Here is a 69,038-nt window from a genome sequence, read left to right as displayed (position 1 = left end):
TGTCTCCGTGGCGCAATTGGCCAGCGCGATCGGCTGTTAACCGAAAAGGTGGAGGTTCGAGCCCTCCCGGGAGTGGTGTTTTGCTTTTTTCTTTGCGCTGATAGCTTTGAAGATATGTTCTGATTGTGGTGAGAGTGGAGCACGACTGTCTCCGTGGCGCAATTGGCTAGCGCGATCGGCTATTAACCGAAAGGTTGGAGGTTCGAGCCCACCCGGTGGTGGTGCGGTGCTTTTTTTTCTTTGGGCTGATAGCTTTGAAGATATGTTCTGATTGTGGTGAGAGGCGAGCACGCCTGTCTCTGTGGCGCAATGGGCTAGCGCGATCGGCTGTTAACCGAAAGGTTAAAGTTTTGAGCCCTCCCGGGAGTGGTGTGTTGCTTTTTTCTTGGCGGTAATAGCTTTGAAGATATGTTCTGATGGTGGTGAGAGTGGAGCAGGACTGTCTTCGTGGCGCAATTGGCTAGCGCGATCGGCTGTTAACCGAAAGGTTGGAGGTTCCAGCCCAACCGGTGGTGGTGCGGCGCTTTTTTTTCTTTCGGGTGATAGCTCTGAAGAAATGTTATGATGGTGGTGAGAGTGGAGCACGACTGTCTCCGTGGGGCAATTGGCTAGCGCGATCGGCTGTTAACCAAAAGGTTGGAGGTTCGAGCCCACCCGGTGGTGGTGCGGCGCTTTTTTTTCTTTGTGGTGATAGCTCTTAAGAAATGGTCTGACGGTGGTGAGAGTGGAGCAGGACTGTCCCCGTGGCGCAATTGGCTAGCGCGATCGGCTGTTAACCGAAAAGTTGGAGATTCAAGCCCTCCCGGGTGGGGTGTGTTGCTTTTTTCTTTGCGCTGATAGCTTTGAAGATATGTTCTGATGGTGGTGAGAGTGGAGCACGATTGTCTCCGTGGCGCAATTGGCTAGCGCTATCTGCTGTTAACCGAAAGGTTGGAGGTTCGAGCCCACCCGGTGGTGGTGCGGCGCTTTTTTTCTTTGGGCTGATAGCTTTGAAGATATGTTCTAATTGTGGTGAGAGTGGCGCAGGACTGTCTCCGTGGCGCAATTGGCCAGCACGATCGGCTGTTAACCGAAAAGTTGGAGGTTCAAGCCCTCCCGGGAGTGATGTTTTGCTTTTTTCTTTGCGCTGATAGCTTTGAAGATATGTTCTGATGGTGGTGAGAGTGGAGCACGACTGTCTCCGTGGCGCAATTGGCTAGCGCTATCGGCTGTTAACCGAAAGGTTGGAGGTTCGAGCCCACCCGGTGGTGGTGCGGTGCTTTTTTTTCTTTGGGCTGATAGCTTTGAAGATATGTTCTGATGGTGGTGAGAGGGGAGCAAGACTGTCTCCGTGGCGCAATGCGCTAGCGCAATCGGCTGTTAACCGAAAGGTTGGAGGTTCGAGCCCACCCGGTGGTGGTGCGGCGCTTTTTTTTCTTTGGGCTGATAGCTTTGAAGATATGTTCTAATTGTGGTGAGAGTGGCGCAGTGCTGTCTCCGTGGCGCAATTGGCCAGCGCGATCGGCTGTTAACCGAAAAGGTGGAGGTTCGAGCCCTCCCGGGAGTGGTGTTTTGCTTTTTTCTTTGCGCTGATAGCTTTGAAGATATGTTCGTATTGTCTCCGTGGCGCAATTGGCTAGCGCGATCGGCTATTAACCGAAAGGTTGGAGGTTCGAGCCCACCCGCTGGTGGTGCGGTGCTTTTTTTTCTTTGGGTTGATAGCTTTGAAGATATGTTCTGATGGTAGTGAGAGGGGAGCAAGCCTGTCTCTGTGGCGCAATGGGCTTGCGCGATCGGCTGTTAACCGAAAGGTTAAAGTTTTGAGCCCTCCCGGGAGTGGTGTGTTGCTTTTTTCTTTGCGGTAATAGCTTTGGAGATATGTTCTGATGGTGGTGAGAGTGGAGCAGGACTGTCTTCTTGGCGCAATTGGCTAGCGCGATCGGCTGTTAACCGAAAGGTTGGAGGTTCGAGTCCAACCGGTGGTGGTGCGGCGCTTTTTTTTCTTTCGGGTGATAGCTCTGAAGAAATGTTCTGACGGTGGTGAGAGTGGAGCACGACTGTCTCCGTGGGGCAATTGGCTAGCGCGATCGGCTGTTAACCAAAAGGTTGGAGGTTCGAGCCCACCCGGTGGTGGTGCGGCGCTTTTTTTTTCTTCGGGCTGATAGCTCTGAAGAAATGTTCTGACGGTGGTCAGAGTGGAGCAGGACTGTCCCCGTGGCGCGATTGGCTAGCGCGATCGGCTGTTAACCGAAAAGTTGAAGGTTCGAGCCTTCCCGGGTCGGGTGTGTTGCTTTTTTCTTTACGCTGATAGCTTTGAAGATATGTTCTGATGGTGGTGAGTGTGGAGCACTATTGTCTCCGTGGCGCAATTGGCTAGCGCGATCGGCCGTTAACCGAAAGTTTGGAGGTTCGAGCCCACCCGGTGGTGGTGCGGCGCTTTGTTTTTCTCTGGGCTGATAGCTTTGAAGATATGTTCTAAAGGTGGTGAGAGTGGAGCAGGACTGTCTCCGTGGCGCAATGGGCTAGCGCGATCAGCTGTTGACCGAAAGGTTGGAGTTTCGAGCCCTCGCGGGAGTGGTGTGTTGGTTTTTTTTTTGCGCTGATAGCTTTCAAGATATGTTCTGATGGTGGTGAGAGTGGAGCAAGACTGTCTCCGTGGCGCTAGGAGCTAGCGCGATCGGCTGTTAACCGAACGGTTGGAGGTTCGAGCCCACCCGGTGGTGGTGCAGCGCTTCTTTTTCTTTGCGCTCATTGCTTTGAAGATATGTTCTGATGATGGTGAGAGTGGAGCAAGACTGCCTCCGTGGCGCAATGGGCTAGTGCGATCGGCTGTTAACCGAAAGGTTAAAGTTTTGAGCCCTCCCGGGAGTGGTGTGTTGCTTTTTTCTTTGCGGTAATAGCTTTGAAGATATGTTCTGATGGTGGTGAGAGTGGAGCAGGACTGTCTTCGTGGCGCAATTGGCTAGCGCGATCGGCTGTTAACCGAAAGGCTGGAAGTTCGAGCCCAACCGGTGGTGGTGCGGCGCTTTTTTTTTCTTTGGGGTGATAGCTTTGAAGATATGTTCTGATGGTGGTGAGATGGGAGCAAGACTGTCTCCGTGGCGCAATGCGCTAGCGCGATCGGCTTTTGACCGAAAGGTTGGAGTTTCGAGCCCTCCCGGGAGTGGTGTGTTGCTTTTTTCTTTGCGCTGATAGCTTTGAAGATATGTTCTGATGGTGGTGAGAGTGGAGCAAGACTGTCTCCGTGGCGAAATGGGCTAGTGCGATCGGCTGTTAACCGAAAGGTTGGAGGTTCGAGCCCCTCCGTTGTGGTGCAGCGCTTTTTTTCTTTGCGCTGATAGCTTTGAAGATATGTTCTGATGATGCTGAGAGTGGAGCAAGACTGCAGCCGTGGCGCAATGGGCTAGCGCAATCGGCTGTTAACCGAAAGCTTGGAGTTTCGAGCCCTCCCGGGAGTGGTGTGTTGCTTTTTTCTTTGCGGTAATAGCTTTGAAGATATGTTCTGATGGTGGTGAGAGTGGAGCAGGACTGTCTTCGTGGCGCAATTGGCTAGCGCGATCGCCTGTTAACCGAAAGGTTGGAGGTTCGAGCCCAACCAGTGGTGGTGCAGCGCTTTTTTTTCTTTGGGGTGATAGCTCATAAGAAATGTTCTGACGGTGGTGAGAGTGGAGCACGACTGTCTCCGTGGGGCAATTGGCTAGCGCGATCGGCTGTTAACCGAAAGGTTGGAGGTTCGAGCCCACCCGAGTGGTGGTGCGACGCTTTTTTTTTCTTTGGGCTGATAGCTCTGAAGAAATGTTCTAACGGTGGTGAGAGTGGAGCAGGACTGTCTCCGTGGCGCAATTGGCTAGCGCGATTGGCTGTTAACCGAAAAGTTGGAGGTTCAAGCTCTCCCGGTGGTGGTGTGGCGCTTTTTTTCTGTGAGCTGATAGCTTTAAGATATGTTCTGATGGTGGTGAGAGTGGAGCAGGACTGTCTCCGTGGCGCAATTGGCTAGCGTTATCGGCAGTTAACCGGAATGTTAGAGGTTCGAGCCCACGCGTTGGTGGTGCGGCGCTTTTTTTTCTTTGGGCTGATAGCTTTCAAGATATGATCTAATGGTGGTAAGAGTGGAGCAGGACTGTCTCCGTGGCGCCATTGGCTAGCGCGATCGGCAGTTAACCGAAAGGTTGGAGTTTCGAGCCCACCCGGTGGTGGTGCGGCGCTTTTTTTTCTTTGGGCTGATAGCTTTGAAGATATGTTATGATGGTGGTGAGAGTGAAGCAGGACTGTCTCCGTGGCGCAATTGGCTAGCGTGATCGGCTGTTAATAGAAAAGTTGGAGGTTCGAGCCCACCCGGTGGTGGTGCGGCGCTTTTTTTTGGGCTGATAGCTTTGAAGATATGTTCTGATGGTGGTGAGAGTGGAGCAGGACTGTCTCCGTGGCGCAATTGGCTAGCGTGATCGGCTGTTAACCAAAAAGTTGGTAGTTCAAGCCCACCCGGTGATGGTGCGGCACTTTTTTTTCTTTGGGCTGATAGCTTTAAGGATAAGTTCTGATGGTGGTGAGAGTGGAGCAGGACTGTCTCCGTGGCGCAATAGGCTAGCGTGATCGGCTGTTAACCGAAAAGTTGGTAGTTCGAGCCCACCCGGTGGTGGTGCGGCGCTTTTTTTTCTTTGAGCTGATAGCTTTGAAGATATGTTCTGATGGTGGTGAGAGTGGAGCAGGACTGTCTTCATTGCGCAAACGGCTAGCGCGATCGGCTGTTAACCGAAAGGTTGGAGGTTCGAGCCCACCCGGTGGTGGTGCGGTGCTTTTTTTTCTTTGGGCTGATAGCTTTGAAGATATGTTCTGATGGTGGTGAGAGTGGAGCAGGACTGTCTTCGTGGCGCAATTGGCTAGCGCGATCGGCTGTTAACCGAAAGGTTGGAGGTTCGAGCCCACCCGGTGGTGGTTTGGCGCTTTTTTTTTCTTTGGGCTGATAGCTTTGAAGATATGTTCTAATTTTGGTGAGAGTGGCGCAGGACTGTCTCGGTGGCGCAATTGGCCAGCGCGATCGGCTGTTAACCGAAAAGTTGGAGGTTCGCGCCCTCCCGAGAGTGGTGTTTTGCTTTTTTCTTTGCGCTGATAGCTTTGAAGATATGTTCTGATGGTGGTGAGAGTGGAGCACGATTGTCTCCGTGGCGCAACTGGCTAGCGCGATCGGCTGTTTACCTAAAGGTTGGAGGTTCGAGCCCACCCGGTGGTGGTGCGGTGCTTTTTTTCTTTGGGCTGATAGCTTTGAAGATATGTTGTGATGGTGGTTAGAGGGGAGCAAGACTGTCTCCGTGGCGCAATGCGCTAGCGCGATCGGCTGTTGACTGAAAGTTTGGAGTTTCGAGCCCTCCCTGGAGTGATGTGTTGCTTTTTTCTTTGCGCTGATAGCTTTGAAGATATGTTCTGATGGTGGTGAGAGTGAAGCAAGACTGTCTCCGTGGCGCAATGGGCTAGTGCGATCGGCTGTTAACCGAAAGGTTGGATGTTCGAGCCCACCCGTTGTGGAGCAGCGCTTTTTTTTTCTTTGCGCTGATAGCTTTGAAGATATGTTCTGATCATGCTGAGAGTGGAGCAAGACTGCCTCCGTGGCGCAATTGGCTAGTGCGATCGGCTGTTAACCGAAAGGTTAAAGTTTTGAGCCCTCCCGGGAGTGGTGTGTTGCTTTTTTCTTTGCGGTAATAGCTTTGAAGGTATGTTCTGATGATGGTGAGAGTGGAGCAGGACTGTCTTCGTGGCGCAATTGGCTAGCGCGATCGGCTGTTAACTGAAAGGCTGGAGGTTCGAGCCCACCCGGTGGTGGTGCGGCGCTTTTTTTTCTTTGGGCTGATAGCTTTGAAGATATGTTCTAATTGTGGTGAGAGTGGCGCAGGACTGTCTCCGTGGCGCAATTGGCCAGCGCGATCGGCTGTTAACCGAAAAGGTGGAGGTTCGAGCCCTCCCGGGAGTGGTGTTTTGCTTTTTTCTTTGCGCTGATAGCTTTGTAGATATGTTCTGATTGTCTCCGTGGCGCAATTGGCTAGCGCGATCGGCTATTAACCGAAAGGTTGGAGGTTTGAGCCCACCCGCTGGTGGTGCGGTGCTTTTTTTTCTTTGGGCTGATAGCTTTGAAGATATGTTCTGATGGTAGTGAGAGGGGAGCAAGCCTGTCTCTGTGGCGCAATGGGCTAGCGCGATCGGCTGTTAACCGAAAGGTTAAAGTTTTGAGCCGTCCCGGGAGTGGTGTGTTGCTTTTTTCTTTGCGGTAATAGCTTTGAAGATATGTTCTGATGGTGGTGAGAGTGGAGCAGGACTGTCTTCGTGGCGCAATTGGCTAGCGCGATCGGCTGTTAACCGAAAGGTTGGAGGTTCGAGTCCAACCGGTGGTGGTGCGGCGCTTTTTTTTTCTTTCGGGTGATAGCTCTGAAGAAATGTTCTGACGGTGGTGAGAGTGGAGCACGACTGTCTCCGTGGGTCAATTGGCTAGCGCGATCGGCTGTTAACCAAAAGGTTGGAGGTTCGAGCCCACCCGGTGGAGGTGCGGCGCTTTTTTTTCTTTGGGGTGATAGCTCTGAAGAAAATGTCTGACGGTGGTGAGAGTGGAGCAGGACTGTCCCCGTGGCGCAATCGGCTAGCGCGATCGGCTGTTAACCGAAAAGTTGGAGGTTCGAGCCCTCCCGGGTGGGGTGTGTTGCTTTTTTTTGCGCTGATAGCTTAGAAGATATGTTCTGATGGTGGTGAGAGTGGAGCACGATTGTCTCCGTGGCGCAATTGGCTAGCGCGATCGGCTGTTACCCGAAAGGTTGGAGGTTCGAGCCCACCCGGTGGTGGTGCGGCGCTTTTTTTTTCTTCGGGCTGATAGCTCTGAAGAAATGTTCTGACGGTGGTCAGAGTGGAGCAGGACTGTCCCCGTGGCGCGATTGGCTAGCGCGATCGGCTGTTAACCGAAAAGTTGAAGGTTCGAGCCTTCCCGGGTCGGGTGTGTTGCTTTTTTCTTTACGCTGATAGCTTTGAAGATATGTTCTGATGGTGGTGAGCGTGCAGCACTATTGTCTCCGTGGCGCAATTGGCTAGCGCGATCGGCCGTTAACCAAAAGGTTGGAGGTTCGAGCCCACCCGGTGGTGGTGTGTTGCTTTTTTCTTTGCGCTGATAGCTTTCAAGATATGTTCTGATGGTGGTGAGAGTGGAGCAAGACTGTCTCCGTGGCGCAAGGAGCTAGCGCGATCGGCTGTTAACCGAACGGTTGGAGGTTCGAGCCCACCCGGTGGTGGTGCAGCGCTTCTTTTTCTTTGCGCTCATTGCTTTGAAGATATGTTCTGATGATGGTGAGAGTGGAGCAAGACTGCTTCGGTGGCGCAATGGGCTAGTGCGATCGGCTGTTAACCGAAAGGTTAAAGTTTTGAGCCCTCCCGGGAGTGGTGTGTTGCTTTTTTCTTTGCGGTAATAGCTTTGAAGATATGTTCTGATGGTGGTGAGAGTGGAGCAGGACTGTCTTCGTGGCGCAATTGGCTAGCGCGATCGGCTGTTAACCGAAAGGCTGGAAGTTCGAGCCCAACCGGTGGTGGTGCGGCGCTTTTTTTTCTTTGGGGTGATAGCTCTAAAGAAATGTTCTGACGGTGGTAAGAGTGGAGCACGACTGTCTCCGTGGGGCAATTGGCTAGCGCGATCGGCTGTTAACCGAAAGGTTGGAGGTTCGAGCCCACCCGGTGGTGGTGCGGCGCTTTTTTTTTCTTTGGGGTGATAGCTCTGAAGAAATGGTCTGACGGTGGTGAGAGTGGAGCGGGACTGTCCCCGTGGCGCAATTGGCCAGCGCGATCGGCTGTTAACCGAAACGTTTGAGGTTCGAGCCCTCCCGGGAGTGGTGTTTTGCTTTTTTTTGCGCTGATAGCTTTGAAGATATGTTCTGATGGTGGTGAGAGTGGAGCACGACTGTCTCCGTGGCGCAATTGGCTAGCGCGATCGGCTGTTAACCGAAAGGTTGGAGGTTCGAGCCCACCCGGTGGTGGTGCGGTGCTTTTTTTTCTTTGGGCTGATAGCTTTGAAGATATGTTCTGATGGTGGTGAGATGGGAGCAAGACTGTCTCCGTGGCGCAATGCGCTAGCGCGATCGGCTTTTGACCGAAAGGTTGGAGTTTCGAGCCCTCCCGGGAGTGGTGTGTTGCTTTTTTCTTTGCGCTGATAGCTTTGAAGATATGTTCTGATGGTGGTGAGAGTGGAGCAAGACTGTCTCCGTGGCGAAATGGGCTAGTGCGATCGGCTGTTAACCGAAAGGTTGCAGGTTCGAGCCCCTCCGTTGTGGTGCAGCGCTTTTTTTTTCTTTGCGCTGATAGCTTTGAAGATATGTTCTGATGATGCTGAGAGTGGAGCAAGACTGCAGCCGTGGCGCAATGGGCTAGCGCAATCGGCTGTTAACCGAAAGCTTGGACTTTCGAGCCCTCCCGGGAGTGGTGTGTTGCTTTTTTCTTTGCGGTAATAGCTTTGAAGATATGTTCTGATGGTGGTGAGAGTGGAGCAGGACTGTCTTCGTGGCGCAATTGGCTAGCGCGATCGGCTGTTAACCGAAAGGTTGGAGGTTCGAGCCCAACCAGTGGTGGTGCAGCGCTTTTTTTTCTTTGGGGTGATAGCTCATAAGAAATGTTCTGACGGTGGTGAGAGTGGAGCACGACTGTCTCCGTGGGGCAATTGGCTAGCGCGATCGGCTGTTAACCGAAAAGGTGGAGGTTCGAGCCCTCCCGGGAGTAGTGTTTTGCTTTTTTCTTTGCGCTGTTAGCTTTGAAGATATGTTCTGATTGTGGTGAGAGTGAAGCACGGCTGTCTTCGTGGCGCAATTGGCTAGCGCGATCGGCTATTAACCGAAAGGTTGGAGGTTGGAGCCCACCCGGTGGTGGTGCGGTGCTTTTTTTTCTTTGGGCTGATAGCTTTGAAGATATGTTCTGATGGTGGTGAGAGGGGAGCAAGCCTGTCTCTCTGGCGCAATGGGCTAGCGCGATCGGCTGTTAACCGAAAGGTTAAAGTTTTGAGCCCTCCCGGGAGTGGTGTGTTGCTTTTTTCTTTGCGGTAATAGCTTTGAAGATATTTTCTGATGATGGTGAGAGTGGAGCAGGACTGTCATCGTGGCGCCATTGGCTAGCGCGATCGGCAGTTAACCGAAAGGTTGGAGTTTCGAGCCCACCCGGTGGTGGTGCGGCGCTTTTTTTTCTTTGGGCTGATAGCTTTGAAGATATGTTCTGATGGTGGTGAGAGGGGAGCAAGACTGTCTCCGTGGCGCAATGCGCTAGCGCGATCGGCCGTTAACCGAAAGGTTGGAGGTTCGAGCCCACCCGGTGGTGGGTCGGCGCTTTTTTTTTCTTCGGGCTGATAGCTCTTAAGAAATGTTCTGACGGTGGTCAGAGTGGAGCAGGACTGTCCCCGTGGCGCAATGAGCTAGCGCGATCAGCTGTTGACCGAAAGGTTGGAGTTTCGAGCCCTCCCGGGAGTGGTGTGTTGCTTTTTTCTTTGCGCTGATAGCTTTCAAGATATGTTCTGATGGTGGTGAGAGCGGAGCAAGACTGTCTCCGTGGCGCAAGGAGCTAGCGCGATCGGCTGTTAACCGAACGGTTGGAGGTTCGAGCCCACCCGGTGGTGGTGCAGCGCTTCTTTTTCTTTCGCTCATTGCTTTGAAGATATGTTCTGATGATGGTGAGAGTGGAGCAAGACTGCTTCGGTGGCGCAATGGGCTAGTGCGATCGGCTGTTAACCGAAAGGCTGGAAGTTCGAGCCCAACCGGTGGTGGTGCGGCGCTTTTTTTTCTTTGGGGTGATAGCTCTAAAGAAATGTTCTGACGGTGGTAAGAGTGGAGCACGACTGTCTCCGTGGGGCAATTGGCTAGCGCGATCGGCTGTTAACCGAAAGGTTGGAGGTTCGAGCCCACCCGGTGGTGGTGCGGCGCTTTTTTTTTCTTTGGGGTGATAGCTCTGAAGAAATGGTCTGACGGTGGTGAGAGTGGAGCGGGACTGTCCCCGTGGCGCAATTGGCCAGCGCGATCGGCTGTTAACCGAAACGTTTGAGGTTCGAGCCCTCCCGGGAGTGGTGTTTTGCTTTTTTTTGCGCTGATAGCTTTGAAGATATGTTCTGATGGTGGTGAGAGTGGAGCACGACTGTCTTCGTGGCGCAATTGGCTAGCGCGATCGGCTGTTAACCGAAAGGTTGGAGGTTCGAGCCCAACCAGTGGTGGTGCAGCGCTTTTTTTTCTTTGGGGTGATAGCTCATAAGAAATGTTCTGACGGTGGTGAGAGTGGAGCACGACTGTCTCCGTGGGGCAATTGGCTAGCGCGATCGGCTGTTAACCGAAAGGTTGGAGGTTCGAGCCCACCCGAGTGGTGGTGCGACGCTTTTTTTTCTTTGGGCTGATAGCTCTGAAGAAATGTTCTAACGGTGGTGAGAGTGGAGCAGGACTGTCTCCGTGGCGCAATTGGCTAGCGCGATTGGCTGTTAACCGAAAAGTTGGAGGTTCAAGCTCTCCCGGTGGTGGTGTGGCGCTTTTTTTCTGTGGGCTGATAGCTTTAAGATATGTTCTGATGGTGGTGAGAGTGGAGCAGGACTGTCTCCGTGGCGCAATTGGCTAGCGTGATCGGCAGTTAACCGGAATGTTAGAGGTTCGAGCCCACGCGTTGGTGGTGCGGCGCTTTTTTTTTCTTTGGGCTGATAGCTTTCAAGATATGATCTAATGGTGGTAAGAGTGGAGCAGGACTGTCTCCGTGGCGCCATTGGCTAGCGCGATCGGCAGTTAACCGAAAGGTTGGAGTTTCGAGCCCACCCGGTGGTGGTGCGGCGCTTTTTATTCTTTGGGCTGATAGCTTTGAAGATATGTTCTGATGGTGGTGAGAGGGGAGCAAGACTGTCTCCGTGGCGCAATGCGCTAGCGCGATCGGCTGTTAACCGAAAGGTTGGAGGTTCGAGCCCACCCGGTGGTGGTGCGGCGCTTTTTTTTCTTCGGGCTGATAGCTCTGAAGAAATGTTCTGACGGTGGTCAGAGTGGAGCAGGACTGTCCCCGTGGCGCGATTGGCTAGCGCGATCGGCTGTTAACCGAAAAGTTGTAGGTTCGAGCCTTCCCGGGTCGGGTGTGTTGCTTTTTTCTTTACGCTGTTAGCTTTGAAGATATGTTCTGATGGTGGTGAGCGTGGAGCACTATTGTCTCCGTGGCGCAATTGGCTAGCGCGATCGGCCGTTAACCGAAAGGTTGGAGGTTCGAGCCCACCCGGTGGTGGTGCGGCGCTTTTTTTTCTCTGGGCTGATAGCTTTGAAGATATGTTCTAAAGGTGGTGAGAGTGGAGCAGGACTGTCTCCGTGGCGCAATGGGCTAGCGCGATCAGCTGTTGACCGAAAGGTTGGAGTTTCGAGCCCTCCCGGGAGTGGTGTGTTGCTTTTTTCTTTGCGCTGATAGCTTTCAAGATATGTTCAGATGGTGGTGAGAGTGGAGCAAGACTGTCTCCGTGGCGCAAGGAGCTATCGCGATCGGCTGTTAACCGAACGGTTGGAGGTTCGAGCCCACCCGGTGGTGGTGCAGCGCTTCTTTTTCTTTGCGCTCATTGCTTTGAAGATATGTTCTGATGATGGTGAGAGTGGAGCAAGACTGCTTCGGTGGCGCAATGGGCTAGTGCGATCGGCTGTTAACCGAAAGGTTAAAGTTTTGAGCCCTCCCGGGAGTGGTGTGTTGCTTTTTTCTTTGCGGTAATAGCTTTGAAGATATGTTCTGATGGTGGTGAGAGTGGAGCAGGACTGTCTTCGTGGCGCAATTGGCTAGCCCGATCGGCTGTTAACCGAAAGGCTGGAAGTTCGAGCCCAACCGGTGGTGGTGCGGCGCTTTTTTTTCTTTGGGGTGATAGCTCTAAAGAAATGTTCTGACGGTGGTAAGAGTGGAGCACGACTGTCTCCGTGGGGCAATTGGCTAGCGCGATCGGCTGTTAACCGAAAGGTTGGAGGTTCGAGCCCACCCGGTGGTGGTGCGGCGCTTTTTTTTTCTTTGGGGTGATAGCTCTGAAGAAATGGTCTGACGGTGGTGAGAGTGGAGCGGGACTGTCCCCGTGGCGCAATTGGCCAGCGCGATCGGCTGTTAACCGAAACGGTTGAGGTTCGAGCCCTCCCGGGAGTGGTGTTTTGCTTTTTTTTGCGCTGATAGCTTTGAAGATATGTTCTGATGGTGGTGAGAGTGGAGCACGACTGTCTCCGTGGCGCAATTGGCTAGCGCGATCGGCTGTTAACCGAAAGGTTGGAGGTTCGAGCCCACCCGGTGGTGGTGCGGTGCTTTTTTTTTCTTTGGGCTGATAGCTTTGAAGATATGTTCTGATGGTGGTGAGATGGGAGCAAGACTGTCTCCGTGGCGCAATGCGCTAGCGCGATCGGCTTCTGACCGAAAGGTTGGAGTTTCGAGCCCTCCCGGGAGTGGTGTGTTGCTTTTTTCTTTGCGCTGATAGCTTTGAAGATATGTTCTGATGGTGGTGAGAGTGGAGCAAGACTGTCTCCGTCGCGAAATGGGCTAGTGCGATCGGCTGTTAACCGAAAGGTTGCAGGTTCGAGCCCCTCCGTTGTGGTGCAGCGCTTTTTTTTCTTTGCGCTGATAGCTTTAAAGATATGTTCTGATGATGCTGAGAGTGGAGCAAGACTGCAGCCGTGGCGCAATGGGCTAGCGCAATCGGCTGTTAACCGAAAGCTTGGAGTTTCGAGCCCTCCCGGGAGTGGTGTGTTGCTTTTTTCTTTGCGGTAATAGCTTTGAAGATATGTTCTGATGGTGGTGAGAGTGGAGCAGGACTGTCTTCGTGGCGCAATTGGCTAGCGCGATCGGCTGTTAACCGAAAGGTTGGAGGTTCGAGCCAAACCAGTGGTGGTGCAGCGCTTTTTTTTCTTTGGGGTGATAGCTCATAAGAAATGTTCTGACGGTGGTGAGAGTGGAGCACGACTGTCTCCGTGGGGCAATTGGCTAGCGCGATCGGCTGTTAACCGAAAGGTTGGAGGTTCGAGCCCACCCGAGTGGTGGTGCGACGCTTTTTTTTCTTTGGGCTGATAGCTCTGAAGAAATGTTCTAACGGTGGTGAGAGTGGAGCAGGACTGTCTCCGTGGCGCAATTGGCTAGCGCGATTGGCTATTAACCGAAAAGTTGGAGGTTCAAGCTCTTCCGGTGGTGGTGTGGCGCTTTTTTTCTGTGGGCTGATAGCTTTAGGATATGTTCTGATGGTGGTGAGAGTGGAGCAGGACTGTCTCCGTGGCGCAATTGGCTAGCGTGATCGGCAGTTAACCGGAATGTTAGAGGTTCGAGCCCACGCGTTGGTGGTGCGGCGCTTTTTTTTCTTTGGGCTGATAGCTTTCAAGATATGATCTAATGGTGGTAAGAGTGGAGCAGGACTGTCTCCGTGGCGCCATTGGCTAGCGCGATCGGCAGTTAACCGAAAGGTTGGAGTTTCGAGCCCACCCGGTGGTGGTGCGGCGCTTTTTTTTCTTTGGGCTGATAGCTTTGAAGATATGTTATGATGGTGGTGAGAGTGAAGCAGGACTGTCTCCGTGGCGCAATTGGCTAGCGTGATCGGCTGTTAATAGAAAAGTTGGAGGTTCGAGCCCACCCGGTGGTGGTGCGGCGCTTTTTTTGGGGCTGATAGCTTTGAAGATATGTTCTGATGGTGGTGAGAGTGGAGCAGGACTGTCTCCGTGGCGCAATTGGCCAGCGCGATCGGCTGTTAACCGAAAAGGTGGAGGTTCGAGCCCTCCCGGGAGTAGTGTTTTGCTTTTTTCTTTGCGCTGTTAGCTTTGAAGATATGTTCTGATTGTGGTGAGAGTGGAGCACGGCTGTCTTCGTGGCGCAATTGGCTAGCGCGATCGGCTATTAACCGAAAGGTTGGAGGTTGGAGCCCACCCGGTGGTGGTGCGGTGCTTTTTTTTCTTTGGGCTGATAGCTTTGAAGATATGTTCTGATGGTGGTGAGAGGGGAGCAAGCCTGTCTCTGTGGCGCAATGGGCTAGCGCGATCGGCTGTTAACCGAAAGGTTAAAGTTTTGAGCCCTCCCGGGAGTGGTGTGTTGCTTTTTTCTTTGCGGTAATAGCTTTGAAGATATTTTCTGATGGTGGTGAGAGTGGAGCAGGACTGTCATCGTGGCGCAATTGGCTAGCGCGATCGGCTGTTAACCGAAAAGTTGGAGGTTCGAGCCCAAGCGGTGGTGGTGCGGCGCTTTTTTTTCTTTCGGGTGATAGCTCTGAAGAAATGTTCTGACGGTGGTGAGAGTGGAGCACGACTGTCTCCGTGGGGCAATTGGCTAGCGCGATCGGCTGTTAACCAAAAGGTTGGAGGTTCAAGCCCACCCGGTGGTGGTGCGGCGCTTTTTTTTTCTTTGGGGTGATAGCTCTGAAGAAATGGTCTGACGGTGGTGAGAGTGGAGCACGATTGTCTCCGTGGCGCAATTGGCTAGCGCGATCTGCTGTTAACCGAAAGGTTGGAGGTTCGAGCCCACCCGGTGGTGGTGCGGCGCTTTTTTTCTTTGGGCTGATAGCTTTGAAGATATGTTCTAATTGTGGTGAGAGTGGCGCAGGACTGTCTCCGTGGCGCAATTGGCCAGCGCGATCGGCTGTTAACCGAAAAGTTGGAGGTTCGAGCCCTCCCGGGAGTGGTGTTTTGCTTTTTTCTTTGCGCTGATAGCTTTGAAGATATGTTCTGATGGTGGTGAGAGTGGAGCACGACTGTCTCCGTGGCGCAATTGGCTAGCGCGATCGGCTGTTAACCGAAAGGTTGGAGGTTCCAGCCCACCCGGTGGTGGTGCGGTGCTTTTTTTTCTTTGGGCTGATAGCTTTGAAGATATGTTCTGATGGTGGTGAGAGTGGAGCAGGACTGTCTTCGTGGCGCAATTGGCTAGCGCGATCGGCTGTTAACCGAAAGGTTGGAGGTTCGAGTCCAACCGGTGGTGGTGCGGCGCTTTTTTTTCTTTCGGGTGATAGCTCTGAAGAAATGTTCTGATGATGGTGAGAGTGGAGCAAGACTGCCTCCGTGGCACAATGGGCTAGTGCGATCGGCTGTTAACCGAAAGGTTAAAGTTTTGAGCCCTCCCGGGAGTGGTGTGTTGCTTTTTTCTTTGCGGTAATAGCTTTGAAGATATGTTCTGATGGTGGTGAGAGTGGAGCAGGACTGTCTTCGTGGCGCAATTGGCTAGCGCGATCGGCTGTTAACCGGAAGGCTGGAAGTTCGAGCCCAACCGGTGGTGGTGCGGCGCTTTTTTTCTTTCGGGTGATAGCTCTGAAGAAATGTTCTGACGGTGGTGAGAGTGGAGCACGACTGTCTCCGTGGGGCAATTGGCTAGCGCGATCGGCTGTTAACCGAAAGGTTGGAGGTTCGAGCCCACCCGGTGGTGGTGAGGCGCTTTTTTTTCTTTGGGGTGATAGCTCTGAAGAAATGGTCTGACGGTGGTGAGAGTGGAGCAGGACTGTCCCCGTGGCGCAATTGGCTAGCGCGATCGGCTGTTAACCGAAAAGTTGGAGGTTCGAGTCTCCCGGGTGGCGTGTGCTGCTTTTTTCTTTGCGCTGATAGCTTTGAAGATATGTTCTGATGGTGGTGAGAGTGGAGCACGATATTCTCCGTGGCGCAATTGGCTAGCGCGATCTGCTGTTAACCGAAAGGTTGGAGGTTCGAGCCCACCCGGTGGTGGTTTGGCGCTTTTTTTTCTTTGGGCTGATAGCTTTGAAGATATGTTCTAAGTTTGGTGAGAGTGGCGCAGGACTGTCTCCGTGGCGCAATTGGCCAGCGCGATCGGCTGTTAACCGAAAAGTTGGAGGTTCGCGCCCTCCCGAGAGTGGTGTTTTGCTTTTTTCTTTGCGCTGATAGCTTTGAAGATATGTTCTGATGGTGGTGAGAGTGGAGCACGACTGTCTCCGTGGCGCAATTGGCTAGCGCGATCGGCTGTTTACCGAAAGGTTGGAGGTTCGAGCCCACCCGGTGGTGGTGCGGTGCTTTTTTTTCCTTGGGCTGATAGCTTTGAAGATATGTTGTGATGGTGGTTAGAGGGGAGCAAGACTGTCTCCGTGGCGCAATGCGCTAGCGCGATCGGCTGTTGACCGAAAGGTTGGAGTTTCGAGCCCTCCCTGGATTGGTGTGTTGCTTTTTTCTTTGCGCTGATAGCTTTGAAGATATGTTCTGATGGTGGTGAGAGTGAAGCAAGACTGTCTCCGTGGCGCAATGGGCTAGTGCGATCGGCTGTTAACCGAAAGGTTGGAGGTTCGAGCCCACCCGTTGTGGTGCAGCGCTTTTTTTTCTTTGCGCTGATAGCTTTGAAGAAATGTTCTCATCATGCTGAGAGTGGAGCAAGACTGCCTCCGTGGCGCAATTGGCTAGTGCGATCGGCTGTTAACCGAAAGGTTAAAGTTTTGAGCCCTCCCGGGAGTGGTGTGTTGCTTTTTTCTTTGCGGTAATAGCTTTGAAGGTATGTTCTGATGGTGGTGAGAGTGGAGCAGGACTGTCTTCGTGGCGCAATTGGCTAGCGCGATCGGCTGTTAACCGAAAGGCTGGAGGTTCGAGCCAAACCGGTGGTGGTGCGGCGCTTTTTTTGCTTTTGGGTGATAGCTCTGAAGAAATGTTCTGACGGTGGTGAGAGTGGAGCACGACTGTCTCCGTGGGGCAATTGGGTAGCGCGATTGGCTGTTAACCGAAAGGTTGGAGGTTCGAGCCCACTTGGTGGTGGTGCGGCGCTTTTTTTTCTTTGGGGTGATAGCTCTGAAGAAATGGTCTGACGGTGGTGAGAGTGGAGCAGGACTGTCCCCGTGGCGCAATTGGCTAGCGCGATCGGCTGTTAACCGAAAAGTTGGAGGTTCGAGCCCTCCCGGGTGGGGTGTGTTGCTTTTTTCTTTGCGCTGATAGCTTTGAAGATATGTTCTGATGGTGGTGAGAGTGGAGCACGATATTCTCCGTGGCGCAATTGGCTAGCGCGATCTGCTGTTAACCGAAAGGTTGGAGGTTCGAGCCCACCCGGTGGTGGTGCGGCGCTTTTTTTTTGGGGGGGCTTATAGCTTTGAAGATATGTTCCAATTGTGGTGAGAGTGGCGCAGGACTGTCTCCGTGGCGCAATTGGCCAGCGCGATCGGCTGTTAACCGAAAAGTTGGAGGTTCGAGCCCTCCCGGGAATGGTGTTTTGCTTTTTGCTTTGCGCTGATAGCTTTGAAGATATGTTCTGATGGTGGTGAGAGTGGAGCAGGACTGTCTCCGTGGCGCAATCATTCTGCTTCTGGTCACCGACGCTTGCGGACACAGGATGGCAGGCTCCTCAAGAGCTGTTACAGCGGCCGACGCTGGCCGCGGTTTCTCGTGCACATCGCTTCCCAAGGACTACCGTTTAATTCTGCCACCACTGCCTACAGGAGAAGGATTCAGACGCACGTTGGTTCTGCACTGCGACATCGCAGCGCGTCCGTACGGGATTAACGACTTCCGAAAGCCGCTCAAGGAACTAGGCATCATTCAAGAGGTAAGCGGCATAGGAGCGTATCAGATGTCGCACGTCTGGCTTCTTAACATGAAGACAGATGAAGCCAAAAAGATAGTTCTGGACGCTGGCCTACTCTCCGTGAAAGACCGGCCCTGCGTCGTCGTCGACCCAGAAAGGCAAGAGGTGCGTCTCAAGTTGCATTGGGTAGCCTTTGACGTCAACGCAGAGACTATACGGCGTGCTTTCCGGGAGTACGGTGAAGTGAAAGAAGTTATCAGCGACAAGTGGAGAGACGAAGACTTCGAAGGAGTTGAGTCAACCACAAGATTCGTTCGGCTACTACCTAAAGAAGGCGTTACTACGGATCGCATACCCCACCAGATGCGTCTCGGAAGCGGCATGGCACTGGTGGTCGTGCCAGGAAGAGCACCGCTGTGCCTGCATTGCCAGAACACGGGACACATTCGTCGCGACTGCAGGGTGCCCAGGTGCGCTGGTTGTCGCGCTTTTGGGCATGAGCAGGCGGACTGTACTCGTTCCTATGCCAGTGCAGCAAGTCGAGCAACAAATGCCGACCACAGTGAATTGCTCATGGATGAAGAGGAAGCAGAGAGGGCCGCGGCGTCGAAGGCAGGAGAGGAGGCGTCTCATGCAGTGGCGACCAGCGAGGAAAAGACGAAGACACCTAAGCAAGACGCAGGCACAGATGAAAATACGGTTGTGGGCACTCCAACGCCACGGCGTTCGACTCAAATGGAAACCCAGCACAAGGCTGAACCAGTCATCGGGTCCAACGCTACTTCGGACATGGAGAGAGTTGAGGCTACGCCAGTAAAGCGACGCCTGAATGAGGGAGACGCGGCGTCCCAGCAGCGTCTGACCCAGGAAGATCAAGGGCAGTGGCGAGTGGCTGGCTCCAAAAAGTCTCGAGGTGCTGGCCGCCTGCGTTCGTCGTCGCTTTCACGCGGCGGCGACGGGACGACGCCTTGAGCGTCGGCCGGACAGTTGTTTAGGTGTTGGTAAGCTAAGCGTCTTTCGCTCGGCTTTCTCTCATCACGATGGCGACGATTAGTATTGCGACGCTAAATGTACGTGGGCTTTCTGCCAAACGGCGGCAAAACCAGCTTTACCGCCTGATTATAGAACAAGATCTGGACATCGTCGCTGTACAGGAAACTAAAGTAGAGAGTGAAGAGCACGCTGAGCGAATGGTGCAGCCTTTCACGAGACTGTTTGATGTGTGCGTTTGTCACGCAGTGGGTACATCTGCAGGTTGCCTCTTGTTAATTCGGCAGAGCCTTAATGCGAAAGTGGAGTCTGTAACTACCTGCGAGGCGGGTCGTTTTATTATATGTGATTTATCCCTACCAAGAGAAAAATGGAGAGTAATCTGTGTGTACGCACCCACTGTGATTCAAGATCAAAAGGAGTTTCTTGAAAAACTTGATGTGTATTTAAAATGTGAACGTAAACTAATTTTGGCTGGGGATTTCAACTGCGTTTGTTCGAGTATAGATAAATAAAGTTCCAGGCCATACAGAGATTTAAGCACTGCCGTTTTAATTGATATGGTGGCGAAAGCTCAGCTAGAGGACGTGGGTGAATGTCTTTGCAGTGGAAAAGCGGTTATGTTTACCCACTTTCAGCGTTCAAGCCATGCTAGACTTGACAGAGTATATGTGTCTTCCGAAATCATTCCTTCGTGCCGTGATTACAGAGTTACACCTGTTACGTTTAGTGATCATTGTTTGGTTTCATTCTCAATGGGTAAACATAAAAGGAATAACAAACATTTCTCTTGGACATCTGGAAATTTATTGTAAAGCTACTAAAGGATGAAGAGTTTAATCGGATTTTTCTAGAGGGCATAGAAGACTTAACAAATAGAACACTTGAATCCTGGGGACATAAGTGGGAAATATTTAAACAGACCATTAAACTGAAAGCACTTGAGAGAGCCAGTATCCTGAGACATGCTGAAAAAGAACTTGAAGTGCGCTTGCGTGAAAACTTGCAACAGTTAGTAGTGGATGAATGTACTCAGGCCGGAACATTTTCAGAGGAGATAAACATAACTAAACAGAAGCTAGAGTTGATAGACCAAAAACGTTATCGTGGAGCATTGATTCGAGCTCGAGCAGAAAACTTGGTAGCGGGAGAAATGCCAACAAAACGAGCTCTTGGAGCTGAGAAGAGACATGCCTGTAAGAATGAAATAAGAGAAATAGAATATAAAGGAACAAGGTGCCATACGAAAGAAGCAATCGCCGGTGCTTTTTTCGAATATTACAAAGAGTTATTCACACCAACCAGTGTACACGCAGAACGTTTTAATAGCGATTTCATTTCATTAATGCCAAGACTTGATGACGAAAGAAAGAAAATTTTAGAATTGCCTATAACAGAGCGAGAAGTTGAAAAAGCAAGTGATAAGTTAAACAATGGTAAGTCTCCAGGACCAGATGGCCTTAGTGCTGCAGTGTACAAGGAATTCAAACACGTAGTTTCACCTATTTTGAGGGAGGTATTTAACGAGGCTTCTAAGTGTAAACAACTTCCACAATCGTTTTCGTCAGCCCACACGGTCTTAATACCTAAAACAGAAGATCCCGCGGAATTAAGAAGTGTTACTGCATATAGACCAATTAGCCTAACTAATGTTGACTATAAAATATTGATGAAAATATTGGCCAGAAAACTCCAGACAGTTATGACAAAACTGATTGGGCCCCACCAAACTTGTGGCATAAAGGGAAGGAAAATAATGACCAACATAAACATAGCACGATCAATCCTAGAAAGTTGTGACGTTATGCATCTCAATGTTGCCATGCTTCAAATTGACCTCGAAAAGGCATTTGATCGCGTGCCGCACGACGTGCTCCTTTCATTACTTGAGCACATTAACGTAGGGAGTTTGATTAGCGAAGGAGTGCGCATGGCTTACACTGGATGCACGACGAGATTGGTATTAAATAAAACTGCGGGTGAGCGTATACCTGTGCTGCGGTCAGTGAGACAGGGGTGTCCACTATCGCCCCTGCTTTTTGCTATTTTCATTGAACCTTTCTGCTTAAGTGTAATTAATAACCCTGCAATAAGCGGCTTTAAACTGCATGAAGCTGAGGTTAGCCTCCTCGCATACGCAGACGACATTGCAGTTTTCTGTACAAATTATGAGAGTATAATGCATGCTGTAAATGCCGTGAAAACTTTTTGCCAGGCGAGTGGTAGTGCCGTGAAATGGGATAAGTGCCTTGGCTTCTGGCATGGGGAATGGGACGTCACGCCAAGAGTATTTCTAAACATTGAATGGCAGGAAACACCAGTGAAGTATTTAGGAGTGCCGCTGGAGTTCTATCATGACAGTGAACCGTATTGGAAAAAAGAAACACAGGCATTGCGCATTGATGTAGAAAAATGGAAAGGTTGGGGTATTTCGATATTTGCATGGGCCACAACATGCAACTTGTTTCTGGTGAGCAAGCTGTGGTACGTAATGCAGGTTTTGCACTGCAGTAGAATAAGTGTACAGAAAATACAAAGAGTATTTGCAATTTTCATATGGAGCTCTGTATGGGAAAGATCAAGCCGCACAAACCTTTTCAGAAAAGTTAGAGATGGTGGACTCGGATTAGTTCATTTGTACATAAGACAACTTGTCAATCGTTTCCTTTTTCTGCGTGATGTGGATGACCCCTTTTTGAGAACTGTTATACAACTAAGGTTATCTAGAGTGCTGCCGGGATTTCTCGTATCATCATCAAATATGCAAGGACCAATACAAGGGTATTTTAAAGAAGTTGTTTCGTCTTTCCGCTTTTTGTCAGTAAGATTTTCGTTAGAGTATCTGGCTGAAGTACCACGTAAAAAATTGTATAGAGACCTTGTCGATGTTTTACTGCCTGTTCCATTGTACCATCAGCTATAATGTGCAGGCCCAGGACAGGATGTTCTGAAACGTGTTAAAAGAATGCTTGTAGGGCCAGGGGTCAAAACTTTTTTTTTTTAAATTACATACTGGTACCTTACCAGTTAAAACGTGGTTGCAGGATAAGGGAATATTCGTGCCATGGAGCACAATTGCCACTTGTGTAATAAACCGGAAACAATTGAACACGTGTTTATAGATTGCTGGAGCGGGGTTTTTTTCTGGGATATACTGCAAAGAACCTTGAAAAAAGAATTACCGTTAGGTCCACATGGCATCCGTTTTCTTTCGGTTAAAAACGAGGCAGGTGTACCTTATGATCTTATCATGCTTCTGGGCCTGCACAGTATATGGAAAACCCGATGTGCCGTTGAAAACGCGGATGTAGAAGTGCTAGCTGTGAGCCAATATTTTTGCAAATCTGTGTGCCATTTTCTTTAAATGCTGAAAAGCCAAGAGGATGTGCCAGACTGGATTGGGTGCATTGAGCGATTGTTACGAATGCCCAAGTATTGATTAATAGTCAGCCAAGAGCTGACGGTACCTCAATGAATTCTTTGGGTGTATTTTGTGGCGCACTTGAATATGGACCAATATGTATATATGTAAAATGTGAACAGTCATGATTTGCAAGGCAATAAAGAAAAAAAAAGTCTCCGTGGCGCAATTGGCTAGCGCGATCGGCTGTTTACCGAAAGGTTGGAGGTTCGAGCCCACCCGGTGGTGGTGCGGTGCTTTTTTTTCTTTGGGCTGATAGCTTTGAAGATATGTTGTGATGGTGGTGAGAGTGGAGCACGATTGTCTCCGTGGCGCAATTGGCTAGCGCGATCTGCTGTTAACCGAAAGGTTGGAGGTTCGAGCCCACCCGGTGGTGGTGCGGCGCTTTTTTTTTTCTTTGGGCTGATAGCTTTGATGATATGTTCCAATTGTGGTGAGAGTGGAGCACGACTGTCTCCGTGGCGCAATGCGCTAGCGCGATTGGCTGTTAACCGAAAGGTTGGAGGTTCGAGCCCAACCGGTGGTGGTGCGGCGCTTTTTTTTTCTTTGGGCTGATAGCTCTGAAGAAATGTTCTGACGGTGGTCAGAGTGGAGCAGGACTGTCCCCGTGGCTCCATTGGCTAGCGCGATCGGCTGTTAACCGAAAAGTTGAAGGTTCGAGCCTTTCCGGGGTGGGGTGTGTTGCTTCTTTCTTTACGCTGATAGCTTTGAAGATATGTTCTGATGGTGGTGAGCGTGGAGCACTATTGTCTCCGTGGCGCAATTGGCTAGCGCGATCGGCCGTTAACCGAAAGGTTGGAGGTTCGAGCGCACCCGGTGGTGGTGCGGCGCTTTTTTTTTCTCTGGGCTGATAGCTTTGAAGATATGTTCTAATGGTGGTGAGAGTGGAGCAGGGCTGTCTCCGTGACGCAATGGGCTAGCGCGATCAGCTGTTGACCGACAGGTTGGAGTTTTGAGCCCTCCCGGGAGTGGTGTGTTGCTTTTTTCTTTGCGGTATTAGCTTTGAAGATATGTTCTGATGGTGGTGAGAGTGGAGCAGGACTGTCTTCGTGGCGCAATTGGCTAGCGCGATCGGCTGTTAACCGAAAGGCTGGAAGTTCGAGCCCAACCGGTGGTGGTGCGGCGCTTTTTTCTTTCGGGTGATAGCTTTGAAGAAATGTTCTGACTGTGGTGAGAGTGGAGCACGACTGTCTCCGTGGGGCAATTGGCTAGCGCGATCGGCTGTTAACCGAAAGGTTGGAGGTTCGAGCCCACCCGGTGGTGGTGCGGCGCTTTTTTTTTCTTTGGAGTGATAGCTCTGAAGAAATGGTCTGACGGTGGTGAGAGTGGAGCAGGACTGTCCGCGTGGCGCAATTGGCTAGCGCGATCGGCTGTTAACCGAAAAGTTGGAGGTTCGAGCCCTCCCGGGTGGGGTGTGTTGCTTTTTTCTTTGCGCTGATAGCTTTTAAGATATGTTCTGATGGTGGTGAGAGTGGAGCACGATATTCTCCGTGGCGCAATTGGCTAGCGCGATCTGCTGTTAACCGAAAGGTTGGAGGTTCGAGCCCACCCGGTGGTGGTGCGGCGCTTCTTTTCTTTGGGCTTATAGGTTTGAAGATATGTTCTAATTGTGGTGAGAGTGGCGCAGGACTGTCTCCGTGGCGCAATTGGCCAGCGCGATCGGCTGTTAACCGAAAAGTTGGAGGTTCGAGCCTTCCCAGGAATGGTGTTTTGCTTTTTGCTTTGCGCTGATAGCTTTGAAGATATGTTCTGATGGTGGTGAGAGTGGAGCACGACTGTCTCCGTGGCGCAATTGGCTAGCGCGATCGGCTGTTTACCGAAACGTTGGAGGTTCGAGCCCACCCGGTGGTGGTGCGGTGCTTTTTTTTCTTTGGGCTGATAGCTTTGAAGATATGTTGTGATGGTGGTGAGAGGGGAGCAAGACTGTCTCCGTGGCGCAATGCGCTAGCGCGATCGGCTGTTGACCGAAAGGATGGAGTTTCGAGCCCTCCCGGGAGTGGTGTGTTGCTTTTTTCTTTGCGCTGATAGCTTTGAAGATATGTTCTGATGGTGGTGAGAGTGGAGCAAGACTGTCTCCGTGGCGCAATGGGCTAGTGCGATCGGCTGTTAACCGAAGGGTTGGAGGTTCGAGCCCACCCGTTGTGGTGCAGCGCTTTTTTTTCTTTGCGCTGATAGCTTTGAAGATATGTTCTGATGATGCTGAGAGTGGGGCAAGACTGCCTCCGTGGCGCAATGGGCTAGCGCGATCGGCTGTTAACCGAAAGCTTGGAGTTTCGAGCTCTCCCTGGAGTGGTGTGTTGCTTTTTTCTTTGCGCTGATAGCTTTGAAGATAAGTTCTGATGGTGGTGAGAGTGGAGCACGATATTCTCCGTGGCGCAATTGGCTAGCGCGATGTGCTGTTAACCGAAAGGTTGGAGGTTCGAGCCCACCCGGTGGTGGTGCGGCGCTTCTTTTCTTTGGGCTTATAGCTTTGTAGATATGTTCTAATTGTAGTGAGAGTGGCGCAGGACTGTCTCCGTGGCGCAATTGGCCAGCGCGATCGGCTGTTAACCGAAAAGTTGGAGGTTCGAGCCTTCCCGGGAATGGTGTTTTGCTTTTTGCTTTGCGCTGATAGCTTTGAAGATATGTTCTGATGGTGGTGAGAGGGGAGCAAGACTGTCTCCGTGGCGCAATGTGCTAGCGCGATCGGCTGTTGACCGAAAGGTTGGAGTTTCGAGCCCTTCCGTGAGTGGTGTGTTGCTTTTTTCTTTGCGCTGATAGCTTTGAAGATATGTTCTGATGGTGGTGAGAGTGGAGCAAGACTGTCTCCGTGGCGCAATGGGCTAGTGCGGTCGGCTGTTAACCGAAAGGTTGGAGGTTCGAGCCCACCCGGTGGTGGTGCGGCGCTTTTTTTTCTCTGGGCTGATAGCTTTGAAGATATGTTCTAATGGTGGTGAGAGTGGTGCAGGGCTGTCTCCGTGGCGCAATGGGCTAGCGCGATCAGCTGTTGACCGACAGGTTGGAGTTTTGAGCCCTCCCGGGAGTGGTGTGTAGCTTTTTTCTTTGCGGTATTAGCTTTGAAGATATGTTCTGATGGTGGTGAGAGTGGAGCAGGACTGTCTTCGTGGCGCAATTGGCTAGCGCGATCGGCTGTTAACCGAAAGGCTGGAAGTTCGAGCCCAACCGGTGGTGGTGCGGCGCTTTTTTTTTTCGGGTGATAGCTCTGAAGAAATGTTCTGACGGTGGTGAGAGTGGAGCACGACTGTCTCCGTGGGACAATTGGCTAGCGCGATCAGCTGTTGACCGACAGGTTGGAGTTTTGAGCCCTCCCGGGAGTGGTGTGTTGCTTTTTTCTTTGCGGTATTAGCTTTGAAGATATGTTCTGATGGTGGTGAGAGTGGAGCAGGACTGTCTTCGTGGCGCAATTGGCTAGCGCGATCGGCTGTTAACCGAAAGTCTGGAAGTTCGAGCCCAACCGGTGGTGGTGCGGCGCTTTTTTCTTTCGGGTGATAGCTCTGAAGAAATGTTCTGACGGTGGTGAGAGTGGAGCACGACTGTCTCCGTGGGGCAATTGGCTAGCGCGATCGGCTGTTAACCGAAAGGTTGGAGGTTCGAGCCCACCCGGTGGTGGTGCGGCGCTTTTTTTTTCTTTGGGGTGATAGCTCTGAAGAAATTGTCTGACGGTGGTGAGAGTGGAGCAGGACTGTCCGCGTGGCGCAATTGGCTAGCGCGATCGGCTGTTAACCGAAAAGTTGGAGGTTCGAGCCCTCCCGGGTGGGGTGTGTTGCTTTTTTCTTTGCGCTGATAGCTTTGAAGATATGTTCTGATGGTGGTGAGAGTGGAGCACGATATTCTCCGTGGCGCAATTGGCTAGCGCGATCTGCTGTTAACCGAAAGGTTGGAGGTTCGAGCCCACCCGGTGGTGGTGCGGCGCTTCTTTTCTTTGGGCTTATAGGTTTGAAGATATGTTCTAATTGTGGTGAGAGTGGCGCAGGACTGTCTCCGTGGCGCAATTGGCCAGCGCGATCGGCTGTTAACCGAAAAGTTGGAGGTTCGAGCCTTCCCAGGAATGGTGTTTTGCTTTTTGCTTTGCGCTGATAGCTTTGAAGATATGTTCTGATGGTGGTGAGAGTGGAGCACGACTGTCTCCGTGGCGCAATTGGCTAGCGCGATCGGCTGTTTACCGAAACGTTGGAGGTTCGAGCCCACCCGGTGGTGGTGCGGTGCTTTTTTTTCTTTGGGCTGATAGCTTTGAAGATATGTTGTGATGGTGGTGAGAGGGGAGCAAGACTGTCTCCGTGGCGCAATGCGCTAGCGCGATCGGCTGTTGACCGAAAGGATGGAGTTTCGAGCCCTCCCGGGAGTGGTGTGTTGCTTTTTTCTTTGCGCTGATAGCTTTGAAGATATGTTCTGATGGTGGTGAGAGTGGAGCAAGACTGTCTCCGTGGCGCAATGGGCTAGTGCGATCGGCTGTTAACCGAAAGGTTGGAGGTTCGAGCCCACCCGTTGTGGTGCAGCGCTTTTTTTTCTTTGCGCTGATAGCTTTGAAGATATGTTCTGATGATGTTGAGAGTGGAGCAAGACTGCCTCCGTGGCGCAATGGGCTAGCGCGATCGGCTGTTAACCGAAAGCTTGGAGTTTCGAGCTCTCCCTGGAGTGGTGTGTTGCTTTTTTCTTTGCGCTGATAGCTTTGAAGATATGTTCTGATGGTGGTGAGAGTGGAGCACGATATTCTCCGTGGCGCAATTGGCTAGCGCGATGTGCTGTTAACCGAAAGGTTGGAGGTTCGAGCCCACCCGGTGGTGGTGCGGCGCTTCTTTTCTTTGGGCTTATAGCTTTGAAGATATGTTCTAATTGTGGTGAGAGTGGCGCAGGACTGTCTCCGTGGCGCAATTGGCCAGCGCGATCGGCTGTTAACCGAAAAGTTGGAGGTTCGAGCCTTCCCGGGAATGGTGTTTTGCTTTTTGCTTTGCGCTGATAGCTTTGAAGATATGTTCTGATGGTGGTGAGAGGGGAGCAAGACTGTCTCCGTGGCGCAATGTGCTAGCGCGATCGGCTGTTGACCGAAAGGTTGGAGTTTCGAGCCCTTCCGGGAGTGGTGTGTTGCTTTTTTCTTTGCGCTGATAGCTTTGAAGATATGTTCTGATGGTGGTGAGAGTGGAGCAAGACTGTCTCCGTGGCGCAATGGGCTAGTGCGGTCGGCTGTTAACCGAAAGGTTGGAGGTTCGAGCCCACCCGGTGGTGGTGCGGCGCTTTTTTTTTCTCTGGGCTGATAGCTTTGAAGATATGTTCTAATGGTGGTGAGAGTGGAGCAGGGCTGTCTCCGTGGCGCAATGGGCTAGCGCGATCAGCTGTTGACCGACAGGTTGGAGTTTTGAGCCCTCCCGGGAGTGGTGTGTTGCTTTTTTCTTTGCGGTATTAGCTTTGAAGATATGTTCTGATGGTGGTGAGAGTGGAGCAGGACTGTCTTCGTGGCGCAATTGGCTAGCGCGATCGGCTGTTAACCGAAAGGCTGGAAGTTCGAGCCCAACCGGTGGTGGTGCGGCGCTTTTTTCTTTCGGGTGATAGCTCTGAAGATATGTTCTAATGGTGGTGAGAGTGGAGCAGGGCTGTCTCCGTGACGCATTGGGCTAGCGCGATCAGCTGTTGACCGACAGGTTGGAGTTTTGAGCCCTCCCGGGAGTGGTGTGTTGCTTTTTTCTTTGCGGTATTAGCTTTGAAGATATGTTCTGATGGTGGTGAGAGTGGAGCAGGACTGTCTTCGTGGCGCAATTGGCTAGCGCGATCGGCTGTTAACCGAAAGGTTGGAGGTTCGAGCCCACCCGGTGGTGGTGCGGCGCTTTTTTTTTCTTTGGGGTGATAGCTCTGAAGAAATGGTCTGACGGTGGTGAGAGTGGAGCAGGACTGTCCGCGTGGCGCAATTGGCTAGCGCGATCGGCTGTTAACCGAAAAGTTGGAGGTTCGAGCCCTCCCGGGTGGGGTGTGTTGCTTTTTTCCTTGCGCTGATACCTTTGAAGATATGTTCTGATGGTGGTGAGAGTGGAGCACGATATTCTCCGTGGCGCAATTGGCTAGCGCGATCTGCTGTTAACCGAAAGGTTGGAGGTTCGAGCCCACCCGGTGGTGGTGCGGCGCTTCTTTTCTTTGGGCTTATAGGTTTGAAGATATGTTCTAATTGTGGTGAGAGTGGCGCAGGACTGTCTCCGTGGCGCAATTGGCCAGCGCGATCGGCTGTTAACCGAAAAGTTGGAGGTTCGAGCCTTCCGAGGAATGGTGTTTTGCTTTTTGCTTTGCGCTGATAGCTTTGAAGATATGTTCTGATGGTGGTGAGAGTGGAGCACGACTGTCTCCGTGGCGCAATTGGCTAGCGCGATCGGCTGTTTACCGAAACGTTGGAGGTTCGAGCCCACCCGGTGGTGGTGCGGTGCTTTTTTTTCTTTGGGCTGATAGCTTTGAAGATATGTTGTGATGGTGGTGAGAGGGGAGCAAGACTGTCTCCGTGGCGCAATGCGCTAGCGCGATCGGCTGTTGACCGAAAGGATGGAGTTTCGAGCCCTCCCGGGAGTGGTGTGTTGCTTTTTTCTTTGCGCTGATAGCTTTGAAGATATGTTCTGATGGTGGTGAGAGTGGAGCAAGACTGTCTCCGTGGCGCAATGGGCTAGTGCGATCGGCTGTTAACCGAAAGGTTGGAGGTTCGAGCCCACCCGTTGTGGTGCAGCGCTTTTTTTTCTTTGCGCTGATAGCTTTGAAGATATGTTCTGATGATGCTGAGAGTGGAGCAAGACTGCCTCCGTGGCGCAATGGGCTAGCGCGATCGGCTGTTAACCGAAAGCTTGGAGTTTCGAGCTCTCCCTGGAGTGGTGTGTTGCTTTTTTCTTTGCGCTGATAGCTTTGAAGATATGTTCTGATGGTGGTGAGAGTGGAGCACGATATTCTCCGTGGCGCAATTGGCTAGCGCGATGTGCTGTTAACCGAAAGGTTGGAGGTTCGAGCCCACCCGGTGGTGGTGCGGCGCTTCTTTTCTTTGGGCTTATAGCTTTGAAGATATGTTCTAATTGTGGTGAGAGTGGCGCAGGACTGTCTCCGTGGCGCAATCGGCCAGCGCGATCGGCTGTTAACCGAAAAGTTGGAGGTTCGAGCCTTCCCGGGAATGGTGTTTTGCTTTTTGCTTTGCGCTGATAGCTTTGAAGATATGTTCTGATGGTGGTGAGAGGGGAGCAAGACTGTCTCCGTGGCGCAATGTGCTAGCGCGATCGGCTGTTGACCGAAAGGTTGGAGTTTCGAGCCCTTCCGGGAGTGGTGTGTTGCTTTTTTCTTTGCGCTGATAGCTTTGAAGATATGTTCTGATGGTGGTGAGAGTGGAGCAAGACTGTCTCCGTGGCGCAATGGGCTAGTGCGGTCGGCTGCTAACCGAAAGGTTGGAGGTTCGAGCCCACCCGGTGGTGGTGCGGCGCTTTTTTTTTCTCTGGGCTGATAGCTTTGAAGATATGTTCTAATGGTGGTGAGAGTGGAGCAGGGCTGTCTCCGTGGCGCAATGGGCTAGCGCGATCAGCTGTTGACCGACAGGTTGGAGTTTTGAGCCCTCCCGGGAGTGGTGTGTTGCTTTTTTCTTTGCGGTATTAGCTTTGAAGATATGTTCTGATGGTGGTGAGAGTGGAGCAGGACTGTCTTCGTGGCGCAATTGGCTAGCGCGATCGGCTGTTAACCGAAAGGCTGGAAGTTCGAGCCCAACCGGTGGTGGTGCGGCGCTTTTTTCTTTCGGGTGATAGCTCTGAAGATATGTTCTAATGGTGGTGAGAGTGGAGCAGGGCTGTCTCCGTGACGCAATGGGCTAGCGCGATCAGCTGTTGACCGACAGGTTGGAGTTTTGAGCCCTCCCGGGAGTGGTGTGTTGCTTTTTTCTTTGCGGTATTAGCTTTGAAGATATGTTCTGATGGTGGTGAGAGTGGAGCAGGACTGTCTTCGTGGCGCAATTGGCTAGCGCGATCGGCTGTTAACCGAAAGTCTGGAAGTTCGAGCCCAACCGGTGCTGGTGCGGCGCTTTTTTCTTTCGGGTGATAGCTCTGAAGAAATGTTCTGACGGTGGTGAGAGTGGCGCAGGACTGTCTCCGTGGCGCAATTGGCCAGCGCGATCGGCTGTTAACCGAAAAGTTGGAGGTTCGAGCCTTCCCGGGAATGGTGTTTTGCTTTTTGCTTTGCGCTGATAGCTTTGAAGATATGTTCTGATGGTGGTGAGAGGGGAGCAAGACTGTCTCCGTGGCGCAATGTGCTAGCGCGATCGGCTGTTGACCGAAAGGTTGGAGTTTCGAGCCCTTCCGGGAGTGGTGTGTTGCTTTTTTCTTTGCGCTGATAGCTTTGAAGATATGTTCTGATGGTGGTGAGAGTGGAGCAAGACTGTCTCCGTGGCGCAATGGGCTAGTGCGGTCGGCTGTTAACCGAAAGGTTGGAGGTTCGAGCCCACCCGTTGTGGTGCAGCGCTTTTTTTTCTTTGCGCTGATAGCTTTGAAGATATGTTCTGATGATGCTGAGAGTGGAGCAAGACTGCCTCCGTGGCGCAATGGGCTAGCGCGATCGGCTGTTAACCGAAAGCTTGGAGTTTCGAGCCCTCCCGGGAGTGGTGTGTTGCTTTTTTCTTTGCGCTGATAGCTTTGAAGATATGTTCTGATGGTGGTGAGAGTGGAGCACGATATTCTCCGTGGCGCAATTGGCTAGCGCGATCTGCTTTTAACCGAAAGTTTAGAGGTTCGAGCCCACCCGGTGGTGGTGCGGCGCTTTTTTTTCTTTGGGCTGATAGCTTTGAAGATATGTTCTAATTGTGGTGAGAGTGGCGCAGGACTGTCTCCTGGGCGCAATTGGCCAGCCCGATCGGCTGTTAACCGAAAAGTTGGAGGTTCGAGCCCTCCCGGGAGTGGTGTTTTGCTTTTTTCTTTGCGCTGATAGCTTTGAAGATATGTTCTGATGGTGGTGAGAGTGGAGCACGACTGTCTCCGTGGCGCAATTGGCTTGCGCGATCGGCTGTTAACCGAAAGGTTGGAGGTTCGAGCCCACCCGGTGGTGGTGCGGCGCTTTTTTTTCTTTGGGCTGATAGCTTTGAAGATATGTTCTAACGGTGGTGAGAGTGGAGCAGGACTGTCTCCGTGGCGCAATGGGCTAGCGCGATCGGTTGTTGACCGAAAGGTTGGAGTTTCGAGCCCTCCCGGGAGTGGTGTGTTGCTTTTTTCTTTGCGCTGATAGCTTTCAAGGTATGTTCTGATGGTGGTGAGAGTGGAGCAAGACTGTCTCCGTGGCGCAAGGAGCTAGCGCGATCGGCTGTTAACCGAAAGGTTGGAGGTTCGAGCCCACCCGGTGGTGGTGCAGCGCTTCTTTTTCTTTGCGCTCATAGCTTTGGAGATATGTTCTGATGATGGTGAGAGTGGAGCAAGACTGCCTCCGTGGCGCAATGGGCTAGTGCGATCGGCTGTTAACCGAAAGGTTAAAGTTTTGAGCCCTCCTGGGAGTGGTGTGTTGCTTTTTTCTTTGCGGTAATAGCTTTGAAGATATGTTCTGATGGTGGTGAGAGTGGAGCAGGACTGTCTTCGTGGCGCAATTGGCTAGCGCGATCGGCTGTTAACCGAAAGGCTGGAGGTTCGAGGCCACCAGGTGGTGGTGCGGCGCTTTTTTTTTTGGGGGGTGATAGCTCTGAAGAAATGGTCTGACGGTGGTGAGAGTGGAGCAGGACTGTCCCCGTGGCGCAATTGGCTAGCGCGATCGGCTGTTAACCGAAAAGTTGGAGGTTCGAGCCCTCCCGGGTGGGGTGTGTTGCTTTTTTCTTTGCGCTGATAGCTTTGAAGATATGTTCTGTTGGTGGTGAGAGTGGAGCACAATATTCTCCGTGGCGCAATTGGCTAGCGCGATCTGCTGTTAACCGAAAGGTTGGAGGTTCGAGCCCACCCGGTGGTGGTGCGGCGCTTTTTTTTCTTTGGGCTGATAGCTTTGAAGATATGTTCTAATTGTGGTGAGAGTGGCGCAGGACTGTCTCCGTGGCGCAATTGGCCAGCGCGATCGGCTGTTAACCAAAAAGTTGGAGGTTCGAGCCCTCCCGGGAGTGGTGTTTTGCTTTTTTCTTTGCGCTGATAGCTTTGAAGATATGTTCTGATGGTGGTGAGAGTGGAGCACGACTGTCTCCGTGGCGCAATTGGCTAGCGCGATCGGCTGTTTACCGAAAGGTTGGAGGTTCGAGCCCACCCGGTGGTGGTGCGGTGCTTTTTTTTCTTTGGGCTGATAGCTTTGAAGATATGTTGTGATGGTGGTGAGAGGGGAGCAAGACTGTCTCCGTGGCGCAATGCGCTAGCGCGATCGGCTGTTAACCGAAAGGTTGGAGTTTCGAGCCCTCCCGGGAGTGGTGTGTTGCTTTTTTCTTTGCGCTGATAGCTTTGAAGATATGTTCTGATGGTGGTGAGAGTGGAGCACGACTGTCTCCGTGGCGCAATTGGCTAGCGCGATCGGCTGTTTACCGAAAGGTTGGAGGTTCGAGCCCACCCGGTGGTGGTGCGGTGCTTTTTTTTCTTTGGGCTGATAGCTTTGAAGATATGTTCTAATTGTGGTGAGAGTGGCGCAGGACTGTCTCCGTGGCGCAATTGGCCAGCGCGATCGGCTGTTAACCGAAAGGTTGGAGTTTCGAGCCCTCCCGGGAGTGGTGTGTTGCTTTTTTCTTTGCGCTGATAGCTATGAAGATATGTTCTGATGGTGGTGAGAGTGGAGCATGACTGTCTTCGTGGCGCAATTGGCTATCGCGATCGGCTGTTAACCGAAAGGTTGGAGGTTCGAGCCCACCCGGTGGTGGTGCGGCGCTTTTTTTCTGTGGACTGATAGCTTTAAGATATGTTCTGATGGTGGTGAGAGTGGAGCAGGACTGTCTCCGTGGCGCAATTGGCTAGCGTGATCGGCTGTTAACCGGAAAGTTGGAGGTTGGAACCCACGCGTTGGTGGTGCGGCGCTTTTTTTTCTTTGGGCTGATAGCTTTCAAGATATGTTCTAATGGTGGTAAGAGTGGAGCAGGACTGTCTCCATGGCGTCATTGGCTAGCCCGATCGGCAGTTAACTGAAAGGTTGGAGTTTCGAGCCCACCCGGTGGTGGTGCGGCGCTTTTTTTTCTTTGGGCTGATAGCTTTGAAGATATGTTATGATGGTGGTGAGAGTGAAGCAGGACTGTCTCCGTGGCGCAATTGGCTAGCGTGATCGGCTGTTAACCGAAAAGTTGGAGTTTCGAGCCCACCTGTTGGTAGTGCGGCGCTTTTTTTTCTTTGGGCTGATAGCTTTGAAGATATGTTCTGATGGTGGTGAGAGTGGAGCAGGACTGTCTCCGTGGCGCACTTGGCTAGCGTGATCGGCTGTTAACTGAAAAGTTGGTAGTTCAAGCCCACCCGGTGGTGGTGCGCCGCTTTTTTTTTTCTTTGGGCTGATAGCTTTGAAGATATGTTCTGATGGTGGTGAGAGTGGAGCAGGACTGACTCCGTGGCGCAATTGGCTAGCGTGATCGGCTGTTAACTGAAATGTTGGTAGTTCGAGCCCACCCGGTGGTGGTGCGGCGCTTTTTTTTCTTTGGGCTGATAGCTTTGAAGATATGTTCTGATGGTGGTGAGAGTGGAGCAGGACTGTCTTCATGGCGCAATCGGCTAGCGCGATCGGCTGTTAACCAAAAGGTCGGAGGTTCGAGCCCACGCGGTGGTGGTATGGCGCTTTTTTTTCTTTGTGCTGATAGCTTTGAAGATATGTTCTGATGGTGGTGAGAGGGAAGCAAGACTGTCTCCGTGGCGCAATGCGCTAGCGCGATCGGCTGTTGACCGAAAGGTTGGAGTTTCGAGCCCTCCCGGGAGTGGTGTGTTGCTTTTTTCTTTGCGCTGATAGCTTTGAAGATATGTTCTGATAGTGGTGAGAGTGGAGCAAGACTGTCTCCGTGGCGCAATGGGCTAGTGCGATCGGCTGTTAACCGAAAGGTTAGAGGTTCCAGCCCACCCGTTGTGGTGCAGCGCTTTTTTTTCTTTGCGCTGATAGCTTTGAAGATATGTTCTGATGATGCTGAGAGTGGAGCAAGACTGCCTCCGTGGCGCAATGGGCTAGCGCGATCGGCTGTTAACCGAAAGCTTGGAGTTTCGAGCCCTCCCGGGAGTGGTGTGTTGCTTTTTTCTTTGCGGTAATAGCTTTGAAGATATGTTCTGATGTGGTGAGAGTGGAGCAGGACTGTCTTCGTGGCGCAATTGGCTAGCGCGATTGGCTGTTAACTGAAAGGTTGGAGGTTCGAGCCCAACCGGTGGTGGTGCAGCGCTTTTTTTTTCTTTGGGGTGATAGCTCTGAAGAAATGTTCTGACGGTGGTGAGAGTGCAGCTCGACTGTCTCCGTGGGGCAATTGGCTAGCGCGATCGGCTGTTAACCAAAAGGTTGGAGGTTCGAGCCCACCCGAGTGGTGGTGCGGCGATTTTTTTTCTTTGGGCTGATAGCTCTGAAGAAATGTTCTGACGGTGGTGAGAGTGGAGCAGGACTGTCTCCGTGGCGCAATTGGCTAGCGCGATCGGCTGTTAACCGAAAAGTTGGAGCTTCGAGCTCTCCCGGTGGTGGTGTGGCGCTTTTTTTCTGTGGGCTGATAGCTTTAAGATATGTTCTGATGGTGGTGAGAGTGGAGCAGGACTGTCTCCGTGGCGCAATTGGCTAGCGTGATCGGCTGTTAACAGGAAAGTTGGAAGCTGGAGCCCACGCGTTGGTGGTGTGGCGCTTTTTTTTCTTTGGGCTGATAGCTTTCAAGATATGTTCTAATGGTGGTAAGAGTGGAACAGGACTGTCTCCGTGGCGCCATTGGCTAGCGCGATCGGCAGTTAACCGAAAGGTTGGAGTTTCGAGCCCACCCGGTGGTGGTGCGGTGCTTTTTTTTTCTTTGGGCTGATAGCTTTGAAGATATGTTATGATGGTGGTGAGAGTGAAGCAGGACTGTCTCTGTGGCGCAATATGCTAGCGTGATCGGCTGTTAACCGAAAAGTTGGAGGTTCGAGCCCACCCGGTGGTGGTGCGGCGCTTTTTTTTCTTTGCACTGATAGCTTTGAAGATATGTTCTGATAGTGGTGAGAGTGAAGCAGGACTGTCTCCGTGGCGCAATTGGCTAGCGTGATCGGCTGTTAACCGAAAAGTTGGAGGTTCGAGCCCACCCGGTGGTGGTGCGGCGCTTTTTTTCTTTGGGCTGATAGCTTTGAAGATATGTTCTGATGGTGGTGAGAGTGGAGCAGGACTGTCTCCGTGGCGCACTTGTCTAGCGTGATCGGCTGTTAACCGAAAAGTTGGTAGTTCAAGCCCACCCGGTGGTGGTGCGGCGCTTCGTTTCTTTGGGCTGATAGCTTTGAAGATATGTTCTGATGGTGGTGAGAGTGGAGCAGGACTGTCTCCGTGGCGCAATTGGCTAGCGTGATCGGCTGTTAACCGAAAAGTTGGTAGTTCGAGCCCACCCGGTGGTGGTGCGGCGCTTTTTTTTCTTTGGGCTGATAGCTTTGAAGATATGTTCTGATGGTGGTGAGAGTGGAGCAGGACTGTCTTCATGGCGCAATCGGCTAGCGTGATCGGCTCTTAACCAAAAGGTCGGAGGTTCGATCCCACCCGGTGGTGGTATGGCGCTTTTTTTTCTTTGGGCTGATATCTTTGAAGATATGTTCTGATGGTTGTGAGAGTAGAGTTGGACTGTCTCCGTGGCGCAATGGGCTAGCGCGATCGGCTGTTAACCGAAAGGTTGGAGTTTCGAGCCCTCCCTGGAGTGGTGTCTTGCTTTTTTCTTTGCGCTGATAGCTTTGAAGATATGTTCTGATGGTGGTGAGAGTGGAGCACGACTGTTTCCGTGGCGCAGTCAGCTAGCGCGATCGGCTGTTAACCGAAAGGTTGGAAGTTCGAGCCCACCCGGTGATGGTGGGGCGCTTTTTTTTCTTTGTGCTGATAGCTTTGAAGATATGTTCTGATGGTGGTGAGAGTGGGGCAGGACTGTCTCCATGGCGAAATTGGCTGGCGCGATTGGCTGTTAACTGAAAGGTTGGAGTTTCGAGCCCTCCAGGGAGTGGTGTGTTGCTTTTTTCTTTACGCTGATAGCTTTGAAGATATGTTCTGATGGTGGTGAGTGTGGAGCAGGACTGTCTCCGTGCCGCAATTGGCTAGCGCGATCGGCTGTTTACCGAAAGGTTGGAGGTTCGAGCCCACCCGGTGGTGGTGCGACGCTTTTTTCTCTTTGCACTGATAGCTTTGAAGATATGTTCTGATGATGCTGAGAGTGGAGCAAGACTGCCTCCGTGGCGCAATCTGCTAGCGCCATCGGCTGTTAACCGAAAGCTTGGAGTTTCGAGCCCTTCCGGGAGTGGTGTGTTGCTTTTTTCTATGCGGTAATAGCTTTGAAGATATGTTCTAATGGTGGTGAGAGTGGAGCAGGACTGTCTTCGTGGCGCAATTCGCTAGCGCGATCGGCTGTTAACCGAAAGGTTGGAGGTTCGAGCCCAACCGGTGGTGGTGCAGCGCTTTTTTTTCTTTAGGGTGATAGCTCTGAAGAAATGTTCTGACGTTGGTGAGAGTGGAGCACGACTGTCTCCGTGGGGCAATTGGCTAGCGCGATCGGCTGTTAACCGAATGGTTGGAGGTTCGAGCCCACCCAAGTGGTGGTGTGGCGCTTCTTTTTTCTTTGGGCTGATAGCTCTGAAGAAATGTTCTGACGGTGGTGAGAGTGGAGCAGGACTGTCTCCGTGGCGCAGTTGGCTAGCGCGATCGGCTGTTATCCGAAAGGTTGGAGGTTCGAGCCCACCCGGTGTTGGTGTGGCACTTTTTTTCTTTGTGCTGATAGCTTTGAAGATATGTTCTGATGGTGGTGAGAGTGGAGCAGGACTGTCTCCGTGGCGCGATTGGCTAGCGCAATTACCTGTTAACCGAAAGTTTGGAGGTTCGAGCCCACCCGGTGGTGGTGTGGCGCTTTTTTTCTTTGTGATGATAGCTTTGAAGATATGTTCTGATGGTGGTGAGAGTGGAGCAGGACTGTCTCCGTGGCGCAATTTGCTAGCGCAATTACCTGTTAACCGAAAGGTTGGAGGTTCGAGCCCACCCGGTGGTGGTGCGGTGCTTTTTTTCACCGGGCCGATAGCTTTGAAGATATGTTCTGATGGCGGTGAGAGTGGAGCAGGACTGTCTCCGTGGCGCAATCGGCTTGCGCGATCGGCTGTTAACCGAAAGGTTGGAGGTTCGAGCCCACCCAGTGGTGGTGCAGCGTTTTTTTTTCTTTGTGCTGATAGCTTTGAAGATATGTACTGATGGTGGTGAGAGTGGAGCAAGACTGTCCCCGTGGCGCAATGGGCTAGCGCGATCGGCTGTTAACCGAAAGGTTGGAGTTTCGAGCCCTCCCGGGAGTGGTGTGCTGCTTTTTTCTTTGCACTAATAGCTTTGAAGATATGTTCTGATGGTGGTGAGAGTGGAGCAGGACTGTCTCCATGGCGCAATTGGCTAGCGCGATCGGCGGTTAACCGAAAGGTTGGAGTTTCGAGCCCACCCGGTGGTGGTGCGGCGCTTTTTTCTCTTTGTGCTGATAGCTTTGAAGATATGTTCTGATGGTGGTGAGAGTGGAGCAGGACTGTCTCCGTGGTGCAATTGGCTAGCGCGATTACCTGTTTACTGAAAGGTTGGAGGTTCGAGCCCACCCGGTGGTGGTGCGGTGCTTTTTTTCTTTGGGCCGATAGCTTTGAAGATATGTTCTGATGGTGGTGAGAGTGGAGCAGGACTGTCTCCGTGGCGCAATTGGCTTACGCGATCGGCTGTTGTCCGAAAGGTTGGAGGTTCGAGCCCACCCGGTGGTGGTGCGGCGTTTTTTTTCTTTGTGCTGATAGCTTTGAAGACATGTACTGATGGTGGTGAGAGTGGAGCAAGACTGTCTCCGTGGCGCAATTGGCTAGCGCGATCGGCTGTTAACCGAAAGGTTGGAGGTTCGAGCCCTCCCGGGAGTGGTGTGCTGCTTTTTTATTTGCACTAATTGCTTTGAAAATATGTTCTGATGGTGGTGATAGTGGAGCAGGACTATCTCCGTGGCGCAATTGGCTAGCGCGATCGGCTGTTAACCGAAAGGTTGGAGGTTCGAGCCCACCCGGTGGCGGTGCGGCGCTTTTTTTCTTTGCGCTAATAGCTTTGAAGATATGTTCTGATGGTGTTGAGAGTGGAGCAAGGCTGTCTCCGTGGCGCAATGGGCTAGCGCGATCGGCTGTTAACCGAAAGGTTGGAGTTTCGAGCCCTCCCAGGAGTAGTGTGTTGCTTTTTTCTTTGTGGTAATAGCTTTGAAGATATGTTCTGATGGTGGTGAGAGTGGAGGAGGACTGTCTCCATGGCGCAATTGGCTAGCGCGATCGGCTGTTAACAGAAAGGTTGGAGTTTCGAGCCCACCCGGTGGTGGTGCGGCGCTTTTTTCTCTTTGTGCTGATAGCTTTGAAGATATGTTCTGATGGTGGTGAGAGTCGAGCAGGACTGTCTCCGTGGCGCAATTGGCTAGCGCGATTACCTGTTAACCAGAAGGTTGGAGGTTCGAGCCCACCCGGTGGTGGTGCGGTGCTTTTTTTCTTTGGGCCGATAGCTTTGAAGATATGTTCTGATGGTGGTGAGAGTGGAGCAGGACTGTCTCCGTGGCGCAATTGGCTTGCGCGATCGGCTGTTAACCGAAAGGTTGGAGGTTCGAGCCCACGCGGTGGTGGTGCGGCGTTTTTTTTCTTTGTGCTGATCGCTTTGAAGATATGTACTGATGGTGGTGAGTGTGGAGCAAGACTGTCCCCGTGGCGCAATGGGCTAGCGCGATCGGCTGTTAACCGAAAGGTTGGAGTTTCGAGCCCTCCCGGTGGTGGTGCGGCGCTTTTTTTTCTTTGGGGTGATAGCTCTGAATAAATGTTTTGACGGTGGTGAGAGTGGAGCAGGACTGTCTCCGTGGCGCAATTGGCTTGCGCGATCGGCTGTTAACCGAAAGGTTGGAGGTTCGAGCCCACCCGGTGATGGTGTGGCGCTTTTTTTTCTTTGTGCTGATAGATTTGAAGATATGTTCTGAGGGTGGTGAGAGCGGAGCAGGACTGTCTCCGTGGCGCAATTGGCTAGCGCGATTGGCTGTTAACCGAAAGGTTGGAGGTTCGAGCCCACCCGGTGGTGGTGCGGTGCTTTTTTTCTTTGGGCTGATAGCTTTGAAGATATTGTCTGATGGTGGTGACAGTGGGGCAGGACTGTTTCCGTGGCGCAATTGGCTTGCGCGATCGGCTGTTAACCGAAAGTTTGGAGGTTCCGGCCCACCCGGTGGTGGTGCGGCGCTTTTTTGTTCTTTGTGCTGATAGCTTTGAAGATATGTTCTGATGGTGGTGAGAGTGGAGCAAGACTGTCCCCGTGGCGCATTGGGCTAGCGCGATCGGCTGTTAACCGAAAGTTTGGAGTTTCGAGCCCTCCCGGGAGTGGTGTGTTGCTTTTTTCTTTGCACTAATAGCTTTAAAGATATGTTCTGATGGTGGTGAAAGGGTAGCAGGACTGTCTCCGTGGCGCAATTGGCTAGCGCGATCGGCTGTTAACCGAAAGGTTGGAGGTTCGAGCCCACCCTGTGGTGGCGCGGCGCTTTTTTTCTTTGCGCTAATAGCTTTGAAGATATGTTCTGATGGTGTTGAGAGTGGAGCAAGGCTGTCTCCGTGGCGCAATGGGCTAGCGCGATCGGCCGTTAACCGAAAGGTTGGAGTTTCGAGCCCTCCCAGGAGTGGTGTGTTGCTTTTTTTTGTGGTAATAGCTTTGAAGATATGTTCTGATGGTGGTGAGAGTGGAGCAGGACTGTCTCCATGGCGCGATTGGCTAGCGCGATCGGCTGTTAACCGAAAGGTTGGAGTTTCGAGCCCACCCAGTGGTGGTGCGGCGCTTTTTTTTCTTTGTGCTGATAGCTTTGAAGATATGTTTTGTTGGTGGAGAGTGGAGCAGGACTGTCTCCGTGGCGCAATTGGCTATCGCGATTGGCTGTTAACCGAAAGATTGGAGGTTCGAGCCCACCCGGTGGTGGTGCGGTTCTTTTTTTTCTTTGGGCTGATAGCTTTGAAGATATGTTCTGATGGTGGTGAGAGTGGAGCAGGACTGTCTCCGTGGCGCAATTGGCTTGTGCGATCGGCTGTTAACCGAAAGGTTGGAGGTTCGAGCCCACCCGGTGGTGGTGCGGCGCTTTTTTTTCTTTGCGCTGATAGCTTTGAAGATATGTTCTGATGGTGGTGAGAGTGGAGCAGGACTGTCTCCGGGGCGCAATCGGCTAGCGCGATCGGCTGTTAACCGAAAGGTTGGAGGTTTGAGCCCACCCGGTGGTGGTGCGGCGCTTTTTTTTCTTTGAGGTGATAGCTCTGAATAATTGTTTTTACGGTGGTGAGAGTGGAGCAGGACTGTCCCCGTGGCGCAATTGGCTAGCGCGATCGGCTGTTAACCGAAAAGTTGGAGGTTCGAGCCCTCCCGGGTGGGGTGTGTTGCTTTTTTCTTTGCGCTGATAGCTTTGAAGATATGTTCTTATGGTGGTGAGAGTGGAGCACGATATTCCCCGTGGCGCAATTGGCTAGCGCGATCTGCTGTTAACCGAAAGGTTGGAGGTTCGAGCCCACCCGGTGGTGGTGCGGCACTTTTTTTTCTTTGGGCTGATAGCTTTGAAGATATGTTCTAATTGTGGTGAGAGTGGCGCAGGACTGTCTCCATGGCGCAATTGGCCAGCGCGATCGGCTGTTAACCGAAAAGTTGGAGGTTCGAGCCCTCCCGGGAGTGGTGTTTTGCTTTTTTCTTTGCGCTGATAGCTTTGAAGGTATGTTCTGATGGTGGTGAGAGTGGAGCAAGACTGTCTCCGTGGCGCAATGGGCTCGTGCGATCGGCTGTTAACCGAAAGGTTAGAGGTTCCAGCCCACACGTTGTGGTGCAGCGCTTTTTTTTCTTTGCGCTGATAGCTTTGAAGATATGTTCTGATGATGCTGAGAGTGGAGCAAGACTGCCTCCGTGGCGCAATGGGCTAGCGCGATCGGCTGTTAACCGAAAGCTTGGAGTTTCGAGCCCTCCCGGGAGTGGTGTGTTGCTTTTTTCTTTGCGGTAATAGCTTTGAAGATATGTTCTGATGTGGTGAGAGTGGAGCAGGACTGTCTTCGTGGCGCAATTGGCTAGCGCGATTGGCTGTTAACTGAAAGGTTGGAGGTTCGAGCCCAACCGGTGGTGGTGCAGCGCTTTTTTTTCTTTGGGGTGATAGCTCTGAAGAAATGTTCTGACGGTGGTGAGAGTGCAGCACGACTGTCTCCGTGGGGCAATTGGCTAGCGCGATCGGCTGTTAACCAAAAGGTTGGAGGTTCGAGCCCACCCGAGTGGTGGTGCGGCGCTTTTTTTTTCTTTGGGCTTATAGCTCTGAAGAAATGTTCTGACGGTGGTGAGAGTGGAGCAGGACTGTCTCCGTGGCGCAATTGGCTAGCGCGATCGGCTGTTAACCGAAAAGTTGGAGCTTCGAGCTCTCCCGGTGGTGGTGTGGCGCTTTTTTTCTGTGGGCTGATAGCTTTAAGATATGTTCTGATGGTGGTGAGAGTGGAGCAGGACTGTCTCCGTGGCGCAATTGGCTAGCGTGATCGGCTGTTAACAGGAAAGTTGGAGGCTGGAGCCCACGCGTTGGTGGTGCGGCGCTTTTTTTTCTTTGGACTGTTAGCTTTCAAGATATGTTCTAATGGTGGTAAGAGTGGAACAGGACTGTCTCCGTGGCGCCATTGGCTAGCGCGATCGGCAGTTAACCGAAAGGTTGGAGTTTCGAGCCCACCCGGTGGTGGTGCGGTGCTTTTTTTTCTTTGGGCTGATAGCTTTGAAGATATGTTATGATGGTGGTGAGAGTGAAGCAGGACTGTCTGTGTGGCGCAATATGCTAGCGCGATCGGCTGTTAACTGAAAGGTTGGAGGTTCGAGCCCAACCGGTGGTGGTGCAGCGCTTTTTTTTCTTTGGGGTGATAGCTCTGAAGAAATGTTCTGACGGTGGTGAGAGTGCAGCACGACTGTCTCCGTGGGGCAATTGGCTAGCGCGATCGGCTGTTAACCAAAAGGTTGGAGGTTCGAGCCCACCCGAGTGGTGGTGCGGCGCTTTTTTTTTCTTTGGGCTTATAGCTCTGAAGAAATGTTCTGACGGTGGTGAGAGTGGAGCAGGACTGTCTCCGTGGCGCAATTGGCTAGCGCGATCGGCTGTTAACCGAAAAGTTGGAGCTTCGAGCTCTCCCGGTGGTGGTGTGGCGCTTTTTTTCTGTGGGCTGATAGCTTTAAGATATGTTCTGATGGTGGTGAGAGTGGAGCAGGACTGTCTCCGTGGCGCAATTGGCTAGCGTGATCGGCTGTTAACAGGAAAGTTGGAGGCTGGAGCCCACGCGTTGGTGGTGCGGCGCTTTTTTTTCTTTGGGCTGATAGCTTTCAAGATATGTTCTAATGGTGGTAAGAGTGGAACAGGACTGTCTCCGTGGCGCCATTGGCTAGCGCGATCGGCAGTTAACCGAAAGGTTGGAGTTTCGAGCCCACCCGGTGGTGGTGCGGTGCTTTTTTTTCTTTGGGCTGATAGCTTTGAAGATATGTTATGATGGTGGTGAGAGTGAAGCAGGACTGTCTCTGTGGCGCAATATGCTAGCGCGATCGGCTGTTAACCGAAAAGTTGGAGGTTCGAGCCCACCCGGTGGTGGTGCGGCGCTTTTTTTTCTTTGCACTGATAGCTTTGAAGATATGTTCTGATAGTGGTGAGAGTGAAGCAGGACTGTCTCCGTGGAGCGGAGTGGTTCTTGAGAGAAAGGAAGAGAAAAGTGAGCCCCGTTATTGTCTGCTTCAGTGAGCGACACCGCCACAGAGCTCACAAAGGGATGGGGGTAAGGAGGGATAAAAGGGTAGAGGTAAAAGTATAGGAAAGAGGAAGAAGAAGCAACAACAAACTGAGGGGATAGAAGAGACAGGAAAGATGGAAAAACGGTCACTGGAGTCCGAGGACGGGGTACACTTGCGAGAGATGGTGTCGGCGTCTGTAGATGGCGTAGAGCAGGACCAGTAAATCAGAGCTGCGCTGTCGTCGAAGGTCGTCGGCGACAGGAGATGACGTAGGACGAGCCCAGTCGGCCAGCGCTACGATGACGCCGAAGGTCGCGAGCGCGCGGAGCGCGCGGGCGCACAACCGGTCGCCACGAAATCCAGGGAGCGTCTCCTCCGTGGAGCAATTGGCTAGCGTGATCGGCTGTTAACCGAAAAGTTGGAGGTTCGAGCCCACCCGGTGGTGGTGCGGCGCTTTTTTTTCTTTGGGCTGATAGCTTTGAAGATATGTTCTGATGGTGGTGAGAGTGGAGCAGGACTGTCTCCGTGGCGCACTTGGCTTGCGTGATCGGCTGGTAACCGAAAAGTTGGTAGTTCAAGCCCACGCGGTGGTGGTGCGGCGCTTTTTTTCTTTGGGCTGATAGCTTTGAAGATATGTTCTGATGGTGGTGAGAGTGGAGCAGGACTGTCTCCGTGGCGCAATTGGCTAGCGTGATCGGCTGTTAACCGAAAAGTTGGTAGTTCGAGCCCACCCGGTGGTGGTGCGGCGCTTTCTTTTCTTTGGGCTGATAGCTTTGAAGATATGTTCTGATGGTGGTGAGAGTGGAGCAGGACTGTCTTCATGGCGCAATCGGCTAGCGCGATCGGCTGTTAACCAAAAGGTCGGAGGTTCGATCCCACCCGGTGGTGGTATGGCGCTTTTTTTTCTTTGGGCTGATAGCTTTGAAGATATGTTCTGATGGTTGTGAGAGTAGAGCAGGACTGTCTCCGTGGCGCAATGGGCTAGCGCGATCGGCTGTTAACCGAAAGGTTGGAGTTTCGAGCCCTCCCTGGAGTGGTGTCTTGCTTTTTTCTTTGCGCTGATAGCTTTGAAGATATGTTCTGATGGTGGTGAGAGTGGAGCACGACTGTTTCCGTGGCGCAGTTAGCTAGCGCGATCGGCTGTTAACCGAAAGGTTGGAAGTTCGAGCCCACCCGGTGATGGTGGGGCGCTTTTTTTTTCTTTGTGCTGATAGCTTTGAAGATATGTTCTGATGGTGGTGAGAGTGGGGCAGGACTGTCTCCATGGCGAAATGGGCTGGCGCGATTGGCTGTTAACTGAAAGGTTGGAGTTTCGAGCCCTCCAGGGAGTGGTGTGTTGCTTTTTTCTTTACGCTGATAGCTTTGAAGATATGTTCTGATGGTGGTGAGTGTGGAGCAGGACTGTCTCCGTGGCACAATTGGCTAGCGCGATCGGCTGTTTACCGAAAGGTTGGAGGTTCGAGCCCACCCGGTGGTGGTGCGGCGCTTTTTTTTCTTTGCGCTGATAGCTTTGAAGATGTGTTCTGATGATGCTGAGAGTGGAGCAAGACTGCCTCCGTGGCGCAATGGGCTAGCGCCATCGGCTGGTAACCGAAAGCTTGGAGTTTCGAGCCCTCCCGGGAGTGGTGTGTTGCTTTTTTCTATGCGGTAATAGCTTTGAAGATATGTTCTAATGGTGGTGAGAGTGGAGCAGGACTGTCTTCGTGGCGCAATTCGCTAGCGCGATCGGCTGTTAACCGAAAGGTTGGAGGTTCGAGCCCAACCGGTGGTGGTGCAGCGCTTTTTTTTCTTTAAGGTGATAGCTCTGAAGAAATGTTCTGACGTAGGTGAGAGTGGAGCACGACTGTCTCCGTGGGGCAATTGGCTAGCGCGATCGGCTGTTAACCGAATGGTTGGAGGTTCGAGCCCACCCGAGTGGTGGTGTGGCGCTTCTTTTTTCTTTGGGCTGATAGCTCTGAAGAAATTTTCTGACGGTGGTGAGAGTGGAGCAGGACTGTCTCCGTGGCGCAGTTGGCTAGCGCGATCGGCTGTTATCCGAAAGGTTGGAGGTTCAAGCCCACCCGGTGTTGGTGTGGCGCTTTTTTTCTTTGTGCTGATAGCTTTGAAGATATGTTCTGATGGTGGTGAGAGTGGAGCAGGACTGTCTCCGTGGCGCAATTGGCTAGCGCAATTACCTGTTAACCGAAAGTTTGGAGGTTCGAGCCCACCCGGTGGTGGTGTGGCGCTTTTTTTCTTTGTGATGATAGCTTTGAAGATATGTTCTGATGGTGGTGAGAGTGGAGCAGGACTGTCTCCGTGGCGCAATTTGCTAGCGCAATTACCTGTTAACGGAAAGGTTTAAGGTTCGAGCCCACCCGGTGGTGGTGCGGTGCTTTTTTTCACCGGGCCGATAGCTTTGAAGCTATGTTCTGATGGTGGTGAGAGTGGAGCAGGACTGTCTCCGTGGCGCAATCGGCTTGCGCGATCGGCTGTTAACCGAAAGGTTGGAGGTTCGAGCCCACCCAGTGGTGGTGCAGCGTTTTTTTTTCTTTGTGCTGATAGCTTTGAAGATATGTACTGATGGTGGTGAGAGTGGAGCAAGACTGTCCCCGTGGCGCAATGGGCTAGTGCGATCGGCTGTTAACCGAAAGTTTGGAGTTTCTAGCCCTCCCGGGAGTGGTGTGCTGCTTTTTTCTTTGCACTAATAGCTTTGAAGATATGTTCTGATGGTGGTGAGAGTGGAGCAGGACTGTCTCCATGGCGCAATTGGCTAGCGCGATCGGCTGTTAACCGAAAGGTTGGAGTTTCGAGCCCACCCGGTGGTGGTGCGGCGCTTTTTTCTCTTTGTGCTGATATCTTTGAAGATATGATCTGATGGTGGTGAGAGTGGAGCAGGACTGTCTCCGTGGTGCAATTGGCTAGCGCGATTACCTGTTTACCGAAAGGTTGGAGGTTCGAGCCCACCCGGTGGTGGTGCGGTGCTTTTTTTCTTTGGGCCGATAGCTTTGAAGATATGTTCTGATGGTGGTGAGAGTGGAGCAGGACTGTCTCCGTGGCGCAATTGGCTTGCGCGATCGGCTGTTGTCCGAAAGGTTGGAGGTTCGAGCCCACCCGGTGGTGGTGCGGCGTTTTTTTTCTTTGTGCTGATAGCTTTGAAGATATGTACTGATGGTGGTGAGAGTGGAGCAAGACTGTCTCCGTGGCGCAATTGGCTAGCGCGATCGGCTGTTAACCGAAAGGTTGGAGGTTCGAGCCCTCCCGGGAGTGGTGTGCTGCTTTTTTATTTGCACTAATAGCTTTGAAAATATGTTCTGATGGTGGTGAGAGTGGAGCAGGACTGTCTCCGTGGCGCAATTGGCTAGCGCGATCGGCTGTTAACCGAAAGGTTGGAGGTTCGAGCCCACCCGGTGGTGGTGCGGCGCTTTTTTTCTTTGTGCTGATAGCTTTGAAGATATGTTCTGATGGTGGTGAGAGTGGAGCAAGGCTGTCTCCGTGGCGCAATGGGCTAGCGCGATCGGCTGTTAACCGAAAGGTTGGAGTTTCAAGCCCTCCCAGGAGTAGTGTGTTGCTTTTTTCTTTGTGGTAATAGCTTTGAAGATATGTTCTGATGGTGGTGAGAGTGGAGGAGGACTGTCTCCATGGCGCAATTGGCTAGCGCGATCGGCTGTTAACAGAAAGGTTGGAGTTTCGAGCCCACCCGGTGGTGGTGCGGCGCTTTTTTCTCTTTGTGCTGATAGCTTTGAAGATATGTTCTGATGGTGGTGAGAGTCGAGCAGGACTGTCTCCGTGGCGCAATTGGCTAGCGCGATTACCTGTTAACCAGAAGGTTGGAGGTTCGAGCCCACCCGGTGGGGGTGCGGTGCTTTTTTTCTTTGGGCCGATAGCTTTGAAGATATGTTCTGATGGTGGTGAGAGTGGAGCAAGACTGTCTCCGTGGCGCAATTGGCTTGCGCGATCGGCTGTTAACCGAAAGGTTGGAGGTTCGAGCCCACGCGGTGGTGGTGCGGCATTTTTTTTCTTTGTGCTGATAGCTTTGAAGATATGTACTGATGGTGGTGAGAGTGGAGCAAGACTGTCCCCGTGGCGCAATGGGCTAGCGCGATCGGCTGTTAACCGAAAGGTTGGAGTTTCGAGCCCTCCCGGTGGTGGTGCGGCGCTTTTTTTTCTTTGGGGTGATAGCTCTGAATAAATGTTTTGACGGTGGTGAGAGTGGAGCAGGACTGTCTCCGTGGCGCAATTGGCTTGCGCGATCGGCTGTTAACCGAAAGGTTGGAGGTTCGAGCCCACCCGGTGATGGTGTGGCGCTTTTTTTTCTTTGTGCTGATAGATTTGAAGATATATTCTGAGGGTGGTGAGAGCGGAGCAGGACTGTCTCCGTGGCGCAATTGGCTAGCGCGATTGGCTGTTAACCGAAAGGTTGGAGGTTCGAGCCCACCCGGTGGTGGTGCGGTGCTTTTTTTCTTTGGGCTCATAGCTTTGAAGATATTGTCTGATGGTGGTGACAGTGGGGCAGGACTGTCTCCGTGGCGCAATTGGCTTGCGCGATCGGCTGTTAACCGAAAGTTTGGAGGTTCCGGCCCACCCGGTGGTGGTGCGGCGCTTTTTTGTTCTTTGTGCTGATAGCTTTGAAGATATGTACTGATGGTGGTGAGAGTGAAGCAAGACTGTCCCCGTGGCGCATTGGGCTAGCGCGATCAGCTGTTAACCGAAAGTTTGGAGTTTCGAGCCCTCCCGGGAGTGGTGTGTTGCTTTTTTCTTTGCACTAATAGCTTTGAAGATATGTTCTGATGGTGGTGAAAGGGTAGCAGGACTGTCTCCGTGGCGCAATTGGCTAGCGCGATCGGCTGTTAACCGAAAGGTTGGAGGTTCGAGCCCACCCTGTGGTGGCGCGGCGCTTTTTTTCTTTGCGCTAATAGCTTTGAAGATATGTTCTGATGGTGTTGAGAGTGGAGCAAGGCTGTCTCCGTGGCGCAATGGGCTAGCGCGATCGGCCGTTAACCGAAAGGTTGGAGTTTCGAGCCCTCCCAGGAGTGGTGTGTTGCTTTTTTTTTGTGGTAATAGCTTTGAAGATATGTTCTGATGGTGGTGAGAGTGGAGCAGGACTGTCACCATGGCGCGATTGGCTAGCGCGATCGGCTGTTAACCGAAAGGTTGGAGTTTCGAGCCCACCCAGTGGTGGTGCGCCGCTTTTTTTTTGTGCTGATAGCTTTGAAGATATGTTCTGATGGTGGAGAGTGGAGCAGGACTGTCTCCGTGGCGCTATTGGCTATCGCGATTGGCTGTTAACCGAAAGATTGGAGGTTCGAGCCCACCCGGTGGTGGTGCGGTTCTTTTTTTTCTTTGGGCTGATAGCTTTGAAGATATGTTCTGATGGTGGTGAGAGTGGAGCAGGACTGTCTCCGTGGCGCAATTGGCTTGTGCGATCGGCTGTTAACCGAAAGGTTGGAGGTTCGAGCCCACCCGGTGGTGGTGCGGCGCTTTTTTTTTCTTTGCGCTGATAGCTTTGAAGATATGTTCTGATGGTGGTGAGAGTGGAGCAGGACTGTCTCCGGGGCGCAATCGGCTAGCGCGATCGGCTGTAACCGAAAGGTTGGAGGTTATAGCCCACCCGGTGGTGGTGCGGCGCTTTTTTTTCCTTTGGGGTGATAGCTCTGAATAATTGTTTTTACGGTGGTGAGAGTGGAGCAGGACTGTCCTCGTGGCGCAATGGGCTAGCGCGATCGGCTGTAAACCGAAGGGTTGGAGTTTTGAGCCCTCCTGGGAATGGTGTGTTGCTTTTTTCTTTGCACTAATAGCTTTGAAGATATGATCTGATGGTGTTGAAAGTGGAGCAAGGCTATCTCCGTGGCGCAATGGGCTAGCGCAATCGGCTGTTAACCGAAAGGTTGGAGTGTCGAGCCCTCCCAGGAGTGGTGTGTTGCTTTTTTCTTTGTGGTAATAGCTTTGAATTATGTTCTGATGGTGGTGAGAGTAGAGCAGGACTGTCTCCATGGCGCAATTGGCTAGCGCGATCGGCTGTTAACCGAAAGGTTGAAGTTTCGAGCCCACCCGGTGGTGGTGCGGCGCTTTTTTTTCTTTGTGCTGATAGCTTTGAAGATATGTTCTGATGGTGGTGAAAGTGGAGCAGGACTGTCTCCGTGGCGCAATTGGCTAGCGCGATTGGCTGTTAACCGAAAGGTTGGAGGTTCGAGCCCACCCGGTGGTGGTGCGGTGCTTTTTTTTCTTTGGGCTGATAGCTTTGAAGATATGTTCTGATGGTGGTGAGAGAGGAGCAGGACTGTCTCCGTGGCGCAATCGGCTTGCGCGATCGGCTGTTAACCGAACGGTTGGAGTTTCGAGCCCACCCAGTAGTGGTGCGGCGCTTTTTTTTCTTTGTGCTGATAGCTTTGAAGATATGTTCTGATGGTGGAGAGTGGAGCAGGACTGTCTCCGTGGCGCAATTGGCTAGCGCGATTGGCTGTTAAACGATAGGTTGGAGGTTCGAGCCCACCCGGTGGTGGTGCGGTGCTTTTTTTTCTTTGGGCTGATAGCTTTGAAGATATGTTCTGATGGTGGTGAGAGTGGAGCAGGACTGTCTCCCTGGCGCCATTGGCTAGCGCGATCGGCTGTTAACCGGAAGGTTGGAGGTTCGAGCCCACCCGGTGGTGGTGCGGCGCTTTTTTTTCTTTGCGCTGATAGCTTTGAAGGTATGTTCTGATGGTGGTGAGGGTGGAGCAAGACTGTCCCCGTGGCGCAATTGGCTAGCGCGATCGGCTGTTAACCGAAAGGTTGGAGGTTCGAGCCCACCCGGTGGTGGTGCGGCGCTTTTTTTTCTTTGCGCTGATAGCTTTGAAGGTATGTTCTGATGGTGGTGAGAGTTGAGCAAGACTGTCCCCGTGGCGCAATTGGCTAGCGCGATCGGCTGTTAACCGAAAGGTTGGAGGTTCGAGCCCACCCGGTGGTGGTGCGGCGCTTTTTTTTCTTTGCGCTTGTAGCTTTGAAGATATGTTCTTATGGTGTTGAGAGTGGAGCAAGACTGTCTCCGTGGCGCAATTGGCTAGCGCGATCGGCTGTTAACCGAAAGGTTGGAGGTTCGAGCCCACCCGGTGGTGGGGCGGCGCTTTTTTTGTGTGCGCTGATAGCTTTGAAGATATGTTCTGATGGTGGTGAGAGTGGAGCAAGACTGTCCCCGTGGCGCAATGGGTTAGCGCGATCGGCTGTTAACCGAAAGGTTGGAGGTTCGAGCCCACCCGGTGGTGGCGCGGCGCTTTTTTTCTTTGCGCTAATAGCTTTGAAGATACGTTCTGATGGTGGTGAGAGTGGAGCAGGAATGTCTCCATGGCGCAATTGGCTAGCGCGATCGGCTGATAACCGAAAGGTTGGAGTTTCGAGCCCACCCGGTGGTGGTGCGGCACTTTTTTTTTTCTTTGGGGCGATAGCTCTGAAGAAATGGTCTGACGGTGGTGAGAGTGGAGCAGGACTGTCCCCGTGGCGCCATTGGCTGGCGCGATCGGCTGTTAACCAAAAAGTTGGAGGTTCGAGCCCTCCCGGGTGGGGTGTGTTGCTTTTTTCTTTGCGATGATAGCTTTGAAGATATTTTCTGATGGTGGTGAGCGTGGAGCACGATTGTCTCCGTGGCGCAATTGGCTAGCGCGATCGGCCGTTAACCAAAATGTTGGAGGTTCGAGCCCACCCGGTGGTGGTTCGGCGCTTTTTTTTTCTTTGGGCTGATAGCTTGAAAGATATGTTCTAATGGTGGTGAGACTGGAGCAGGACTGTCTCCGTGGCGCAATGGGCTAGCGCGATCGGCTGTTAACCGAAAGGTTGGAGTTTCGAGCCCTCCCAGGAGTGGTGTGTTGCTTTTTTTTGTGGTAATAGCTTTGAAGATATGTTCTGATGGTGGTGAAAGTGGAGCAGGACTGTCTCCATGGCGCAATTGGCTAGCGCGATCGGCTGTTAACCGAATGGTTGGAGTTTCGAGCCCACCCAGTGGTGGTGCGGCGCTTTTTTTTCTTTGTGCTGATAGCTTTGAAGATATGTTCTGATGGTGGAGAGTGGAGCAGGACTGTCTCCGTGGCGCAATGGGCTAGCGCGATTGGCTTTTAACCGAAAGGTTGGAGGTTCGAGCCCACCCGGTGGTGGTGCGGTTCTTTTTTTTCTTTGGGCTGATAGCTTTGAAGATATGTTCTGATGGTGGTAAGAGTGGAACAGGACTGTCTCCGTGGCGCCATTGGCTAGCGCGATCGGCAGTTAACCGAAAGGTTGGAGTTTCGAGCCCACCCGGTGGTGGTGCGGTGCTTTTTTTTCTTTGGGCTGATAGCTTTGAAGATATGTTATGATGGTGGTGAGAGTGAAGCAGGACTGTCTCCGTGGCGCAATATGCTAGCGTGATCGGCTGTTAACCGAAAAGTTGGAGGTTCGAGCCCACCCGGTGGTGGTGCGGCGCTTTTTTTTGCACTGATAGCTTTGAAGATATGTTCTGATAGTGGTGAGAGTGAAGCAGGACTGTCTCCGTGGCGCAATTGGCTAGCGTGATCGGCTGTTAACCGAAAAGTTGGAGGTTCGAGCCCACCCGGTGGTGGTGCGGCGCTTTTTTTCTTTGGGCTGATAGCTTTGAAGATATGTTCTGATGGTGGTGAGAGTGGAGCAGGACTGTCTCCGTGGCGCACTTGGCTAGCGTGATCGGCTGTTAACCGAAAAGTTGGTAGTTCAAGCCCACCCGGTGGTGGTGCGGCGCTTTTTTTCTTTGGGCTGATAGCTTTGAAGATATGTTCTGATGGTGGTGAGAGTGGAGCAGGACTGTCTCCGTGGCGCAATTGGCTAGCGTGATCGGCTGTTAACCGAAAAGTTGGTAGTTCGAGCCCACCCGGTGGTGGTGCGGCGCTTTTTTTTCTTTGGGCTGATAGCTTTGAAGATATGTTCTGATGGTGGTGAGAGTGGAGCAGGACTGTCTTGATGGCGCAATCGGCTAGCGCGATCGGCTGTTAATCAAAAGGTCGGAGGTTCGATCCCACCCGGTGGTGGTATGGCGCTTTTTTTTCTTTGGGCTGATAGCTTTGAAGATATGTTCTGATGGTTGTGAGAGTAGAGCAGGACTGTCTCCGTGGCGCAATGGGCTAGCGCGATCGGCTGTTAACCGAAAGGTTGGAGTTTCGAGCCCTCCCTAGGAGTGGTGTCTTGCTTTTTTCTTTGCGCTGATAGCTTTGAAGATATGTTCTGATGGTGGTGAGAGTGGAGCAAGACTGTTTCCGTGGCGCAGTTAGCTAGCGCGATCGGCTGTTAACCGAAAGGTTGGAAGTTCGAGCCCACCCGGTGATGGTGGGGCGCTTTTTTTTCTTTGTGCTGATAGCTTTGAAGATATGTTGTGATGGTGGTGAGAGTGGGGCAGGTCTGTCTCCGTGGCGAAATTGGCTGGCGCGATTGGCTGTTAACTGAAAGGTTGGAGTTTCGTGCCCTCCCGGGAGCGGTGTGTTGCTTTTTTCTTTACGCTGATAGCTTTGAAGATATGTTCTGATGGTGGTGAGTGTGGAGCGGGACTGTCTCCGTGGCGCAATTGGCTAGCGCGATCGGCTGTTTACCGAAAGGTTGGAGGTTCGAGCCCACCCGGTGGTGGTGCGGCGCTTTTTTTTCTTTGCGCTGATAGCTTTGAAGATATGTTCTGATGATGCTGAGAGTGGAGCAAGACTGCCTCCGTGGCGCAATGGGCTAGCGCCATCGGCTGTTAACCGAAAGCTTGGAGTTTTGAGCCCTCCCGGGAGTGGTGTGTTGCTTTTTTCTATGCGGTAATAGCTTTGAAGATATGTTCTAATGGTGGTGAGAGTGGAGCAGGACTGTCTTCGTGGCGCAATTCGCTAGCGCGATCGGCTGTTAACCGAAAGGTTGGAGGTTCGAGCCCAACCGTTGGTGGTGCAGCGCTTTTTTTTCTTTAGGGTGATAGCTCTGAAGAAATGTTCTGACGTTGGTGAGAGTGGAGCACGACTGTCTCCGTGGGGCAATTGGCTAGCGCGATCGGCTGTTAACCGAATGGTTGGAGGTTCGAGCCCACCCGAGTGGTGGTGTGGCGCTTTTTTTTTCTTTGGGCTGATAGCTCTGAAGAAATGTTCTGACAGTGGTGAGAGTGGAGCAGGACTGTCTCCGTGGCGCAGTTGGCTAGCGCGATCGGCTGTTATACGAAAGGTTGGAGGTTCGAGCCCACCCGGTGTTGGTGTGGCGCTTTTTTTCTTTGTGCTGATAGCTTTGAAGATATGTTCTGATGGTGGTGAGAGTGGAGCAGGACTGTCTCCGTGGCGCAATTTGCTAGCGCAATTACCTGTTAACCGAAAGGTTGGAGGTTCGAGCCCACCCAGTGGTGGTGCAGCGTTTTTTTTTCTTTGTGCTGATAGCTTTGAAGATATGTACTGATGGTGGTGAGAGTGGAGCAAGACTGTCCCCGTGGCGCAATGGGCTAGCGCGATCGGCTGTTAACCGAAAGCTTGGAGTTTCGAGTCCTCCCGGGAGTGGTGTGCTGCTTTTTTCTTTGCACTAATAGCTTTGAAGATATGTTCTGATGGTGGTGAGAGTGGAGCAGGACTGTCTCCATGGCGCAATTGGCTAGCGCGATCGGCTGTTAACCGAAAGGTTGGAGTTTCGAGCCCAACCGGTGTTGGTGCGGCGCTTTTTTCTCTTTGTGCTGATAGCTTTGAAGATATGTTCTGATGGTGGTGAGAGTGGAGCAGAACTGTCTCCGTGGTGCAATTGGCTAGCGCGATTACCTGTTTACCGAAAGGTTGGAGGTTCGAGCCCACCCGGTGGTGGTGCGGTGATTTTTTTCTTTGGGCCGATAGCTTTGAAGATATGTTCTGATGGTGGTGAGAGTGGAGCAGGACTGTCTCCGTGGCGCAATTGGCTTGCACGATCGGCTGTTGTCCGAAAGGTTGGAGGTTCGAGCCCACCCGGTGGTGGTGCGGCGTTTTTTTTCTTTGTGCTGATAGCTTTGAAGATATGTACTGATGGTGGTGAGAGTGGAGCAAGACTGTCTCCGTGGCGCAATTGGCTAGCGCGATCGGCTGTTAATCGAAAGGTTGGAGGTTCGAGCCCTCCCGGGTGTGGTGTGCTGCTTTTTTATTTGCACTAATAGCTTTGAAAATATGTTCTGATGGTGGTGAGAGTGGAGCAGGACTGTCTCCGTGGCGCAATTGGCTAGCGCGATCGGCTGTTAACCGAAAGGTCGGAGGTTCTAGCCCACCCGGTGGTGGTGCGGCGCTTTTTTTCTTTGCGCTAATAGCTTTGAAGATATGTTCTGATGGTGTTGAGAGTGGAGCAAGGCTGTCTCCGTGGCGCAATGGGCTAGCGCGATCGGCTGTTAACCGAAAGGTTGGAGTTTTGAGCCCTCCCAGGAAGAGTGTGTTGCTTTTTTCTTTGTGGTAATAGCTTTGAAGATATGTTCTGATGGTGGTGAGAGTGGAGGATACTGTCTCCATGGCGCAATTGGCTAGCGCGATCGGCTGTTAACAGAAAGGTTGGAGTTTCGAGCCCACCCGGTGGTGGTGCGGCGCTTTTTTCTCTTTGTGCTGATAGCTTTGAAGATATGTTCTGATGGTGGTGAGAGTCGAGCAGGACTGTCTCCGTGGCGCAATTGGCTAGCGCGATTACCTGTTAACCAGAAGGTTGGAGGTTCGAGCCCATCCGGTGGTGGTGCGGTGCTTTTTTTCTTTGGGCCGATAGCTTTGAAGATATGTTCTGATGGTGGTGAGAGTGGAGCAGGACTGTCTCCGTGGCGCAATTGGCTTGCGCGATCGGCTGTTAACCGAGAGGTTGGAGGATCGAGCCCACGCGGTGGTGGTGCGGCGTTTTTTTTCTTTGTGCTGATAGCTTTGAAGATATGTACTGATGGTGGTGAGAGTGGAGCAAGACTGTCCCCGTGGCGCAATGGGCTAGCGCGATCGGCTGTTAACCGAAAGGTTGGAGTTTCGAGCCCTCCCGGTGGTGGTGCGGCGCTTTTTTTTCTTTGGGGTGATAGCTCTGAATAAATGTTTTGACGGTGGTGAGAGTGGAGCAGGACTGTCTCCGTGGCGCAATTGGCTTGCGCGATCGGCTGTTAACCGAAAGGTTGGAGGTTCGAGCCCACCCGGTGATGGTGTGGCGCTTTTTTTTCTTTGTGCTGATAGATTTGAAGATATGTTCTGAGGGTGGTGAGAGCGGAGCAGGACTGTCTCCGTGGCGCAATTGGCTAGCGCGATTGGCTGTTAACCGAAAGGTTGGAGGTTCGAGCCCACCCGGTGGTGGTGCGGTGCTTTTTTTCTTTGGGCTGATAGCTTTGAAGATATTGTCTGATGGTGGTGACAGTGGAGCAGGACTGTCTCCGTGGCGCAATTGGCTTGCGCGATCGGCTGTTAACCGAAAGTTTGGAGGTTCCGGCCCACCCGGTGGTGGTGCGGCGCTTTTTTGTTCTTTGTACTGATAGCTTTGAAGATATGTTCTGATGGTGGTGAGAGTGGAGCAAGACTATCCCCGTGGCGCATTGGGCTAGCGCGATCGGCTGTTAACCGAAAGTTTGGAGTTTCGAGCCCTCCCGGGAGTGGTGTGTTGCTTTTTTCTTTGCACTAATAGCTTTGAAGATATGTTCTGATGGTGGTGAAAGGGTAGAAGGACTGTCTCCGTGGCGCAATTGGCTAGCGCGATCGGCTGTTAACCGAAAGGTTGGAGGTTCGAGCCCACCCTGTGGTGGCGCGGTGCTTTTTTTCTTTGCGCTAATAGCTTTGAAGATATGTTCCGATGGTGTTGAGAGTGGAGCAAGGCTGTCTCCGTGGCGCAATGGGCTAGCGCGATCGGCCGTTAACCGAAAGGTTGGAGTTTCGAGCCCTCCCAGGAGTGGTGTGTTGCTTTTTTTGTGGTAATAGCTTTGAAGATATGTTCTGATGGTGGTGAGAGTGGAGCAGGACTGTCTCCATGGCGCGATTGGCTAGCGCTATCGGCTGTTAACCGAAAGGTTGGAGTTTCGAGCCCACCCAGTGGTGGTGCGGCGCTTTTTTTTCTTTGTGCTGATAGCTTTGAAGATATGTTCTGATGGTGGACAGTGGAGCAGGACTGTCTCCGTGGCGCAATTGGCTATCGCGATTGGCTGTTAACCGAAAGATTGGAGGTTCGAGCCCACCCGGTGGTGGTGCGGTTCTTTTTTTTCTTTGGGCTGATAGCTTTGAAGATATGTTCTGATGGTGGTGAGAGTGGAGCAGGACTGTCTCCGTGGCGCAATTGGCTTGTGCGATCGGCTGTTAACCGAAAGGTTGGAGGTTCGAGCCCACCCGGTGGTGGTGCGGCGCTTTTTTTTCTTTGCGCTGATAGCTTTGAAGATATGTTCTGATGGTGGTGAGAGTGGAGCAGGACTGTCTCCGGGGCGCAATCGGCTAGCGCGATCGGCTGTTAACCGAAAGGTTGGAGGTTTGAGCCCACCCGGTGGTGGTGCGGCGCTTTTTTTTCTTTGGGGTGATAGCTCTGAATAATTGTTTTTACGGTGGTGAGAGTGGAGCAGGACTGTCTCCGTGGCGCAATTTGCTTGCGCGATCGGCTGTTAACCGAAAGGTTGGAGGTCCGAGCCCACCCGGTGATGGTGTGGCGCTTTTTTTTCTTTGTGCTGATAGCTTTGAAGATATGTTCTGATGGTGGTGAGAGTGAAGCAGGACTGTCTCCGTGGCGCAATTGGCTAGCGCGATTGGCTGTTAACCGAAAGGTTGGAGGTTCGAGCCCACCCGGTGGTGGTGCGGTGCTTTTTTTCTTTGGGCTGATAGCTTTGAAGATATGTTCTGATGGTGGTGAGAGTGGAGCAGGACTGCCTCCGTGGCGCAATTGGCTTGCGCAATCGGCTGTTAGCCGGAAGGTTGAAGGTTCGAGCCCACCTGGTGGTGGTGCGGCGCTTTTTTTTTCTTTGTGCTGATAGCTTTGAAGATATGTTCTGATGGTGGTGAGATGGGAGCAAGACTGTCCTCGTGGCGCAATGGGCTAGCGCGATCGGCTGTAAACCGAAGGGTTGGAGTTTTGAGCCCTCCCGGGAATGGTGTGTTGCTTTTTTCTTTGCACTAATAGCTTTGAAGATATGTTCTGATGGTGGTGAAAGTGGAGCAGTACTGTCTCCGTGGCGCGATTGGCTAGCGCGATCGGCTTTAACCGAAAGGTTGGAGGTTCGAGCCCACCCGGTGGTGGTGCGGCGCTTTTTTTCTTTGAGCTAATAGCTTTGAAGATATGATCTGATGGTGTTGAGAGTGGAGCAAGGCTATCTCCGTGGCGCAATGGGCTAGCGCGATCGGCTGTTAACCGAAAGGTTGGAGTGTCGAGCCCTCCTAGGAGTGGTGTGTTGCTTTTTTCTTTGTGGTAATAGCTTTGAATTATGTTCTGATGGTGGTGAGAGTAGAGCAGGACTGTCTCCATGGCGCAATTGGCTAGCGCGATCGGCTGTTAACCGAAAGGTTGAAGTTTCGAGCCCATGTCGTAGGCCCGTGTGCTCAGATTTGGGTGCACGTTAAAGAACCCCAGGTGGTCAAAATTTCCGGAGCCCTCCACTACGGCGTCTCTCATAATCATATGGTGGTTTTGGGACGTTAAAACCCCATATATCAATCAATCAAGTTTCGAGCCCACCCGGTGGTGGTGCGGCGCTTTTTTTTCTTTGTGCTGATAGCTTTGAAGATATGTTCTGATGGTGGTGAGAGTGGAGCAGGACTGTCTCCGTGGCGCAGTTGGCTAGCTCGATTGGCTGTTAACCGAAAGGTTGGAGGTTCGAGCCCACCCGGTGGTGGTGCGGTGCTTTTTTTTCTTTGGGCTGATAGCTTTGAAGATATGTTCTGATGGTGGTGAGAGTGGAGCAGGACTGTCTTCGTGGCGCAATTGGCTTGCGCGATCGGCTGTTAACCGAACGGTTGGAGTTTCGAGCCCACCCAGTAGTGGTGCGGCGCTTTTTTTTCTTTGTGCTGATAGCTTTGTAGATATGTTCTGATGGTGGAGAGTGGAGCAGGACTGTCTCCGTGGCGCAATTGGCTAGCGCGATTGGCTGTTAAACGATAGGTTGGAGGTTCGAGCCCACCCGGTGGTGGTGCGGTGCTTTTTTTTTTCTTTGGGCTGATAGCTTTGAAGATATGTTCTGATGGTGGTGAGAGTGGAGCAGGACTGTCTCCCTGGCGCCATTGGCTAGCGCGATCGGCTGTTAACCGGAAGGTTGGAGGTTCGAGCCCACCCGGTGGTGGTGCGGCGCTTTTTTTTCTTTGCGCTGATAGCTTTGAAGGTATGTTCTGATGGTGGTGAGAGTGGAGCAAGACTGTCCCCGTGGCGCAATTGGCTAGCGCGATCGGCTGTTAACCGAAAGGTTGGAGGTTCGAGCCCACCCGGTGGTGGTGCGGCGCTTTTTTTTCTTTGCGCTTGTAGCTTTGAAGATATGTTCTGATGGTGTTGAGAGTGGAGCAAGACTGTCTCCGTGGCGCAATTGGCTAGCGCGATCGGCTGTTAACCGAAAGGTTGGAGGTTCGAGCCCACCCGGTGGTGGTGCGGCGCTTTTTTTTTGTGTGCGCTGATAGCTTTGAAGATATGTTCTGATGGTGGTGAGAGTGGAGCAAGACTGTCCCCGTGGCGCAATGGGTTAGCGCGATCGGCTGTTAACCGAAAGGTTGGAGGTTCGAGCCCACCCGGTGGTGGCGCGGCGCTTTTTTTCTTTGCGCTAATAGCTTTGAAGATACGTTCTGATGGTGGTGAGAGTGGAGCAGGAATGTCTCCATGGCGCAATTGGCTAGCGCGATCGGCTGATAACCGAAAGGTTGGAGTTTCGAGCCCACCCGGTGGTGGTGCGGCGCTTTTTCTTCTTTGGGCTGATAGCTCTGAAGAAATGTTCTGACGGTGGTGAGAGTGGAGCAGGACTGTCTCCGTGGCGCAATTGGCTAGCGCGATCAACTGTTAACCGAAAGGTTGGAGGTTCGAGCCCACCCGGTGGTGGTGCGGCGCTTTTTTTTTCTTTGGGGCGATAGCTCTGAAGAAATGGTCTGACGGTGGTGAGAGTGAAGCACGACTGTCTCTGTGGCGCAATTGGCTAGCGCGATCGGCTGTTAACCGAAAGGTTGGAGGTTCGAGCCCACCCGGTGGTGGTGCGGCGCTTCTTTTTCTTTAGGCTGATAGCTCTGAAGAAATGTTCTGACTGTGGTGAGAGTGGAGCAGGACTGTCCCCGTGGCGCCATTGGCTAGCGCGTTCGGCTGTTAACCAAAAAGTTGGAGGTTCGAGCCCTCCCGGGTGGGGTGTGTTGCTTTTTTCTTTGCGATGATAGCTTTGAAGATATTTTCTGATGGTGGTGAGCGTGGAGCACGATTGTCTCCATGGCGCAATTGGCTAGCGCGATCGGCCGTTAACCAAAATGTTGGAGGTTCGAGCCCACCCGGTGGTGGTGCGGCGCTTTTTTTTTCTTTGGGCTGATAGCTTGAAAGATATGTTCTAATGGTGGTGAGAGTGGAGCAGGACTGTCTCCGTGGCGCAATGGGCTAGCGCGATCGGCTGTTAACCGAAAGGTTGGAGTTTCGAGCCCTCCCAGGAGTGGTGTGTTGCTTTTTTTGTGGTAATAGCTTTGAAGATATGTTCTGATGGTGGTGAGAGTGGAGCAGGACTGTCTTCGTGGCGCAATTGGCTTGCGCGATCGGCTGTTAACCGAACGGTTGGAGTTTCGAGCCCACCCAGTAGTGGTGCGGCGCTTTTTTTTCTTTGTGCTGATAGCTTTGAAGATATGTTCTGATGGTGGAGAGTGGAGCAGGACTGTCTCCGTGGCGCAATGGGCTAGCGCGATTGGCTGTTAATTGAAAGGTTGGAGGTTCGAGCCCACCCGGTGGTGGTGCGGTTCTTTTTTTTCTTTGGGCTGATAGCTTTGAAGATATGTTCTGATGGTGGTGAGAGTGAAGCAGGACTGTCTCCGTGGCGCAATTGGCTTGCGCGATCGGCTGTTAACCGAAAGTTTGGAGGTTCCGGCCCACCCGGTGGTGGTGCGGCGCTTTTTTGTTCTTTGTGCTGATAGCTTTGAAGATATGTTCTGATGGTGGTGAGAGTGGAGCAAGACTGTCCCCGTGGCGCATTGGGCTAGCGCGATCGGCTGTTTACCGAAAGTTTGGAGTTTCGAGCCCTCCCGGGAGTGGTGTGTTGCTTTTTTCTTTGCACTAATAGCTTTGAAGATATGTTCTGATGGTGGTGAAAGGGTAGCAGGACTGTCTCCGTGGCGCAATTGGCTAGCGCGATCGGCTGTTAACCGAAAAGTTGGAGGTTCGAGCCCACCCTGTGGTGGCGCGGCGCTTTTTTTCTTTGCGCTAATAGCTTTGAAGATATGTTCCGATGGTGTTGAGAGTGGAGCAAGGCTGTCTCCGTGGCGCAATGGGCTAGCGCGATCGGCCGTTAACCGAAAGGTTGGAGTTTCGAGCCCTCCCAGGAGTGGTGTGTTGCTTTTTTTTTGTGGTAATAGCTTTGAAGATATGTTCTGATGGTGGTGAGAGTGGAGCAGGACTGTCTCCATGGCGCGATTGGCTAGCGCGATCGGCTGTTAACCGAAAGGTTGGAGTTTCGAGCCCACCCAGTGGTGGTGCGGCGCTTTTTTTTCTTTGTGCTGATAGCTTTGAAGATATGTTCTGATGGTGGAGAGTGGAGCAGGACTGTCTCCGTGGCGCAATTGGCTATCGCGATTGGCTGTTAACCGAAAGATTGGAGGTTCGAGCCCACCCGGTGGTGGTGCGGTTCTTTTTTTTCTTTGGGGTGATAGCTCTGAATAATTGTTTTTACGGTGGTGAGAGTGGAGCAGGACTGTCTCCGTGGCGCAATTTGCTTGCGCGATCGGCTGTTAACCGAAAAGTTGGAGGTTCGAGCCCACCCGGTGATGGTGTGGCGCTTTTTTTTCTTTGTGCTGATAGCTTTGAAGATATGTACTGATGGTGGTGAGAGTGGAGCAGGACTGTCTCCATGGCGCAATTGGCTAGACGATCGGCTGTTAACCGAAAGGTTGGAGTTTCGAGCCCACCGAGCAGTGGTGCGGCGCTTTTTTTCTTTGTGCTGATAGCTTTGAAGATATGTTCTGATGGTGGTGAGTGTGGAGCAGGACTGTCTCCGTGGCGCAATTGGCTAGCGCGATTGGCTGTTAACCGAAAGGTTGGAGGTTCGAGCCAACCCGCTGGTGGTGCGGTGCTTTTTTTTCTTTGGGCTGATAGCTTTGAAGATATGTTCCGATGGTGTTGAGAGTGGAGCAAGGCTGTCTCCGTGGCGCAATGGGCTAGCGCGATCGGCCGTTAACCGAAAGGTTGGAGTTTCGAGCCCTCCCAGGAGTGGTGTGTTGCTTTTTTTTTTGTGGTAATAGCTTTGAAGATATGTTCTGATGGTGGTGAGAGTGGAGCAGGACTGTCTCCATGGCGCGATTGGCTAGCGCGATCGGCTGTTAACCGAAAGGTTGGAGTTTCGAGCCCACCCAGTGGTGGTGCGGCGCTTTTTTTTCTTTGTGCTGATAGCTTTGAAGATATGTTCTGATGGTGGAGAGTGGAGCAGGACTGTCTCCGTGGCGCAATTGGCTATCGCGATTGGCTGTTAACCGAAAGATTGGAGGTTCGAGCCCACCCGGTGGTGGTGCGGTTCTTTTTTTTCTTTGGGCTGATAGCTTTGAAGATATGTTCTGATGGTGGTGAGAGTGGAGCAGGACTGTCTCCGTGGCGCAATTGGCTTGTGCGATCGGCTGTTAACCGAAAGGTTGGAGGTTCGAGCCCACCCGGTGATGGTGCGGCGCTTTTTTTTTCTTTGCGCTGATAGCTTTGAAGATGTGTTCTGATGGTGGTGAGAGTGGAGCAGGACTGTCTCCGGGGCGCAATCGGCTAGCGCGATCGGCTGTTAACCGAAAGGTTGGAGGTTTGAGCCCACCCGGTGGTGGTGCGGCGCTTTTTTTTCTTTGGGGTGATAGCTCTGAATAATTGTTTTTACGGTGGTGAGAGTGGAGCAGGACTGTCTCCGTGGCGCAATTTGCTTGCGCGATCGGCTGTTAACCGAAAAGTTGGAGGTTCGAGCCCACCCGGTGATGGTGTGGCGCTTTTTTTTCTTTGTGCTGATAGCTTTGAAGATATGTTCTGATGGTGGTGAGAGTGAAGCAGGACTGTCTCCGTGGCGCAATTGGCTAGCGCGATTGGCTGTTAACCGAAAGGTTGGAGGTTCGAGCCCACCCGGTGGTGGTGCGGTGCTTTTTTTCTTTGGGCTGATAGCTTTGAAGATATGTTCTGATGGTGGTGAGAGTGGAGCAGGACTGCCTCCGTGGCGCAATTGGCTTGCGCAATCGGCTGTTAGCCGAAAGGTTGAAGGTTCGAGCCCACCTGGTGGTGGTGCGGCGCTTTTTTTTTCTTTGTGCTGATAGCTTTGAAGATATGTTCTGATGGTGGTGAGATGGGAGCAAGACTGTCCTCGTGGCGCAATGGGCTAGCGCGATCGGCTGTAAACCGAAGGGTTGCAGTTTTGAGCCCTCCCGGGAATGGTGTGTTGCTTTTTTCTTTGCACTAATAGCTTTGAAGATATGTTCTGATGGTGGTGAAAGTGGAGCAGTACTGTCTCCGTGGCGCGATTGGCTAGCGCGATCGGCTTTTAACCGAAAGGTTGGAGGTTCGAGCCCACCCGGTGGTGGTGCGGCGCTTTTTTTCTTTGCGCTAATAGCTTTGAAGATATGATCTGATGGTGTTGAGAGTGGAGCAAGGCTATCTCCGTGGCGCAATGGGCTAGCGCGATCGGCTGTTAACCGAAAGGTTGGAGTGTCGAGCCCTCCCAGGAGTGGTGTGTTGCTTTTTTCTTTGTGGTAATAGCTTTGAATTATGTTCTGATGGTGGTGAGAGTAGAGCAGGACTGTCTCCATGGCGCAATTGGCTAGCGCGATCGGCTGTTAACCGAAAGGTTGAAGTTTCGAGCCCATGTCGTAGGCCCGTGTGCTCAGATTTGGGTGCACGTTAAAGAACCCCAGGTGGTCAAAATTTCCGGAGCCCTCCACTACGGCGTCTCTCATAATCATATAGTGGTTTTGGGACGTTAAAACCCCATATATCAATCAATCAAGTTTCGAGCCCACCCGGTGGTGGTGCGGCGCTTTTTTTTCTTTGTGCTGATAGCTTTGAAGATATGTTCTGATGGTGGTGAGAGTGGAGCAGGACTGTCTCCGTGGCGCAATTGGCTAGCTCGATTGGCTGTTAACCGAAAGGTTGGAGGTTCGAGCCCACCCGGTGGTGGTGCGGTGCTTTTTTTTTGGGCTGATAGCTTTGAAGATATGTTCTGATGGTGGTGAGAGTGGAGCAGGACTGTCTCCGTGGCGCAATTGGCTTGCGCGATCGGCTGTTAACCGAACGGTTGGAGTTTCGAGCCCACCCAGTAGTGGTGCGGCGCTTTTTTTTCTTTGTGCTGATAGCTTTGTAGATATGTTCTGATGGTGGAGAGTGGAGCAGGACTGTCTCCGTGGCGCAATTGGCTAGCGCGATTGGCTGTTAAACGATAGGTTGGAGGTTCGAGCCCACCCGGTGGTGGTGCGGTGCTTTTTTTTCTTTGGGCTGATAGCTTTGAAGATATGTTCTGATGGTGGTGAGAGTGGAGCAGGACTGTCTCCCTGGCGAAATTGGATAGCGCGATCGGCTGTTAACCGGAAGGTTGGAGGTTCGAGCCCACCCGGTGGTGGTGCGGCGCTTTTTTTTCTTTGCGCTGATAGCTTTGAAGATATGTTCTGATGGTGTTGAGAGTGGAGCAAGACTGTCTCCGCGGCGCAATTGGCTAGCGCGATCGGCTGTTAAGCGAAAGGTTGGAGGTTCGAGCCCACCCGGTGGTGGTGCGGCGCTTTTTTTGTGTGCGCTGATAGCTTTGAAGATATGTTCTGATGGTGGTGAGAGTGGAGCAAGACTGTCCCCGTGGCGCAATGGGTTAGCGCGATCGGCTGTTAACCGAAAGGTTGGAGTTTCGAGCCCACCCGGTGGTGGTGCGGCGCTTTTTCTTCTTTGGGCTGATAGCTCTGAAGAAATGTTCTGACGGTGGTGAGAGTGGAGCAGGACTGTCTCCGTGGCGCAATTGGCTAGCGCGATCAACTGTTAACCGAAAGGTTGGAGGTTCGAGCCCACCCGGTGGTGGTGCGGCGCTTTTTTTTCTTTGGGGCGATAGCTCTGAAGAAATGGTCTGACGGTGGTGAGAGTGAAGCACGACTGTCTCTGTGGCGCAATTGGCTAGCGCGATCGGCTGTTAACCGAAAGGTTTGAGGTTCGAGCCCACCCGGTGGTGGTGCGGCGCTTCTTTTTCTTTAGGCTGATAGCTCTGAAGAAATGTTCTGACTGTGGTGAGAGTGGAGCAGGACTGTCCCCGTGGCGCCATTGGCTAGCGCGATCGGCTGTTAACCAAAAAGTTGGAGGTTCGAGCCCTCCCGGGTGGGGTGTGTTGCTTTTTTCTTTGCGATGATAGCTTTGAAGATATTTTCTGATGGTGGTGAGCGTGGAGCACGATTGTCTCCGTGGCGCAATTGGCTAGCGCGATCGGCCGTTAACCAAAATGTTGGAGGTTCGAGCCCACCTGGTGGTGGTGCGGCGCTTTTTTTTTCTTTGGGCTGATAGCTTGAAAGATATATTCTAATGGTGGTGAGAGTGGAGCAGGACTGTCTCCGTGGCGCAATGGGCTAGCGCGATCGGCTGTTAATCGAAAGGTTGGAGTTTCGAGCCCTCCCAGGAGTGGTGTGTTGCTTTTTTTTGTGGTAATAGCTTTGAAGATACGTTCTGATGGTGGTGAAAGTGGAGCAGGACTGTCTCCATGGCGCAATTGCCTAGCGCGATCGGCTGTTAACCGAAAGGTTGGAGTTTCGAGCCCACCCAGTGGTGGTGCGGCGCTTTTTTTTCTTTGTGCTGATAGCTTTGAAGATATGTTCTGATGGTGGAGAGTGGAGCAGGACTGTCTCCGTGGCGCAATGGGCTAGCGCGATTGGCTGTTAACCGAAAGGTTGGAGGTTCGACCCCACCCGGTGGTGGTGCGGTTCTTTTTTTTCTTTGGGCTGATAGCTTTGAAGATATGTTCTGATGGTGGTGAGAGTGAAGCAGGACTGTCTCCGTGGCGCAATTGGCTTGTGCGATCGGCTGTTAACCGAAAGGTTGGAGGTTCGAGCCCACCCGGTGGTGGTGCGGCGCTTTTTTTTCTTTGCGCTGATAGCTTTGAAGATATGTTCTGATGGTGGTGAGAGTGGAGCAGGACTGTCTCCATGGCGCAATTGGCTAGACGATCGGCTGTTAACCGAAAGGTTGGAGTTTCGAGCCCACCGAGTAGTGGTGCGGCGCTTTTTTTTCTTTGTGCTGATAGCTTTGAAGATATGTTCTGATGGTGGTGAGTGTGGAGCAGGACTGTCTCCGTGGCGCAATTGGCTAGCGCGATTGGCTGTTAACCGAAAGGTTGGAGGTTCGAGCCAACCCGCTGGTGGTGCGGTGCTTTTTTTTTCTTTGGGCTGATAGCTTTGAAGATATGTTCTGATGGTGGTGAGAGTGGAGCAGGACTGTCTCCCTGGAGCCATTGGCTAGCGCGATCGGCTGTTAACCGAAAAGTTGGAGTTTCGAGCCCACCGAGTAGTGGTGCGGCGCTTTTTTTTCTTTGTGCTGATAGCTTTGAAGATATGTTCTGATGGTGGTGAGTGTGGAGCAGGACTGTCTCCGTGGCGCAATTGGCTAGCGCGATTGGCTGTTAACCGAAAGGTTGGAGGTTCGAGCCAACCCGGTGGTGGTGCGGTGCTTTTTTTTCTTTGGGCTGATAGCTTTGAAGATATGTTCTGATGGTGGTGAGAGTGGAGCAGGACTGTCTCCCTGGAGCCATTGGCTAGCGCGATCGGCTGTTAACCGAAAAGTTGGAGTTTCGAGCCCACCGAGTAGTGGTGCGGCGCTTTTTTTTCTTTGTGCTGATAGCTTTGAAGATATGTTCTGATGGTGGTGAGAGTGGAGCAGCACTGTCTCCGTGGCGCAATTGGCTAGCGCGATCGGCTGTTAACCGAAAGGTTGGAGGTTCGAGCCCACCCTGTGGTGGCGCGGCGCTTTTTTTCTTTGCGCTAATAGCTTTGAAGATATGTTCTGATGGTGTTGAGAGTGGAGCGAGGCTGTCTCCGTGGCGCAATGGGCTAGCGCGATCGGCCGTTAACCGAAAGGTTGGAGTTTCGAGCCCTCCCAGGAGTGGTGTGTTGCTTTTTTTGTGGTAATAGCTTTGAAGATATGTTCTGATGGTGGTGAGAGTGGAGCAGGACTGTCTCCATGGCGCGATTGGCTTGTGCGATCGGCTGTTAACCGAAAGGTTGGAGGTTCGAGCCCACCCGGTGGTGGTGCGGCGCTTTTTTTCTTTGCGCTGATAGCTTTGAAGATATGTTCTGATGGTGTTGTGAGTGGAGCAGGACTGTCTCCGGCGCGCAATCGGCTAGCGCGATCGGCTGTTAACCGAAAGGTTGGAAGTTTGAGCCCACCCGGTGTTGGTGCGGCGCTTTTTTTTCTTTGGGGTGATAGCTCTGAATAATTGTTTTTACGGTGGTGAGAGTGGAGCAGGACTGTCTCTGTGGCGCAATTTGCTTGCGCGATCGGCTGTTAACCGAAAGGTTGGAGGTTCGAGCCCACCCGGTGATGGTGTGGCGCTTTTTTTTCTTTGTGCTGATAGCTTTGAAGATATGTTCTGCTGGTGGTGAGAGTGAAGCAGGACTGTCTCCGTGGCGCAATTGGCTAGCGCGATTGGCTGTTAACCGAAAGGTTGGAGGTTCGAGCCCACCCGGTGGTGGTGCGGTGCTTTTTTTCTTTGGGCTGATAGCTTTGAAGATATGTTCTGATGGTGGTGAGAGTGGAGCAGGACTGCCTCCGTGGCGCAATTGGCTTGCGCAATCGGCTGTTAGCCGAAAGGTTGAAGGTTCGAGCCCACCTGGTGGTGGTGCGGCGCTTTTTTTTCTTTGTGCTGATAGCTTTGAAGATATGTTCTGATGGTGGTGAGATGGGAGCAAGACTGTCCTCGTGGCGCAATGGGCTAGCGCGATCGGCTGTAAACCGAAGGGTTGGAGTTTTGAGCCCTCCCGGGAATGGTGTGTTGCTTTTTCTTTGCACTAATAGCTTTGAAGATATGTTCTGATGGTGGTGAAAGAGGAGCAGTACTGTCTCCGTGGCGCGATTGGCTAGCGCGATCGGCTTTTAACCGAAAGGTTGGAGGTTCGAGCCCACCCGGTGGTGGTGCGGCGCTTTTTTTCTTTGCGCTAATAGCTTTGAAGATATGATCTGATGGTGTTGAGAGTGGAGCAAGGCTATCTCCTTGGCGCAATGGGCTAGCGCGATCGGCTGTTAACCGAAAGGTTGGAGTGTCGAGCCCTCCCAGGAGTGGTGTGTGGCTTTTTTCTTTGTGGTAATAGCTTTGAATTATGTTCTGACGGTGGTGAGAGTGGAGCAGGACTGTCTCCGTGGCGCAATTGGCTAGCGCGATCAACTGTTAACCGAAAGGTTGGAGGTTCGAGCCCACCCGGTGGTGGTGCGGCGCTTTTTTTTCTTTGGGGCGATAGCTCTGAAGAAATGGTCTGACGGTGGTGAGAGTGAAGCACGACTGTCTCTGTGGCGCAATTGGCTAGCGCGATCGGCTGTTAACCGAAAGGTTTGAGGTTCGAGCCAACCCGGTGGTGGTGCGGCGCTTCTTTTTCTTTAGGCTGATAGCTCTGAAGAAATGTTCTGACTGTGGTGAGAGTGGAGCAGGACTGTCCCCGTGGCGCCATTGGCTAGCGCGATCGGCTGTTAACCAAAAAGTTGAAGGTTCGAGCCCTCCCGGGTGGGGTGTGTTGCTTTTTTCTTTGCGATGATAGCTTTGAAGATATTTTCTGATGGTGGTGAGCGTGGAGCACGATTGTCTCCGTGGCGCAATTGGCTAGCGCGATCGGCCGTTAACCAAAATGTTGGAGGTTCGAGCCCACCTGGTGGTGGTGCGGCGCTTTTTTTTTCTTTGGGCTGATAGCTTGAAAGATATATTTTAATGGTGGTGAGAGTGGAGCAGGACTGTCTCCGTGGCGCAATGGGCTAGCGCGATCGGCTGTTAACCGAAAGGTTGGAGTTTCGAGCCCTCCCAGGAGTGGTGTGTTGCTTTTTTTTGTGGTAATAGCTTTGAAGATACGTTCTGATGGTGGTGAAAGTGGAGCAGGACTGTCTCCATGGCGCAATTGCCTAGCGCGATCGGCTGTTAACCGAAAGGTTGGAGTTTCGAGCCTCCCAGTGGTGGTGCGGCGCTTTTTTTTCTTTGTGCTGATAGCTTTGAAGATATGTTCTGATGGTGGAGAGTGGAGCAGGACTGTCTCCGTGGCGCAATGGGCTAGCGCGATTGGCTGTTAACCGAAAGGTTGGAGGTTCGAGCCCACCCGGTGGTGGTGCGGTTCTTTTTTTTCTTTGGGCTGATAGCTTTGAAGATATATTCTGATGGTGGTGAGAGTGAAGCAGGACTGTCTCCGTGGCGCAATTGGCTTGTGCGATCGGCTGTTAACCGAAAGGTTGGAGGTTCGAGCCCACCCGGTGTTGGTGCGGCGCTTTTTTTTCTTTGCGCTGATAGCTTTGAAGATATGTTCTGATGGTGGTGAGAGTGGCGCAGGACTGTCTCCATGGCGCAATTGGCTAGACGATCGGCTGTTAACCGAAAGGTTGGAGTTTCGAGCCCACCGAGTAGTGGTGCGGCGCTTTTTTTTCTTTGTGCTGATAGCTTTGAAGATATGTTCTGATGGTGGTGAGTGTGGAGCAGGACTGTCTCCGTGGCGCAATTGGCTAGCGCGATTGGCTGTTAACCGAAAGGTTGGAGGTTCGAGCCAACCCGCTGGTGGTGCGGTGCTTTTTTTTCTTTGGGCTGATAGCTTTGAAGATATGTTCTGATGGTGGTGAGAGTGGAGCAGGACTGTCTCCCTGGAGCCATTGGCTAGCGCGATCGGCTGTTAACCGAAAAGTTGGAGTTTCGAGCCCACCGAGTAGTGGTGCGGCGCTTTTTTTCTTTGTGCTGATAGCTTTGAAGATATGTTCTGATGGTGGTGAGTGTGGAGCAGGACTGTCTCCGTGGCGCAATTGGCTAGCGCGATTGGCTGTTAACCGAAAGGTTGGAGGTTCGAGCCAACCCGGTGGTGGTGCGGTGCTTTTTTTTCTTTGGGCTGATAGCTTTGAAGATATGTTCTGATGGTGGTGAGAGTGGAGCAGGACTGTCTCCCTGGAGCCATTGGCTAGCGCGATCGGCTGTTAACCGAAAAGTTGGAGTTTCGAGCCCACCGAGTAGTGGTGCGGCGCTTTTTTTTCTTTGTGCTGATAGCTTTGAAGATATGTTCTGATGGTGGTGAGAGTGGAGCAGCACTGTCTCCGTGGCGCAATTGGCTAGCGCGATCGGCTGTTAACCGAAAGGTTGGAGGTTCGAGCCCACCCTGTGGTGGCGCGGCGCTTTTTTTCTTTGCGCTAATAGCTTTGCAGA

This window comes from Rhipicephalus microplus, chromosome 3 (genome assembly GCF_043290135.1).
Source record: "Rhipicephalus microplus isolate Deutch F79 chromosome 3, USDA_Rmic, whole genome shotgun sequence".
In the NCBI taxonomy this organism is placed as follows: domain Eukaryota; kingdom Metazoa; phylum Arthropoda; class Arachnida; order Ixodida; family Ixodidae; genus Rhipicephalus; species Rhipicephalus microplus.
The sequence above is the reverse complement of the archived record's forward strand: the minus strand, read 5'-3'. Positions refer to the sequence as shown.